Below are 72,089 nucleotides of genomic sequence, written 5' to 3' on the forward strand. Positions count from 1 at the left end.
AGGGGTGATGGCCATGCCACAATCCCTTCTTCTCCACTCTCTTCTGGAGAGTTTGGGCACACATGCACATGTGCCTGGCGTCAGTGTCAAGCTGCCAGGTCTGTGACATGAACTGTGGTCAAGTACATAGAAGTCTAGTGCCTTAACCACTATGCCACCTACTGGCCCCAAAAGTAAAATCTTAACTGAGCCCCAGAGGTGTTGGGGACTTTGAAAGAGCAGGGCTTGATGTTTGGAGAAGCTTCAGGAGGATGGGAGCAGGGATGCCTTGATCTCAAGATTTATCTTTAGCATTGAAATTTCTTAGACCCAAAATCCCTTATATTTTGTCAATAATTCTGTGACAGCACCAACTGGTTTTATTAACAAAATCATTAGAATTTGATGAACGCATTGCATAATAAAATTAAATCTTCCAAGATTTCTGTTTGTCTTCTAATGTTATTATGTTGGGCCCTTATTTAGAATAGATCTACAGCTTTTTTTTTTTTTTTTTCAGATATGGCTCCAGTATTTTTTTTTTTTTTTTTTTGGAGAGGTTTTTGTTATAGGGTGTGTGCGCTTGCCAGAAAGACAGAGAGAGACAGAGAGACAGAAAGTGAGAAATCACCCCCCGGGGGGGATGGCCATGCCTAAATCCCTTCTCCTCCATTCTCCTCTCGGGATCTCGGGCATGCACGCACATGTGCCCGGCGTGAGTTTTAAGCCACCATGTCTGGGATTTGAACCATGGTCGACTACATGGGAGTCCGGCGACATAGCCATTGTACTAACTGCTAGTCCCAGATATGGCTCAAATCTTGATTTGCAGTTTAGAGGGAAGCCCACGTTCACTTTTGGAACTGAATACATTTTTTTGTGTGATGAGGCTGAATTTGCCCCATGTCTGCAAACAATAACTTAATTAAGTCACCAAAGTCCCTTAGGGTGAAAGAGGACAAGACTTAATGCATTTTGAGGCACTGCAGAATAACAAAAGAATTTCAGGGCATTGTTTCCCAGCTATGAGGAGGGCCTTTTAGTACATTCTGCTTTGAGGGGCTCTAATTGTACCCATGCTAGTCCCTATTCCGGTCCTGGGTTTCTTTAGCAGGGATCTGGAAGCCAAAAGGCATTAACAACCTATGCTATCTGACTTGTCAGCAGCCAGTTTCAGTGAAATCATCAAGAAATGTAGTCCTTACTTATGCTTTTGACTCTCTTCTTCATTCTGCTATATTTTCCCAGTGTTTCCATCAACTAGTCAAGATCAAGATCCTGCCTGTCTTGAGTGTGATTTTTGGGAAAGATTTTAACTAAGATAATTTTGTAGTGAATTTGAGTAGAAAATTGTTTCTTAAGAAACAAATGGATGTGTTTCCTACATATTGGTGAGCTGTTTAAATATGTACTTCTTGGGGGCCAGCAGGTGATGTGGTATGTAGGGCACTGGGTTCCCACATGGTTGAGCATGGTTCAAGTCCCAGACAGGGCAGCTTGAAGATCATTCTGAGAGCATGTACGTACATGCCTAGAATCTCTAGAGGAGAACAGAGAAGGGATTGTGGGGTGGTCATCTCTGTTGGGGGTGATTTATTACTCTCCTTCTCTCTGTCTTTCTCTGTCTCTCTCTGGTGAGCCACATACACGATGGCCAAAAAACAAAAACAAAAACAAAAAAGAAAAAAAAAGCACGTCTCAAGACATTTGATAAAGTCCCACTATTGTAAGATATATATTTGAATTTAAAATGGGAACTATTGGGAGGACATACAGTGTTTAATGATAGAGTGACTTATTTATTATTTTTTTCTTTATAAATTATGCTTAAATTTTAGTGTGATCTGAATGAATGGTAACTTTCTTCTAATACCTAAGAGCTGGAAGTACATAGTTGTTTGGAAATGACTCTCATTCTTACCAGGTTTGGAACTTGAATACATCTAACCAGGAGGTCATTAATAGGGAAGTCAGGTATTTCTTCTCAAACTCGCCCAGTTCTTTAGAAATAGACTGATCCCAAGGCTGTCTTGGGTTCCTCTTCAATTTCCTTTGCAGAGTCCTTCTTTACTCATATGTCTTTAAATTTTGGGCTCTTGGGAGATGGAGCAGATTGCATAATGGTTACATTGCTAGACTCCCACGTAGTAGACTGTGGTTTGAGACCCGGATCTGGTGACTTAAAATTTGCATTGGGCACGTGTGCGTGTGTGCCCCAGATCCCAAGAGAAGAATGGAAGAGAAAGGATTGCAGTGTAGCCATCCCCCCAGGGGGTGATTTCTTGCTTTCTCTCTCTCTCTCTCTCTCTCTCTCTCTCTCCCTGGTGAGCACACACACACCCTGTAGCAAAAATCTCTCTCAAAAAAAAAAAAAAAAAATTGGGCTCCTTAAGAGGCAGAATCTTCATTTTACATACAAAGAACTAGCAGTACAGAGAGGTAAGCTACTTGCCTATGGTCACACAGCTAGTAAGTGGTAGAGTAGGAATTGAACTGAGACTAGGTGAGGCTCCAGAGGTTCTGCTGACATAATTTCCTATGCACGGGCCTTGGTCTTGAAAGATTCTGATTCGGCAAGACTGAGTGAAGACAGGGAATCCATCTTTTAAACAGTCAAGATGAGGTAATTTTCCACATCAGCAAAGTTTGGGAAACTGGTTCCAGAGAATAAATGTACAACATCCATCCTTCAAATAGCGAAATTAAATGCCACATATAGTATTGCTTAAAAATGAGAGTACACCTATGCAATCTTGAAACCATATAGCATCTTTTCTGGATTCCATTCAAGATCCTTACATAGCTTTCTTACAGATGAGTAAATTGGGAAAAGTTCTGTGTGACTATCAGGAAAATAACCTGAGACTAATAAAAATTGCCTAATAGAAATTAGGCAGGAGGTCTGAAAATGTTGGCTATAGGTTACTTTTAAGGAATAGCTGAGAAAGGGGCCCAGCCAAGCCATGAAGGTAGACGTTTTCTCTTTTGTCTAGAAGCTTTGTGACCTGCTGAGCTGAGCCAAGAACTGGAAATACGAAAGTCTGTTTTCTTCCAGGATCTCTTTGGCCCTCTGGATATACAGGAAGTGATAAAAAACAGTACGGTGGCTCCTGAGAAATGGAAAGGCCTTGGGCGAGTCCATCGGAGCCTGATTTCCACCTCAGCAAGGCAGGAGAAGAATATTGGCTAAACTTATTTGAATACATCTGGATTTACTTACTGGCAAGTGAGAAGTGTTTTCAAAATACCAAATACTATATATGTTGTCCAAGCAGCTTAAATTTCAGGGCCCCCCCCTTTCCCTTCCTGCACGTCGGTGTGGGGCTCAGTGAGGTGGAGTATGGTCAAGTTCCACACCACCAAGGTCCCGGCTCCTAGTGTGATGCTGTTATATTGCACTGCATATACTGGTTGCTACAAACTCAGTATTGTCTTCTCTCCAAAGTGGTTAAATCCCAACTCCTCCTGATGCCATGGCTGGAGGAGGTTGGGGGTCTTTGCGAGGTGATTTGGTTATGAGGAGAGTCCTTATGAATGAGATTAGAGGTGGGGGTCTTTGCGAGGTAATTGGGTTATGAGAAGAATCCTTATGAATGAGATTAGTGCCCCTATATAAAGTTAATGTCCTGGAAAGTTCCCTTACCCTCTCTACCAGGTGAGCACAAGGCAAAAAGATAACCATCTTTTCATGAACCAGAAAGTGGACCCTCACCAAACACCACATTTTGTTATAGCAGCCCGAATGGCCTAAGACATTGACCAAGACCAGCCTAGAGTTGGGCAGCACAGATATATATTCTCTGTTAGCCTGCAGCCACAATTTTGGCATGGCTGAAGGCATTTTTGTTTTCATCCTAATTGGCATTAGGAGAATCAAAACACATGAAGACTCAGAAAATATAAAAACATACCATTGTTACTGAAAATTTTTAATGTATGTTCTTAATACTTAATTTGAGGAAAATTTTCCTCCCAAGATCAGGTCTGTGAGACTAAGCTCATTTTTTATACCTACCTGACGAATACAGGTGCTGCTCCTGTCTTAAATTGTGGGCATTACAAATCACAAAGCTAGCTTTTGCTCCTTCTTTGCATTAGCTGCTAGAAAACTCAAGGTTACCCAGTTGGCTTAGTTCTAGTAAATGCATAGGAACTTGGCACACGTGTGTATATGTACCTCAGTCTTAGCATCATCTTATATTTCCCACTTTACTTTTCCTTTTGTACTGGTTTTGTCATCCAAATAATATTAACATTGTGTATTTTTAAACTTTTAAAAATTGTTTGTAACTTGCTGTAGGGTATATGCCCTCACAGGAGAGTGACAGAGAGGTAAATTGAGAGAGTACTCCGCAAGGGGGACAGCCATGCTGCAATATCTTCAATCTCCTCCTAGGATCCTGGACACTCATGCACACACACCCAATGTGTTTCCCGAGCTACTGGGTCAGGGACTTACCCACACAATCAGCTATGTGGGGTCCAGCCACCCCACTCACCAGCCACTAGCTGGTCCAGCATTATCTTTTAATGTGTCAGGTTGCCTTAAATTGTTGTGGAATAAAAGGCATCACTGAGGGACCAGCAGATGGCATAATGGTTATGTCGCTGGACTCCCACATACTTGACTGCGGTTCGAGTCCCAGACCAGGCAGTTTAACTCACACTGGGTGCGTGTGCATGAGTTCTGAAGATCCTGAGAGGAGAATGGAGGAGAAGGGATTGCAGCATGGCCATCCCCCATGGGGGTTGACTTCTCTCTTTCTGTCTCTCTGTCTCTCTCTGTCTTTCAGCAAGCATATGCTCCCTATAGCAAAAACCTCTCTCTAAGAAAAAAAAAAAAAGGGCATCACTGAGGAAGCATTCATTTTTGAAATAGCTTGGCATATCTTCTTTATACTGATCCTCTGGGTCACCAGATACATAAGAATATTTAAGGACAACCTGTCTGTTGTAGTCTTGCTGTGTATATTCTTTCACTTAATTGCCACAGAAACCCTTATTTCTTCTCTTTCTGACTACCCACGCTATCTGGTGAAAGCAACTCTGTGCTTCAGTTCTAAATTTCTTCAGATTTTGTCTTCTTGGGACAGCTAAAACCTTTTCTATCAACTTTCTCATGTTGATAGACTCAAAATCCCACTTGATTTTTATTCCCTGGGAGTACTTCTTCAAAGCAGAAGAACAAAGGCAAAGAAATACAGGATTAAAAAACAGAAAAAAAAAAAAAGCAAGTGCATACAGGTTGAGGAAAATTGTACTTTACGCATTCCCTCCACCGTATTGCCTCATTCTTAGAATCTATTCAGTACTTGGAAAAATTCATAACCTGGCAAAATAAAAGCATTCATTCTTCTCCAGGCCATAAGCCAAATCAAACCATTCTTTTTAATTACAGGTGAATAATAACACCCTTAAATTTCTCACAAATAACGTCAGCCTCCCTTGGCTTTTTGACTGATGGAAGGTGATGAATGAAGGCCTTTTAATTCAGCACAGCTGGACGTCTTTTGTTGCACTTCCTCTCAAAGGTTGCTGTGCAGATCTGGCCTATTTTGTCAGATGTGCTGAAAACAACCTGCCTGACTGGAGGTGGAAACAGCCTTCAAACAGAAGACATGTGTGTGATTGAATACCCTGCCGGGTTGGCAGCTGTGGCAATCAGTGGAGGAGGTGGAAGATATGCCATTTGTCTGAGTGTGTGTGTGTGTGTGTGTGTGTGTGTATGCGTGCATGTGTGCATGTGCATGCAGGTATGTTTTGATTTGATTGTTCTTCCAGGACTAGAGAAGACCTCTGTCATCAACCTTTGAGACTGGAATGAAAGTGACTTTACTATTGCTGCTGATTTCAAGGCTGTCCTATAAAATAAAGAGTCTATTGTCTGGGCCCATGTCTTTGTTCCAGTTTGGGTTTTAGAATGCCCAGTGTAGGGACCAGCAGTTGGCATAAGGGCTATGTCGCTGTACTCCCATGTAGTCAACTGCGGTTCGAGTCCCAGACCCGGTGACTTAAAGTCATGCCTGGCACGTGTGCGTGTGTGCCCAATATCCCGAAAGGAGAATGGAGGAGAAGGGATTGTGGTGTGGCCATCCCCACTGGGAGGTGTGATTTCTCACTTTCTGTCTCTCTGTCTCTCTCTGTCTTCCTGGTGAGCACATCTCCAAAAAAAAAAAAAAGAATGATCAGTGTGCTCTTTCCTTGAGCAAATCAGGTCTATGTGATGCAGGTCTTAGAGCTATCTGGATAAGAAATTGACTTGTAGAAGATTAGCGTTAACTCAGCCTCTTCCAAGAAAGAATGCATTGTATTTCCTGGGAAGATGGTGGCGGAGTGTTGCAGCAGCCCTGCACCTTTCCCTCGCTCACTATGGGCGTCCCTGAAATGAGTGACCTGTGGCAGAGTGCATTGGGACCTCACTGCAGTGCTGGCCTGTCTGCCGGGGCATGAACACAGTAGCTGTAGTGGATAGCTCAACCCAGACTCATTTACTGGCTATATGTTCTTCATCCACAGGAGCCAAATTCCAGAGACAGTTTCCCAAGAGAGAATAAAGCATAGGACTTGCTAAACTCATTATTTCTGCAAGAGTAGGTGTGAGATGTTTATCAACCAGTTTATGAGCTAGATATTATGTACATTTTGCAGATAAAAACATTCTAATGATAAAATGGGACTTGGAATGATGTGGAGCAACCCAAGCCTGACAAGTATCTGAACTTTCTGTTCTGATATAGAGAAACTCGTGCATAACCTTGAAGCAGACCAGGGCCAGCTGGTAACTACCTGGGCTTTCTGTTCGCCAGCATGCTGAAACTGCCACTCCCCTGAACTGTTGAGCTGAGCGTCCAGAGGCGCTAAGCGCCCTGCTTCTCTGCTAGCTCTGTATTAGGGCACACACAGAGCCCTTCCCTTGATAAGACACTCCAAGCGTGCTGAAATCGCCGCTGCCTGATTCATCCATAAAAGACTGTGTCCAACTCTCAGCCGGGGATGAAAACTCAGGGTGTTAACTCCTCCATTCCCGCTAGCATAATAAAGAGTCTTCCTTTTTCCTCTCCGTAGTTCTGTGTTTTCTTTCCTTGGCATCTGTTTTTCCACAACAGGAAGAGGTTTGGGAGGACAGTATCACAAATTTAGAAAGTGATGGAGGCAAAGCTTCACATCCAAATCCAGCTTGTTTGAAATCCTGTGTTCTTTACCAAATTGACTTATTATCACTTCAGTAGATTTTTATTTTTTATTTATTATTTTTAATTTTGCATGTGCTCACTGGAGAGACACAGAGAGAGACAGAGGGAAAGTAAGAAATCACCCCCTGGGGAGGGGGACATGCCACAATCCCTTCTTCTCTATTCTCTTCTCGGGATTTTGGGCATGCACACATGCACCCTGAGTGACTTCAAACTTCCAGGTCTGGGACTTGAACTGTGGTGTCAGCCCTGTGAAATCCAGCATTTCAACCACCACTCTATCTATCTGTTAGTCTATTTAGCAGATTATTTAATGGAGCTTGAAGTGATCCTAAGGAAAAGGAAAGCATGCATTGAACTCTTAAAAATGTGTGATTTTTTTTTTTTTTTTTGGAGAGGTTTTTGCTATAGGGCGTGTGCGCTCGCCAGACAGACAGAGAAAGACAGAAAGCGAGAAATCACCCACTGGCAGGATGGCTGCTCAGCACTCCCTTCTCCTCCATTCTCCTCTCGGGATCTTGGGCACGCACGCACACGCGCTCGTTCGGAGTTTAAGCCACCAGTTCGGGACTCGAACCGTGGTCGACTACATGGGAATCCAGCGACATAGCCATTACGCTAACTGCTGGTCCCAAAAATGTGTAATAATTTTGTTTGAACATTTTTAATTATGAGGATTTATTTAGTATGCAAGCCAAATTGTGCTAAAATTGTTAGTTTTTAGATTTTTTAAAATTATTTTTTAGAGGTTTTTTCCTTAGGACACTTGTGCTTGTTGGAGAGAGAGACAGACAGAGGCAGTGAGGAAGAAAGGAAGAAATCAACCCTGTGGTGTAGTCATGCCACAATCCCTTCTCCTCCATTCTCCTTGTGGATCTTGGGCCTGCGCACACATGCATCCAGTGTAATTTTTGAGTCATTGAGTCCAGGATTTGAACCATGGTCAAACGTGTTGGGAGTCCAGTGATACAACCACTGTCCATCTGCTGACACCAAGAAGTGTTATTTTTTTAATGTCTTCCTTTTTTTACTCCTAAACATAGGTAACCCCTTAACAATTACTTGGATGATATTTGCATGCCAGGAGAAAAGAAAATAAATGATAGAAGAAAATTTATGTTTGCAACTCTGAATTCTTTCCAACTGCCTTTAAATTCCTCATGTGGAATTTACAACATGATTAATTCACTTAATAAACTCAGTGACTTATTAGCTAATAAGTATCTCATAAGAGCTTAGAGAGTTTGGCTTTCTAGGTCTAAATAGAAATGTGTTGGGCAGAATTTTAAATATGGTAAACAAATGTCCTTAATTAGCCAAAAAATGTTAACTACCTAGAGTAAGTAAGACCTGTATGTTAAAACTTCACTGCCTTGGCACTATAGATATTTTATGTGGATAAATTCTTTGGAGGACCTGTCCTAAATATAAGGTTTTTAAAGGTTTATTTATTTTGAGAGAGAGAAATAGGCACCCACACAAGGTTTTCGTCATGCTGTATTTCCATCTACCCAGCCCTCCAGCCAGCCAGAATCATGTGGTTGTGTGTATGCTTGTGCTTATCATGTTTCAGGATGACATGAGATCTGAAGTGTGGTCTTCCACATGGCTCTAGCACTGCAGAGTGACCTGTGTCACCATGACTGGGCTCACTGCAAGATTTTTAACAACATTCTTGACCTCTATTAATTGATTGTCGACTATACACTTCTCTCTAGTTGTTATAATCAAAAATGTCTCTAGATTTTGTCAAATGTCTATGGTTGAGAACAAACATATAAAAATATGTATGACTTGGCCAGCCAGTGGCATAGTGGTTAATTGGCTAGATCCTACATAGCTGGCTTCATGGTTTGAGTCTTGGTAGCTTGAAAAACACTCCAGACATATGTGGGTGCATCCTCAAAATCTTAAAAGAAGAAATAGAGGAAGCATTGTGGTATGACCATAACCTTTAAAGAGCCTTTCTCTCTCTCCCTCTCTTTCTCTCTCTCTGTCTCTCTCCAGTGAGCATATGCAACCTCTGACAAATTTAAAAAGAAAAACCTGTATGAACATATGAAAGAAATTTTTAAATCTGGCCTGGTAGAGTTTATTGAGTTTATTATAAATATACATATTTTTGTGTGTGTGAGAGAGTGTGTGTATATATATATGAAGGTCTTCAAAAAGTTTATGAAAAAAGAGTATATTGAAAAAACTATGCGTGGATTTCAAACTTCTTTTTTACAAAATAAACTCATACTTTGATTCTGTTTCTCTACAAATTTGTTGAGATCCTCTGTATGAAGCAATAGAGAATATGGGATAATAAATGGAACTATACTGTTGTAACTTTCTCATATATTTTATATGAAGTAGTATTCTATTTTATGAGATCTTTAGAGAAATCAAAATAGATTACTAAAAAAAATTGACGCCCAATAGAAGGCAGAAAAGCACAAATAATTAACAACAATAAGATTAACAAAAAAAAATAAAGCAAAATGGCAGAAATATATTCAACCATTTTGATAGTTATATTAAATATAAGTGGATCAAGTTTTTCAATTCAAAAGAAGCCAGTATTACTCTGTATAAAACAGTAAGAGTTAAGTATCAATGCTATCTCCAAAAGATATATTTTAACTAAAAAGGAACAAATAGTTTGAAAGACTAAAAATTCTATACTATGCAAATACTACTTACAATAAAATTGAATGACTATATGAGTCATACGGTTGACTACATTGAAGACTTTATTTAAATGGATATGTACCTAAAACAGTTTTGGAATACACGAAGCAACAACTGATAAAAAGAAGATATAGGAAAACCTAATCATATTTAGAGGCATTAACATACCTTTCCTTGTAATTGATGGTATAATTAAAATAATTAAGAAAAAAGAGAAATAATTAACATAAGGAAAGAGAAAATATGAGTAATACTAGCAACTATTTTTTTTCCTTATAGAAACTTGGAGAGCACTTAACATAGGGAAGAGAACATTTTTCTAAAGTGCACATGAACTATGAATCAGGCTAGGTCATACTGGGCCATAAAACTAGCATTAGTGAATTGAAAAGGACTATATATAATAATATTAGTGATTGCATTCTGTGACCATATGAAAGTAGGTTGTAAATCAATAGGCCATAGAGAGAAAGCTCAAATATTTAAAATTAACCAAGCAGCTTCTAAATAACTTATGGTTAATGAAGATGTTACTAGAAATTAGAAAAAATTTTGAACTGAATGCTGATAAAAATGCAACATAATCACAATTTGTGGCATGAAGCTCATATAAAACTTAGAAATTTCTACCTTTAAATGCTTACATCACAATCAAAAGACTTAAGACTAGTGATCAGAGTTTCTACCTTGATAAGTTATTGTGATTACCTTAGGAGTATCTAAAATTAAGAAATTAGAAAAAAGATAAGACATTAGACTCATTTATGGAAATAATAATGATGAAAGCAGAAATCAAAGAAATAGAAACTACAAGACTGAAATATTTTACAAAATCAGGAGTGGCCTTTGAAAAGGTTAATAAAATTTATAAAGCTTAGTAAAACTAATGAAGGTAAAAAGAGATAAATTGGGCCAGACTGTAAGTGGAGGTTAAGATGGCTGGATCCTACATAGCTGATTGTGTAGTTCAAGTCCTGGGCCTGGTGACTTGCAAAATATGTTGGGCAGGGGACCAGCAGTTAGTGTAATGGCTATGTTGCTGGACTCCCATGTAGTTGACGGCAGTTCGAGTCCTGAACCCTGTGGTTTAAATTCATGCCAGGTGTATGTGCGTGCGTGCCCAAGATCCTGAGAGGAGAATGGAGGAGAAGGGATTGCGGAGTGGCCATCCCCCCGGGGAGTGATTTCTCGCTTTCTGTATCTCTGTCTCTCGCTGTCTTTCTAGCGAGCGCACGCACCCTATAGCAAAAATCTCTCCAAAGTAAATAAATAAATAAATATATGTTGGGCAAATGTGCATGCATGTCCAAAATCCTGAAAGGAGGAGAAATTGATGGAAATGGAATGAAGCATGACCATTCCCCATGGGTGGTGGCTTTCTAACTTTCCCTCTGTCTCTGTCTATCTGTCTCTCTCTGATGAGCACATACACCCTCTGACAAAATTAAAAAAAAAAAAAAACAACGATGTCTAATATCAGAGTTGAAAATGGGATATTACTTCATAACCTACAATTATTAAAAGGATTGTAAAGAGAAAAATTATGAACAACTTTATGTGTATCAAGTTAACATCATGAATGAAATGAACAAATTCTTTGAAACGCACAATTTACTGAATCCGATACCAGGTGAAAGAGGAAATCGAAATGCCTTACATTAGTCAGAAAGCTTGAATATCCATTATTATCCAAAGGTTAAATATCTTTACATCAAGAAAATTAGAGACCAAGATGTCTTTTCATGGTGAATTCTCTCAAATCTAAGAAAAACCTAGTATCAATTTTATGCAAATTTTTTTTTCAAAAAATAGGAGTACTCTTCCCAACTCACTTTATGAAGGCAGCATTAACTGTGGCACCTAACAAAGGCATTAGAAGAAAAGAAAATTTTAGATTAATTTCTTTCATAAAAGTCCTTAACAAAATATTAATTCAAATCTCATGATAAAAGCATAATATAAAATGATCAGTATTAATGATCTAGGCTTATGTTACTTTCTTCATAGAATCAGCTCCAATTAATGCTTAGTCTTTCACTGTCTCAAATTCTCTGTCAGGTGGCTGTTATAGACTTATCTTGTCATTTCCAGTAACATGGATTTCTATTTTTCTCGTTTAATCCCTTTTTGATCCAGGGTAGACCATTTGCTTTTTGTATGAGATCAAACTCAGAGAAAATAAAATGTTTAAAAGTTTCTTTTTTTTTTTTTTTTTTTCTGTTTGTACTTTTTGATTCACTCCAGGAAAATGCCTAATATTCCACTATGTAGACTATGCACTTTATTCAAAAGAAAAATTCCAGTGAGAAAACTGGCAAGGCTTTCTGATACTGTAATGTATTTACGCATATTTGAGAGTAAAAATACGAACACTTTTTTTTTTTTTTTTTTCTTTTTGTACTTTTTGATTCACTCCAGGAAAATGCCTAATATTCCACTATGTAGACTATGCACTTTATTCAAAAGAAAAATTCCAGTGAGAAAACTGGCAAGGCTTTCTGATACTGTAATGTATTTACGCATATTTGAGAGTAAAAATACGAACACAGCTTCCTCCTATTCATCTCTTGCATTCCTAAAATGCTGTTAAGATGATAAAATGAATTCTCCCATTTTGTCTTTGAAGCTTCCTCTAGAGACAGGCATTATTTTTATCTACGCTATACGGCCACAGAAAGTGAAGCTAAGAACAGGAGGAGGATCATAGAGGTTTTATGTGAGGGGAATTTCCAGGACCTGTGTGTATTCACGACTTCACTAATCCCTGTGAACACAAATACCACCAAGATACCATGAAATTATGCTGAATTTCCTCTAAATTTTCAAAATCTGTCTCCTAAAACCTACTGCCTGATTGAACCAAAAAGGAACGCATTTTCCTCCTTATTGATTCCCAGATCACATAGTGAACTTCCCCCCACAGGACCACTATTTTATTTTATCGTTATTATTTTTTTAGTTTGCTATAGGGTGTGAGCATTTGCTGAAGAAAGACAGAGAGTAAGAAAACACCTTCCAGGGCAGATGGCCGTAACACAACCCTTTCTCCTCCATTCTCCTCTTGGGATTTTGGGCACACACATACATATGCCTGGCATGTTTTACAGGTCACTGGGTCCCACCCTTGAACTAGTCAGCCCTATAGGATCCAGCTGCCTTAACCTCTGGACCACTGGCTGGCCTGACCATTGCTTTTATTGTTTAATCAATTGGAATAAATCTAGATTCAAAGTAATAAGAAAAATTAAAATGATGTTAGCAAGAAAAATTAGAATATTGTCAGATTTGAAGGAGGAAATAATGCTAGTAGAAAACAGTTGTGGACCATGGATATCTTATAACTCAAGTAAGTGTGGCTTAAATAATACCAAGAATAATTTTGGAAGCATTGTAGATGATCAATGAACACTGGATAGATAAATAAATAAATAAATAAATGAATAGGACTTCAGTGAGACATTTTTACCTATCACATGGGCAGAAATAGAGGTAGATAATACAAAGATGGATAAGCAAACAGATAAAAGCAATATGACCTCAGGGTTCTCAGGGTGTGTAGAAACTGGGGGTCTTTAGCCAATCACAATCTTTTTTTTTTTTGAGAGTTTTTTTTTTTTTAATTACCCCCTGGGGGGGATGGCTACACCGCAGTCCCTTCTCCTCCATTCTCCTCTCGGGATCTTGGGCATGCACGCACACACACCCAGTGAGAGTTTAAGCCACTGGGTTCAGGACTTGAACCATGGTCGACTATATGGGAGTTCAGTGACATAGCCGTTACACTAACTGCTGGTCCCAGCCAATAATGATCTTCATAGGTCTTATGAGGCGGTCATTCTTCCTCACTAGGAACTCATTGCCCTGGTTTTTGGGTTTTTTTTTTTTTTTTTTTTTTTTGAGAGATTTTCACTATAGGGCACGTGCACTCGCCAGACAGAGAGAGACAGAGAGACAGAAAGTGAAAAATCACCCCCCGGGGTGGGGGAGGGATGGCCATGCTGCAATCCCTTCTCCTCCATTCTCCTCTCGGGATCTTGGGCATGCATGCACACATGCCCAGCATGAGTTTTAAGCCACCGGGTCCGGGACACGAACCGCAGTCGACTACGTGGGAGTCCAGTGACATAGCCATTACGCTAACTGCTGGTTCCCCATTGCCCTGGTTTCTAAAGAGCTGTCTGCAAATCGGATGTTTATCAGAATCAGTTACAGACTTTCTATATCTTTACTTTCTTTCTGAAGACACTAGTTTGAAGTAGAGAAGAGGGAAAGAACATCCCATCTCTTCCCTAACTCTTCCATATTCATACCCAGGTTTTTAAAACCACTAGAGATAAATTTCTAATTTCTTTTTTGATGCAGAAGTCGTGTTGCTTGTAATATTATGATGATGTATATAAACAGTATAGTCAGGACAAGAAGGTAATCTAAATCAATAAAATCTAAAAACCAATTTGCTTTCCTAAAGGAACTATGGAAGTCTTGTCTTTTCTCCTCTCCTCCCTTGCCTAGGCTCAGGTAAATATATCAAATTCTGCCCACCACTCTGAGTTACTTGTCCCTGAGCATTCCCTCAGCTCTGCACATTGCACACATAGACTTCTCTCCTGCTCTTTCATCATGCCTACAGCCCACACAGAAATAAACACAAAGGGTGAAGGCCAAGGATATATACCAACAATACATTCAACAAACTAATGACCAGTGAGTCTATTTATTCCATAAGAGACAGAGACATACAGAGAGTCACAGAGAGAGGGAGATAGACACCTCAAGAATCCCCATGCCACGATCCACTCCCAGTCTGAGCCAGCCCAGATCATGCACACACGTATGCTTATGCCCAGTATGCTTAGGAAGTCCCCAGAACATGCATCGTTTTAGACCAAGAAAACCATAGCTTTCCTGAAACCTTTCTCTTGTAGTTGCCTTCCATCTCATTGGCCTGAATTTGGCCACATGGCCTTCTCCAAGTGCTCAAGTGAATAGGGAGGTGACTAGTTTAACTAAGCACATGGCCATGCTGAAAACAAAACAAAACAAAACAAAACAAAACCAGTTTTGGTAGAAAGGATGAAGGAGAAAAAGATGTGGGTTCATACCAGGGAGTGTGTTACCACAACCACCTCCTTGAATGGATATAAGAAAAATGCTTGTAATGCCGAGAAAATAAAAACCCTCCAGTTCTATTTTGTGAGAAGATAATTTGGAAAAATGGCAATGAAATATTTTCTTCCATTGTTGTAAACAATTGTAAAGAGTGAACTTAGGAAAGCATTTTAAACTTGGGGATTGGCACTAACTAGTTAGATTTTTTTTTCTTTTCCTTTTGCCCTCCCTCCCTTTCTTCTTTTCTTTCTTCAAAAACTATAAATGCATCCATCCTGTGTCTTTCCATCTCCTGGTACATTGTTTGTCGAACTGTTCTGAACCTCCTCAGCAGCTGCCCCAGGAAGCCAGACCCACAGCTGGGGCTCTGATGGCAACTTCCTGCTTCAGCCACAGGAGTTCCACTGTTGGCGTGTTTCTGCTGGGGCACATCATCACTTTTAAAGGTTTTTTTGTTTGTTTGTTTGTTTTTGGTGCATTTATTTACTTCTTTAGAAAGAGAAAGAGAGAGGCATCCTCAACAGTGTCCCCATGCCAAAATCCATCTCCATTGATCCCAGATCAGATCGTAGCCACACACATGTGTACCTGGTATGCATAGGGAGATACTGGGGCATGGACCCATGACCATCCCATGTAGATCCAGTCAAGACCATTGTATCACTGCCTGGCCCCTGTTAAACAATGCCTGTCCCATAGAATTGGAAAACCATTAAATCAAGTAGAACTCTAATTTTACAGAAAAATAAATCAAGTAAAAGTTAAGAAAATTAAGACCGGCAGATGGTATGCTGCTTAAGCTTCTGGATTCCCATGGCAGACTATGGTTCAAGTCCTGGACCTGGTGATTTGAAAATCATGCTGGGTGTGTATGTGCATGCATGTGTGTGTGTGTGTGTCCAGAATCTCAAGAAGAGAATGGAGATTGTGTGTGATGTGGCCATTCCTCTGGAGGGCGATTTCTCACTCCCTCTCTGTCTCTTTGACTCTCTCTCTCTTTGGCAAGCACATGTACCCTATAGCAAAAACTAAAAAAAAATGAAAAAATAAGAAAATTGGCCAAAAGCCCAAAGGAACATTAAAGGCTAAGCCTTGTTTTAATTCATTTTTCTTAGTATTTTCCCTTAGTCATCTTCTAACTCATCTTAAACAGGTTGTTAGTAAGTTTAGTCATGATTGCTATTTAAAGAAATGGGTCAATAAAGGGGCTTGCAATAGAAAATCACCTTTTGAATTTTAGTTCAAGTAATTGTTCTGAAATATATACCTAGCAAAAAATATCTTTTAACAATACATTCTGTTCCACATTGAGGTTTTATTTATGTAAAAGGATGACTTTGAAATGAAATGTATGTGCATTTACCTATTTCTCTAAGAGTCTATTTCTCTAAGATTAGAATTAGGGTGAATGCTTGATCCATGTGACATTGTGTCTTGTGAAACTGTGTTAGGCGCTTGTGACCCTTGCTTTAGGGAGACTTAGAAATGTCTTTTGTGCCTAGGAGGCTACAAACTAAATATCTGGTCATATAATCAAGATTCCCTGCACTTCTATGAACTTCCTTTAGGATTTTGGGCAGAAGTGCTGAAGAGTTCATTACTACATGCTAGAATACTAACGAGGTTGGTAGGGCTATTTCCTCTAAGAAGAAAATAATAGCATTCATTATTTTTAACCTGCATTGATCAAAATAATGTCTTTTGAAAACCACAATGATGAAGCTAAGAATTATGACATTTTAAATTTCCCCACCAAATGAGTGTAAAATCTTGTTTTGAATTTGATACAGGTTATTATGATGAAATTCTATTTTTTTTTTAAGAGAGAGATTTTTTGCTATAGGGTATGTGTACTCACCAGAGAGACAGAGAGAGACAGAGAGACAAAAGGGAGAAATAGTCCCCTAGGGGCGGATGGCCAGGTCTCAATCTTTTCTCCTCGATTCTCCTCTTGGGATTTTGGACACCACATATACGTGCCTGCTGTGAGTTTAAGCCACCAGGTCCAGGACTCAAACTGTGGTTGACTACATGGGAGTTCAGCAACGTAACCATTATGCCATCTGCTGGTCCCTGATGAAATTCTTATTGGTCTTAATTTGTTCAGTTTAGGATTTTAATTATATGTTCCTTTTTATAACAACTTACAACTGCTTAGTATTTTGTCAGGATGGCAAGCAAGGTTACCATTGCTTCTTTAATAACATTTGCTCTGAAGTCTTTGTTTATTATGCTTGAGAACTTCTTGAAAAATCTTAATCAGAAAGAAGTTTTAGAACAAAGAACTTCAGACTTGATCATAACACAAGGAACTGATTTTAGCACTCCGAAAATATGCCAAAGGATCAAACCAGCAGACACAGGGCGGGGCTTTGACAGCCTCCTTTCTGTACAAACAACAGCTGGCCGTGCCTGTTGCCCTGGTGGGGGACAGAAAGAATGGAAAAAAAACATTTTTTTTTGTAATGTGTTGGAAAGTTTTCAGTGAAATCATGATGTCACCAGGATATGTTTTGTCTGTGACTTTAATTTGCATAAGTTCTTTCCCATGAAACTATGTAAAATACAAAGGAATGTGTTATGGTAATTTTGCCTCTATGATGCCAATACCCTTATTTAAGAGTCCATGAAGGAGACATCACCTTTTAAGAATTTCTTCTGTAAATTATCTCAAAGTAAGAACTCATGCAAAAGGAAAGGAAGGGGGTATGCAAATACTATGACTTTCGCATTCACAGAAAAAAATGGGATTGTTTTGCATTCCTGACCATTGGCTAATATTTTAACTTTGCGCTATGTGTTTTCCAGAAGAGCCACGTTTTCTTTTTACTTACAGTTTGAGAGGTGTACTCACTTGATTATTTTTCCTCTTTAATTACCTCATAATGTTTTGTTGGAGTCTTTTCTTCAAAAAGTTTTCATCATCAAGCAAAAATATATGGGAAACAAAGTTTTAGAGATTGGTTTGGATATCAAATTAAGGAATGTTTTACTGTAGAGCAGAGATATTCAAAACTCCAGTAAAGTTGAGTGTTCAGCATTCCACCCAGCAATTGTAATTTCTCGAATCTATCCATTGGAGCCTTGGGAACTTGGTTTGAGTTGGTTCCTCAGCCTCCGTCTATCTCAGAGGATGTAAATAAAATAATAGGGAGAGGCAAAGTGAGGTGAAGCAGGGTGGGTCCAGATGCCAGGGACATGGTTTCTAACTTTCTCAGTATTTTTCAAACTTAAAAAGTTGGACTTTTTTTTTTTTTTTTTTTTTTAAACTTTTACTGGTGATTTTTATTTCCAATAATACGGCTATTTGTACCAGGACTCTCACTGAAAACAAGTAACACAGGTTAGGTAAAATACTTCTTTAAGAAGTTCTTAAAAGCATCAATTAACTGGTAAAATAAGAAGCTTTCTCAGGACACTTTCTAACCCAAAGCAGGAACCTGGAGGAGTCAGACAATAAATGAAGCCACTTTCATCCTCAAGGCCTTCCTTGAACTAGGCGAACTTGACCTTCAGTTTTGAGGTCTGTGCTGGGACATGAAAGGATGAAATCAAGGCTCAGGGTCTGGCCAGGGTGTGGAGTCAAGTACCAGCCCTTCCCTGCAAGCTGAGGCAGCAAAACAACATCCTCAGGATAAAGATAAACAGGAATTACATTAGCCCCATGCTGCTCTCCTGAAGAGGGCAAAGAAATTGGCCTCAACCCTGAGCCACGCCAGAGGGAAAACAGCTTACTGAGAAGCCCTAACCGCATGCCAGGCTTCTCATGGATGCGTAGCAACAGTCAATTCTATCCGTATTATTTGTACAGGATAAACTATGCATTTAATTTTAAATGATTTTTTAAACAAATGATTTGTCATATGAATAGTGCAAGAAAAATGCATATTATAAAAAAAAATCTATGCCTGGATGTCACTTTTTTTTTGTACAAACATAAACTCATACTTTTTTTTTTTTTTTTTGCTATAGGGCTTGTGCACTAGCCAGACAGACAGAGAGACAGAGAGACAGAAAGCGAGAAATCACCCCCCAGGGGGGATGACCACACCGCAATCCCTTCTCCTCCATTCTCCTCTCTGGATCTTGGGCACGCACACACATACGCCTGGCATGAGTTTAAACCACCGGGTCCAGGACTTGAACCATTGTCAACTATGTGGGAATCCAGTGACATAGCCATTATGATAACTGCTGGTCCCACAAACATAAACTCATACTTTCAATCCATGTGTCCATGAACTTTCTGAAGTCCACTTACAGTAGCTGAGCTAAACTGTTTAGAAGTCATCTTAAACATAAAGAATTGAACAAGATATTGTAGATTAATTCTCTCTCAAGTGACAGTCCACATGTGATGTACTCATGGCCAATGAAGTAACTGTCATACTCAACATACGTCTCTTTCAAGTTTCCTTAAAATTTTTCCATTGAGTAACCATTAAACAGAATGAAAAATGAGGCCTTGGACAAGTACCTTCCTTCCAAAAAGAGTTTACACAGAAGCTGGGTACATGAAATATGTTTGTATTCCAGTGGCCCCAGATTATAAACAAAATCATCCCTAATCTAAAAGTTTGTGCTCACACTGATTTCTCATCTTGTTTTCTTTTTCTTTCTTTTTTTTTTTTAAATTGAGGTTTCTGTTCTTATGATTGCTTTTTCTTATTGGTTAGATTGTTTTGCCAGCATGCCAAAGGAGTACACTTTATTATTATTATATTTTTTGACTCCTTGCATATCTTTTTTTTTTTCCACTCTGGCAAATGAACAAGTCTCTTCTCACTTCCTGTGTTGCAGATAAGAAGTTCAATGCTATGAGTTATTGTTTTCCCTTCGCAAATAACCACTTCTGTATGTTTGGAAGCTTATTAAGATGTCTCCTTGGAGTTGAGGAATTTTATCAGGACACATGTGATAGGAGCGTGTGTCTTTTCTGAGAACCTTTCCTGGAACTCAGGGAGCCCTTCTAATCTAAAAATTCTGGTCTCTGTTCCATGAAATTTTACAATGTTATCTCTATAGTGATATTTCTCTACAGCATCTGTTGCTTTTCCTTCTTCTGGAACTCCTTGTTTCCCAGTTTAAGTCTTCTTTCAGGATGGGCCCTCTAGCTGGGGTCTGCTGGAACTTTCTGGGTAACTGCACGGCATTTAAGTAAGTAATTGGATCAAGCTGTGTTAGGCTGTGGAGGCTGAGAAAGATGCCTTACAGCCGGTTTCAGGACGGAGCACTGTGGGGTAACCGAGCAATCCCTGAGCACCGTGTGCTGCAAGATGGATGAGGTGCATTTGGCCCAGGTGAGGTGGTCTCTAGTGCGTTTCCAGACAAGCCGCCATCATGAAATGTTCTAACAGCTTATGTGTGTCAGGCCAGGCTTAGTAGGAGATAGGTACACACTCGGTCTGATGTGAACTTGAATCACCTCCAGGGTGATTCACTGTTACTAGGTGGGCTTGAGCAAAACCTATGGAGGCCAGGAGATTTGCACCTTCCTTGGAGATCTTATTGCTGGGTTGTTTGAAACTTCTGATGTTTTTCTGAATGTTTGAGATCTAGGAAATAGCTATTTTAATTTACCCAGTCTTTGTGCATAACCTTCCTGTCAGTTATACTAGTTGTGGATATTTACTAATTCAGGACTCCCACCCTTACTGGATCTGTCCTATAACTGGTATATTCTCCTGTACATTTGCCATGTATTTATATTCCTTGCTCTATATTATTAGACCTTCCTTCTACTTGATCATCCAGTTTCACTGTAATTGTTTATTCTTCAATTTGCCAATGGAAAAATATTTAGAAATTATATTTTGCAAGTTCAAAAAGGTTGTTGTTTCTAATGTGTGTGTCTGTGCATGTGATACCATTAACTTCTCTTCTGTGTTTTTGTTATTCATTTATGGATCACTTGTCTTCTCTTTCCTCCTCCAGTTCTGTGAGCACCTATTCTAGGTCTTGCGCTAGTTCTTCCTCTCTCTGAGCACTTTGTCCTCTTAGCTTCATGGTAATTATTCTTTGCCGGTTCACTGGGCTTGGGGTTGGAACTAAAGCAGTGGCCATCTTGTAGATGCAGAGCAGTCTCATCTATTAGAGCAATTGGTCAGGAAATGCTCCTTGACCTTTTGAGGTTTCTCAAGGACATCACTATTGTCTTCAGGCTTCACAGCTCTAAGTACTATCATTCTCCTTGACTCAATTAGCCTGCCCGGATGCCTCAAATGTTATTTTTTGATGGAACCTCTATCCTACCTCCTAAACCATATCAGCTTCTGACTTTATATATTTCATACTATTCTTGGTAATATTTCTAAATTTTAATTACTGATTCAAAAAGTCAAAGTTGGTACCAGCAGTTGGCGTAATGCCTTATGTTGCTGGACTCCCATGTAGTCAACCACGGTTCGAGTCCTGGACCCGTGGCTTAAACACACGCTGGGCATGTTTGTGTGCGTGCCCAAAATCCTGAGAGGAGAATGGAGGAGAAGGGATTGTGGCATGGCCAATTCCCCTGGGGGGTGACTTCTCACTTTCTCTCTGTCTCTGTCTGTCTTTCTGGTGAGTGCACACACCCTATAGCAAAAACCTCTCAAAAAAATAAAAAAATAAAAAATAAAAAGCCAAAGTAAATTGCTATATAACAAGGAAAGGAGCAGGAGAAAAGGAATGGATGGAAATTAAAATTACAAATGCCAAAACAAAAAAATAAATATAAGACCTAGAAGATAAAATTTAAAGCTCTCTCTTATAACAAAGACCAAAAAAAGACAAAGCAAAGAAGTAAGCATTCCACTAATGAGTTCTGGAACCCAATAATCAAGAATTCCTGAATGATCAAAATCAATTTCTTTTCATTAAAAAGGAGGGCTTTAATTAAAAAGCAGTAAAATGAAATTTTCCAAAATGCAATAGTTTAACCAGTCTTACACTAAAACTGTTAAATGTTCAGTTCTCAAGAGGGAACCTTGAGTGAAATAAGAGAATTGTATTGGAGGTTTCCTTTTTATCTCTCTGTATGGGTCATTTTCCCATTTATAGGATCCGTGCTTAAGTTAGGTTTTACATAAATTTGAAACCATCAGGAATGAGAATGCTATAGAAATGAGAAATTAGGCACTTTTTTTTCCTTTTTTTTTTTTAAATTTGATACTATCCAAATGGTATTTAGAAACTCCTACTCCCCTCAGGCCAAACACCACATACTCCCCTGAGCATAGAGAGTCTCCCTTGCTGCTAAAGCAGTAGGACCCAAAGAGCAGGCTAAATAGAATGGCAAATGAAGCCTTTCCTTTGAATAAAGTTGTGTGGTATCCCCCCAAAAACTCAGTAACTAAGCCAAATAATATTTCAATGTAATCTTTTTAAAAATCAAAATTTATTTTAAAAATTAGTGAAAAACAAAGATGAACAAAATATCAAAATTTTAAATTATAGCATGACCTGTATTATTGGATTTCCTTTTTGTTCCAAGTTCCAATGTGGTTCAACACAGCACTGTCAGTAGACATGAATAAAAATCTGTAGTATTTGAACAAGGGGAGTAAGTCCGCTCCTTTTCCCCACTCAGTATCAGCCAAAGGCAGCTTGAGGTAAGGAGAAGAGCAGAGAGTGTCTTGAAAGAGATGCTTTGAGAAGAACTATGGTCCCAGTAGAGGAAGAGACAGATGGTCCCTCATGAGAATTTCTTTCTTACTTTCTTTTTCAAACATCTATTTATTTATTTCTCTGTTTATTTGTTGTGATTTTCAAGCTTCAGGGTCTCGAACTTGAACTGCTGTCAGCCATGTGAGAGTCCAGTGCCCTAACCATTATGCCACCTTCTGGGCCTCATGAGAATGTCTAGGTTGTATTTTAAACTATTCTGTGCAACTTAAGAAATCTGTGTTGTAAAAAATTTAGGTTAGACTTTTTTCTCATGTAACAAGGGAAATATTATTATTTTAAATCCAGATTAATACACTAAATTACTACATTTTAATTTATGCATTTTCTCATCTAAGAACACTTTTTAAAACTGTGTCTTTAGTTTCATAGTTAGATTTACCATTGTTTTAGATTTACCTATATGGCTGTTTTCAATTATACTGTCCTCCGTATCTTTCAGCTCTTAATTTTTATTCATCTCTAGGTCCTCATATTTTCAAAGACCCCCTGTGTCATATCTTTCACGACTAGGTAGTCATAGTTCCACCCATTTGTTTTCCAACATTTTGTGTTTCATGAAGGATGTTTTAGACAGTCTTATTTTTTCTTCATCATCGATCCACTACTTCTGCCTGCATATTTTCTTCACATTTATGGATAGTCATATAAAAACTGTCTCTACTTTTAAATATTTTTCCTGGAGGTCATGGCAGGTTCTTTTAACATATATTCCTAAAGAGATACACACACACACACACACACACACAAACACACACACACGTTAGGTTATCAGGAAAGTCATGACGTATATTTTCCCAGCAACCCAATATATGTACGCACACGGCCAACCTCCTAGCACAGCAGTGAAATGCCATGTAGAGGAAGCCGACTTCCAAACGGTCTACCTTGGTTTGAATCCCAACCCCACTGGCAACGTGCCGGGCATGCAGGCATGCAGGCTTAGGATTCTGACAGGATGAAGAAATAGAGGGAAAAAGGATCGTGGCATGACCGGGCCCCATTGGCGGGTGCTTGCTCCCTCTCTTTCTTTTTCTGGCATGCATGCACTCTTTGGCATTTTTAATTTATTTATTTTTATTTATTTATTTATTTTTGGAGAGGTTTTCACTATAGGGTGCGTGCGCTTGCCAGACAGACAGAGAGAGACATAGAGACAGAAAGTGAGAAATCACCCCCCGGGGGGATGGTCACGCCGCAATCCCTTCTCCTGCATTCTCCTCTCGGGATCTTGGACATGCACACACACGCGCCCGGCATTGAATTCTAAGCCACTGGGTCTGGGAAGCGAACCGTGGTCGACTACATGGGAGTCCAGCGACATAGCCATTATGCTAACTGCTGGTTCCCCTCTCTGGCATTTTTAAAACAGGAATACACACACACACACACACACACACACACACATTAAGAATATTCTTTCTGCCATACCATCCTAAAAGCAGTTCAGCAAGTACATACTTAAAACCACTCTTTCTCTCATGCATGCACACCTGCTCTTGATCTTGAATAACATTTGAAAAATAAGTAATTCAGGGTAAGTTAAAATGCTTAGGAATACTACAACACCCCGTATTAGCAGATTGCTCACAGCGGTGTGTCTGTGAAGAATGAAGGGCAGATGTAGCTTCATTCAATGAAGAACGGCTTCTTTGGCTCACTGCTACTCTTAGGATAAATGCCTTGTGTGATTCAAGTATTGAATATTTTCAACAGTATTTTACTACCCGAGTACTCTTGTCCGATTCAGCCTTGTTTTTAAGATACTTAAAATGAAATGACAATACAAATCTCACTCCGGTCTCATAACCGAATATCCTTTTCATTCTTTCCCTTCTGTGTGTAAACTTTCATAGCTAAATACAACCCAGAGGAAGGAGATACATGAAAGGAATGTCCTTCTGCTGGTTAGGGGCCTTTTGCAAAGTAAGTGGCTTTCTTGGAAAATAGGACATCTGGAAGACAAGCAGCACCATAACACCTGATGTGGTCCCCTTGTGAGCCTCTATGCAGTAAGGTTATGTAAGGGAGTACTTTAAAAAGTTCATAGGGGAATACAAAACAAAACTGGAATTGGAGTATATAATTTCATTTGGGGAAAAAAAATTGAAATCCTTAGTTTTTTCATAATAAACATTTTCCAAGAACTTTTTGAAGCTTCCCTCACGTCCTGCCCTCCATATACTAATGAACTTTAAAATTAAAACTCAGTGTGAACTATAATAAATCCCTGGGGACCAGTAGTTAGTATAATGTTGCTGGACTCCCATGTAGTCTACCACGGTTCAAGTCCCAGACCCGGTGGCTTAAACTCATGCCGGGCACGTGTGCATGCGTACCCAAGATCCCAAGAGGAGAATGGAAGCAAAGGGATTGTGGTGTGACCATCCCCCCTGGGGGGTGATTTCTCGCTTTCTGTCTCTATGTCTCTGTCTGTCTGGTGAGTGCACGCGCCCTATAGCGAAAAAACCTCTCCAAAAAAAAAAAAATCTCTGTAGCCTACAAAGTAAGTTCACAGGCACAGGTAAGTCTATTGTGTATTTCTTTGCATTTCATCAAGTTGTATAATAAAGTATACTTGTTTAGAAACTTTAAAAAATAAAATCTTGGGGCCAGTAGATGGTGTAGAGGTTACATCACTGGACTCCCGCCTGGCCAACTGTGGTTTGAGTCCCAGACCTGGTGGCTTGAAAACCATACCAGGTGCATGTGCATGCATGCCCAGGATCTCAGGAGGGGAATGAAAGAAAAGACATTGTGGTGTGGCCATCTCTATTGCAAGGCTGGGGGTGATTTCCTATTTTCCCTCTCATTGTCTCTGTCTCTCTCTCTCTCTCCCAGGTGAGCACACACATCACAAGGCAAAAACTTATTAAAAATAAATAAATAAATAAAAATAAAATAAAACCTTTAGGCCAGACCAACTACTGGGCAGGACACCACAGATTGACGGTTTCCCATTGTCACTGGAGGTAAGAGAAAGTATTTTCTGCACAACTACTCTCCTTTTCTTAGAGCTGTTTAAGTGGTAACATAGCCGTGCTTTCAATAATGGTCAAGACTTTGAGAATTATGAGGAACTGGGATAAAACACTAGTTCATCAACATTAAATCTGAGTTCCTGGAAACTACATTTTTATGCCATGGGCCATCTGTATATTAGTGTCAAAACATTTCAGCAAAACAGTAATTACAAGACAGGGAATCTAAATCCCAAAACAGCTCATTTTTAAAGACATTTACCCTATCATTCATTTTTCTCTTATTCATTCTAAATGTTTTTATGTTTTTGGTGGATATTTTAGTTTTCTTGGGCTGCCATGACAAAAATACCACAAACTAGGTGACTTAAGCAACAAAAATTTCTTTTCTCATGGTTCTGGAGGCTGGAAGTTCAAGATCAAAGTGTCTGCAGGTTTGACTTCTATTGAAACCTCTCTCTTTGGCTTACAGCTGACTGTCTTCTAAGAACACCAGTTATAGTGGATTGGGAGAACCCTACCTTTAGTATCTCAACCTTCAGTTGAAATGGAAATTTGCTGGAGTGCTAATTGACTCTAGCCTGATGTCTAAATTACCCAGGTATCCTGGAATTTGGAATTTTTCAGATAAAAAAATTCAACTGTTTTTTTTACTCCAATCTAAAGCAATTATAAGCAATGGCTATAAAGGTGATGAAATAAAAATAGGCAATCAGCAGTGTACTGGAAGAGATTAAATCAACTGTGTTGCCATCCTACTCAAATCCTTTATTTCAGAAAGCTTCAAGTAAGCAGACAGTCTACTGAGCAGCTGGAAGAACAAGAGGACAGAATCCATTCATTAAAAGTAAAAGCATTATATCTAATTCTAGAAAGATTCTTGGCTATGAGTAATCGATCTTGGAATTGACTTGAAACAAATTAAAAAAAAAGATACTGTAGTTTGGAGCAAATTTCAGTGCCAAAATACAAAGCAAAACAAACAAAAAACCCCTTCATAAAAAAAAAAATTAAACCTGGAGGCTGATGGAGGAGAGTAGTTGGATTCTCAATTTACAGTTGTAGGAGGCATCAAGCAGGGAGCAGAACCAGATCCCCAGTTCACCCAGGGAGTCCTTCAGATGTGGACAAGCAAGAATATTCCTTAGGGTAGAGCCAAGGCTCTCAGGGACAACTCATATTCGGTTATGAGTGCATATTGGTTTTTAATGTTGCATAACAAAGTGCTACAAATTTAGTGACTTAAAGAGATACATATTTACTAGTACACAGTTTCTGTGGATCAGAAGACTAGGTATGGTTTAGCTGGGTCCACTTAGCCTCACATAGAGTGAGTCGCCTGCTTTGTCTCAGACAGTCATAGTCAAGGTGTTATCTGGGCTTCATTCTCATCTGAAGACTTGATTAGGGGAGAATCTGCTTATGATTTCCCTCAGATTGTTGAGAGATTTCATTTCTTTGTTGCTTTCCATTTATTGCTGGTGTCTGCTCATAGGAGCTGCTTACAACTCTTTGACATGTAGATTTCTCCAATCTGCCACTTTCTTCATGATAGCTTGCAATGGAGAGAGAAGTCATGTGTCCTAGAAAGATGGGGTGTTAGATAATGTAATGTAATGTAATCACATCTTTTGGTCAGAAACGAGTTGCATGTCCTGCCCACACTCAAGGGGAGAATATTATAGAAGGGTTTGACCATCAGCAGGCAAGGCTGATGAAGGCCACTTTAGAGCCCATTTGCTACAGAGAGCTTTTCCAGAGTAAGTAACCACAGCTTCCAGGTAGGCCAACTAAGGAGTTTCCTCCACCATCAGAAGAGGAATCTTTCTTTTCCTGGCTTGCAAAATTTCCTAATTGTTATGGGTTAGACATTGTGTATTTTCCATTTACTATTTTCTTGAACTTAGGGAATGTCTTTATTGAGATTATTTTGTTCTTCCTCTACTATTTTGTATCAGGTATTTTGAAGATAAATACCTTGCTTTTAGTTTATAGATCATTGAAACACAAGAAGCACATTAAGATCAGAGACACCAGAAGTAAAGTTGGACATAGTCATTGGATAGACTTCAGAGTTGCTTCTTGGGCATAAAATAAGTATGTTACATGAATGGGCAGAATATTAATACCTGTTTGGGAAGTCATAGATACAGTTTGACATATTAGGTTTCTGTTAACAGAGCCAGTCTCATCACCCTCTCTTCTTGATTTTTAGGTATTCCCATAGACTTTTTACCATGAGGACAATGAGTAGCCGATACAACTTGCTAGAAGTCCTGTAATACATGGGGTTGTCTTGCTCAACAAAAAATTGTCCTACATCTCTCATGCCTTTTCACTGTCTCCTCTATATTCATGTATATGAAAAGTCTGTTTATGATTATCTGAGCTTAATATCTAACCCTGGGTTAAAGTACTCTCAGACATTTTTGAATGGTTTTAATATTCTTTGTGTTATGCAGAAATGCAGCTACCATGTAAATTGAGAGACGATTGTATTTTGCTTGGAATTTCACCAAGGGTGGGTCATGATTTCAGAAAAGTCTATCACTGATGTTAGTGCCCTCTGTGTGTTTACTTCCCAGTACTGCTTCAGTCTGTACTTGGGTCACTTTCATGGTATTCTAAGCATAGAAACAAACATTTGACTATTGCATTATGTGTTCTAGCATAGTCAGTGATTATATTGCAATCCACAATACTGACCATCTTTCTTCACATTAAAGATGATGTTGAAATTGTAAGGATAGTTCATTTCAGAACATAAAAGTAGAATAAAGTATTTTTTATATAAAAAGAGAACATTAGGCATGCTAGGGTTAACATGTATGGATTTAAGTGAAAGGTTAAACTGAACGCTTGTGGCAAGTTGAGGTTAGGGAAGCTTTCTTAAAATGAACAAGTGACTAACACGACTCGAAGAGTGATCCCGTGTTCTTCACAATTTTAAATGTTTCCTCTTAGGTTCTAGGTGAAAACCCTGTTTATAAATATGTGATAAAATGAACCAGCTGCCTTTATTTTCATGACCATCTGAGAAAAGATGATCTTTTGTACAAACAAAGGCAGAGTTCCTGTCAAAACAACAACAAAAGTAGCCATGTATTTTTAGTGCATGTTTTGTATCAAACACTCTGCTTCATACACATCATCAGAAGTCTATTTATTATAGAAATTAAATTAAAAACCTTCCCCCAAAGGAAACTCCAGATGCAAATAACTTGACAGGGTAATTCTAGTGCACATTTTAAAAAGAAATAGCAATCATCTCTACTAACTGACTCCACAACATTGGTTTTAAGAAGGGAAGATTCATATAACAAAAAAAGAACAGTGCAGGGGCCATCAGGTGTCATGGTGGTTAAGATGGGTGGACTCCCACATGGCTGACTGTGGTTCAAGTCTTGGACCTGGCAGTTCACTTTCTCACTTTCCTTCCCTCTCTCTGGTCAACTTCAATGAAATGAAATGATGACAATAAGTAAAATTAAATAGAATATTTTAAAAAATGAACACTGTAATGCACTGTATTAACAGAATAAAAAGAAAAGTCACATAGTATCCTATAAATGACTAACATTTTTGATATAATTCATAATAAAAACTCCTTTCAGTCCAACACTGAAAAGCATTCTCATCAATTTGATAAATGATATCTATAAAAACCCTACAGTAACTTCCATAGCTAATGGTGAAAAATGGTGAGGAGTTAGCAGTAAGACATGGATAAGTCTGTAATCATGCTAACAGACCAGACCCATATGGCTTAAGGATAGAACAATGAGTTAGTTGATGCTAGCCATACAAAAATTAAAACGTATAGCAACATCATAGAAGCCTTGAGCGTAAAACTGAAGTTGATGTGGAAGGCACACATTTAGAAGTCCAATGAAGTAGCATTGGAAACTTAATTATGGGCTGGCTCTGTGGCATCATGGTTGAGGCAGCTGGATCCCACATGGCCTGCCAAGGTTTGAGTCCCAAACCTAGTGGCTTACGAAACATACCAGATGTCAGTCTGTGCCCAAGTTCCCAAAAGGAGGAATATATGAGACGTAGAAGGGTGTGACCATGCCCTTTCCCCTCTCTGTTGTACCCTCCACCACCAGCCCACCCTCTCCCCCCATTAAAAAAAAAAAAGGAAAAGAAAAGAAAATTGAAGAACAAGATTCTGCTTAAGAACTAGAGGCTCAGATGTGAATTGCCTGTGCAGTCAGGTCCCTGCCTCAATCAAGACTTAACAAGTTGGCATCTGATGGGAACCAGCAGTTAGCGTAATGGCTATGTCGCTGGACTCCCATGTAGTCGACTGCGGTTCGCGTCCCGGACCCAATGGCTTAAAACTCATGCCGGGCGCGTGTGCGTGTGTACCCAAGATCCGGAGAGGAGAATGGAAGAGAAGGGATTGCGGCATGACCATCCCCCCTGGGGGGTGATTTCTCGCTCTCTATCTCTATGTCTCTCTCTGTCTGTCTGGCGAGCGCACATGCCCTATAGCGAAAACCTCTCCAAAAAAAGAAAAAAAAAAGTTGGCATCTGAGATTCTGCAACCTCAGTTAGTCTCACTATAGTGCTCTTCTCCTGAGGTAGGATTGATAGGATTACCACCTTCTTAAGAAGCAAATTCCAAACAAAAAATTACAAAAAGCAAAAGTAATAAGAATTAAATCAAGCAAATTTATGTTTAAAAAAACACCTGTAACAGTAAGTTTATGACTTCTATGTAATACTTTTTCATGTGTTTTTCTTCTATTTGTGATGTTTAAAACAGCACTTAAGATAAATAGATATGTTAGATTTAAAGATTTAATTAGATACTTTAGAGAATTTGAGTTTTACAAAATATGGGGAAATTTAATTTGTAGATTTGTATTTGTTTATGGTATAAGTATTATAGCTACTTAGAAGAATGCTACCTATCTAATGTTAAATAAGTGTTGTTTCCTTAAAAAGATAAATGTATACAGGTGCCAGCAAATAGTTCAGGTTCTGAACTCTAACATAGCCAACGGCAGTTCAAGTCCTAGACATGGCTACTTGCTTTCTTGCTTTCCCTTTCTCTCTGTCTCTCTCTAGTCAAACTAAAAATTAATAATAATAACAAATGAAATTAAGTAAATAATTATTTTAAAGAGATAGATGTAGTATGTGTTAAATGTAGAAAGTGTGGCCAACATCCCTGTCCAGAAAGAGAATCCTACTCAGACATTGGACTCTATTTAAATTTAAGGATACTCATCCAGAATTATTTATAATAGAAAATAATGTTTACAGACCTAATTCAGGATTCTGGTTGAGCAGATTAGCAAATAGCCACTGACTATCCATAAAATAGTTTCTAGAAATTATATGCAAAATATTCAGCATAAAGAACTAATAGCAAAAACTGAGACAAAATAATGTATGTAATACTTAACATTTTAAATATAAAGATGGCCAAGCACATTTTGTTCTTCAGTTTAAGTTAAAGACTACTAAGAAAATACACATTTTTGAGGGATCAGCAGGTGGTCTGGTGGTTAAGGCACTGAACTCCCATGGGTCCTGCTGGCTTGCTTTCTCACCTTCCTGCTCTTTTTCTCTGTTTCTTTATGGTCAGTGCATGTTCCCTATAGCAACTTTTAAAAATAGATAAATAAATAAAATTAAATGAATTATAAGAAAGAAAATATGCATTTTTTGTGAGAACCTTGTCTAATCAGAGAAGAGACTATTGAGATCTAGTAATACAAACTTTCTCTATTTGTAATTTCTTTATTAAGATTTTGTTTTCTCATAGAGCACATGTGCTCACTGGAGAGAGAGAGAGAGATAGTGAGAAGGAAAGTGAGAAATCAGCCCCCCTGCCCCCGGGGAGGATAGCCATGCCTTAATCCCTTCTCTTCCATTCTCCTCTCATGAGTTTGTACATACACATACAAACACACACACACACACACACACACACACACACACACGCCCAGCATGAATTGCAGGTTGCCAGGTCCAGGACTTTAAATATGATCGGTCATGTGGGAGTCCAGCACCTTAACCACTATGCCACCTGCTGCTGTCACCTATCTATAATTTTGTAAATGCATTTTTTTTGATGGACATGTTGGTCTGGAAGTAATTGAAATGTGCAAAACTCACTTATACTTTTTTTTTAACCTTAGGAATATCATTTTATAGTGGCCAGCAGGTGGAGTGGTGGTTCAGGTGCTGGATTCAACATGGCTGACCCTGTGATTTGAGTCTTGGACACCCAGCAGCTTGAGAGACTCCTAGACACATGTATATATGATTTAAATATTTGTATTCCTGGTCATTTTACTATTTGTTCTATTAGATTATCATAGCCTTTTCTCAGTCATGACAAGATTGTTCCTATAAGTACCTGTTTTCTGCTTAATGCTTTGATTTATACCAATTACCCATTAGCCAACATAAGTTCTATTATTTAGTTCAGTTTTATGTATTTTAAAGATCCTGGGATTTATACATTTCTCCTTTTATTTACTTTAGCTTACACCTGAAGTATTTCAAGCTTAAGTACTAGTTTTATTTCCTAAAAATGGGTTGAATTTTTAAGAATTTACCACAATCTAGGGAACCAGCAGTTAGCATAATGGCTATGTCGCTGGACTCCCACGTAGTCGACCGCGGTTCGGGTCCCGGACCCGGTGGCTTAAAACTCACGCCAGGCACGTGTGCGTGCGTGCCCAAGATCCCGAGAGGAGAATGGAGGAGAAGGGATTGCGGCGTGACCATCCCCCCTGGGGGGGTGATTTCTCGCTTTCTGTCTCTATGTCTCTCTCTATCTGTCTGGCGAGCGCACGCGCCCTACAGTGAAAATCTCTCAAAAAAAAAAAAAAAAAAAAAAGAATTTAGCACATTCTAGAAAGGAGAAACTAAGATCATTACAAGTGAGGCTCTCCTTACCCCTCACCCAACCACTCAACTATATCCTTCCAGCCACAACAAACTGACTTTTTAAAAAAATCGCTCATGTTCTTTAACTTGTAATTATGAGCGTTCACTAGTCAAATGTCAGTTCTCCTGTTTAGACTGTAAGCTGTACAACTCCAGACACTATTTCTGTGGTCCTGTGGAGCCTGCATTGAGCACAGTAACTGGAACAAAATAAAAAAACAATTAACAGGGCCAGCAGGTGGCTTAGTGATTAAGGTTCTGGACTCCCACGTGACCAACTGTGGTTTGAGTTTCAGACCTGGTGGCTTGAAAATCACACCAGGGGTGTGTGTGTGTGTGTGTGTGTGTGTGTGCTCAAAATCCCAGGAAAATGGAGAAGTGATTGTGGCATGGCCATCAGATTTTTCACTTTCTCTCTCATTGTCAAAAAAAAAAAGAGGAATGAACAAATGTTGAATCAAGGAAAGAAAATGTAAAAGTCTTTTCTGAAGATGTAGGAAAAGCATTGCACTTACAATGAAAAGAAAAGCCTGAGGGATGTCATTGTAATTTCAATGCAAATAAGTGGCAAAAAGTTATCAGATATTCAATACATCCTGGACTAAATTTTGAGTCATACAGTTTGTTTTATGTACTTCTCACAAGGGACCCTGAAAGTTAAGTTTTATTGTTCTTACTTTACAGAATATAGAACTAAAGCTAAGGGCATTAAATGAGGTGCCTAGAGTCACTTGTTAGGAATTTGAATCTAGGTGTCTGTAGAGTCATAGTCAGCTGTCTCTGTCTATGACTATGTCCAGAACTGAATTTTGTGTCCCTCCCACCCACATTTACATGTTGTAACCCTGCACCCCAATGTAACTATATTTGGAGATAAAGACCTAAGAGGTAATTAAAGTTAAATGAGAAATTAAGGGTGAGACCCTAAAGTGAAGGGACTTGTACCTTATAGTAAAAGGAAGAGACACCAGAGAGCTCTCTCTCACACACAAAGAACAGGTCATGTGAGGACACAAGAGGAAGGCAGCTGGGCCCCTGCAAGCCAGGAGGAGAGGCCTCACCAGTGTTGAACCCTAATGGTATCCGGACCTTGGACTTCCAGCCTCCAGAACTGTGAGGAAATACATTTCTGTTGTTGGAGCCTCCCAGTCTGTGATGTTTTGTTATGACAAGCCTAGTAGACTAGAAAAATTGGAGAAATAGACAGTGAAGTAGAGAGAGAGAGAGAGAGAGAAGAAGAGACAGAGGGACAGAGGAAAGAGAGAGAAAAAGAGAAGGGGGAGGGAAGGAGGGAAAAGAGAAAGAAAAAGAAAGAAGAACAAAGAGAGAAAAAATAACACTCAAACTAATAGCAAGAAAAATTTTAACATGAATTTAGCCTTAAAATTGCAGATTCTGTTCTTTTGAGAAATTTTATGAATAAGCTGAGCTCTTATTTATCTTGTATGGTTTAGATTTTACTCTCTTTGAAGGTCATGGCATGAATTACAACAGATCATACATTAAAATAACTGCTGATCCACATTTGCAGGGACCAAATATATTAAATAAATAAATAAAAGATGACTCTTTGAAGAGTCAGACCTTAATCTTAAAGAGAAGACAATGTATTTTCTGTTCTTTTTTCTCTTTCACTCTTAGTCTTCTGTCCTCCTTTTTCTCACTTTTTCAAAACACTGTCTTTGTGATGAACCTCTGCCACAGAAAAACCAGCGAGAGGAAATTTTGCTGAGTGAAAAATATTTTATGAGAATAAAAATAGTTTGCAATGAGGGCAACAAGAACTAGTTATTTCAAATATAAGCATTGTGAGAGGAAAATAATAACCCATTAAATCCTGAAGCCCATCTTGGACCTTGGAAAAGTGTCTCAAGTTCTCAGATTGGCCCTGGAAAGCACTGCCTTACAGAGATTCTATTATCTTTATAGCCCCAACTCTTTTCTAAACTCATTTTTTTCCCTTGTAATACCTTGTTAAACAGAGCCAATAATAGCATAAATACATTTTATTCTCCACTCTTTTACCCTAGAGCTATTCACTCAGCAGGCACATAGCCTGCCTCAAGTTATTGTAGCAGATAGCTTATCCTGATATTTTGCCACTGTTTAACATATATCATCAAATTTAAATCACCCATATTGGTTTATTTGCTTTATTTTACCTGATGGTTGGGTCAATGCCCTCTATTTTATGTTTGTTACATTAGCACTCCACTTTATGATATCCATTTTTGGAATAGATGTGATAGAATAGGCTATGCTGCAGTAACAAACGACTCCCCAAATTCATATCTTAACACCATAAGGTTCATTGCTTGAGCAATTTACAGTCTGAAGTGTGTTGGGGGGCTCTTTCTGGCAGCTCTCTTCTAAGCAGTGAATCTGGGCTATTTCTCTCTTGAGTGCTGTCATTTTAAACATACATACAGCTTCCCCAGGTTGCCACAGAATGGGGAGTGAGATAATGTAACTTTTAGTAATGCTCAGGCCTGGCAGTGGCATGCATCACTTCTGTCCACATTCTCTTTGCTAGAACTTAGCATATGGCTTCAACCTGCTTTCCAGGAGAGCTGGGTAGTTTAGATGTCTTGTATGTCCTGAAAGAGAAATGCGGTTCTTTAATGTGCTGCGTCACCTGGAAGCCACATTTATTGATTTAACTCTATCAGTATTATACTAATAGATTAATCTTAGCAGAAATGATACCTTTATGATAGAGATTTTCAATTCAGGAACTTATGTTATTATGTTATATATTATGTTATTTGTTGGTAATCATGTTGCTAAACAAAGATACCTGAGACTGGGTGAATTCTTTATAGAGTATTCTTTATGGAAAAAAGTTTTACTGGGCTCATGATTCTGATGCCTGGTAAGCCCATGAGCATGGGTCTAGCATGTTCTTGGACTTTAAGAGATCGCAACACTCGCCCAGTGCCATTCTATTAGGGACCAAATTAAAACATCTAAACCCTTGGAGGGCAAGCCAATATCTATACCATCGTAATATGTGCTTCTATTTAATAAGCAAAGCCGGACTGACACAGTAAAATAGATGTCTCTACTTAAGTATAATATTTTTCATCCTTGAAATATAATATTGTCCTGTTTTTTTTATCAATACTTAATGAAAGTTATGAAAATTGACTTGCTAAGAGGGTTTTTTTTTTCCCCCCCTCATCCTACTTTTTAAGAGTCTGGTATGAGAAACACTGCATCTTATGGTTATTTCAACATCCACTGATAAGGTTTTCTCCACTAATCTAGCCATCCTATATTTTACTATCAGCCATTGTTTCATGCAGAAAGACTTGTGAATGTCTTCATCCCAGATGGTTTATGTCTTTTAACACTATAAAGACCTGGATAGACTGATTTATACCTTGACGTTGACCATGGCAAGCTATAGTGGTAGGTTACCCATTCTGGATACTTGAGTCATCACATGGATTTCTCTCAGCTATACAGTAGAGTTAGGAATGTATGAAAAGAAGTCCTAGTTTTGTATTGCACAAGCAGGATACAGGATGATAATACAATGATTACTTCAATTGAGTAGACAAGGGCTTATCCTGAGATTAGAAGATTTAGAAAACCTTAGTTTTCTATTGAACCTTTTTCATTTTTTATTTTCTTTTTTTTTTTTTTTAACCACTGGATCCATTTAAAGTAGCTTGGAGAATATTACTGCTTTTCTTTCTGGCCTCATGGTAAGAATCTTCATGGCAGCTCTCCCACTCCAGTTTGAAATAAACACTCTGGCAGATGAGTCTCATATGTTGATGTTGTTTGAGGAATCATTGCACTATGGAGCCTCATGGTCTGCACCCTTTTCCAGCCTCTGCTTGTTTGCACTTGGATTTACTGTGAGCTTCAATAGAAAAAAATTTATAATGGTCTCTTTTTTGAAGCGTCTGTTGATCATAAGACCTTTATTCTTGTTTTTGTTTATGTCTTTGATAATTTGATCCCATCTGCTTTATATCGTCCATAAATTTAACTAATGGCTTTCTTCCTGTTTTCTAGCACTGATATTATTTTACTCATATTTTCCTATTCTATTTGATATTAAGAGTGATGTCAAGTAATCATATGGGCTCAGTATCTCATCTTGGAATCTTTATTTAATTTTGACCTTTTTGGGTCCTCAAGTGTAGAGAGACAAGTTAATCACACACCTATTTCAAAGTTAGCTACCTCATTCTCTTTGCAAGACTCCTTTTATTTTTATTTTTTGGTATTATTTATATGTGTGTGTAGTTTCCCCTTCATTCAAATACCTACTCCCATTTCTTGTCTACCTCACTCTGGCAGCCACCAGAGTTTTCTTCTTTTTGTTTATTTTCATGATCCATTAACCTCTCTCTTGCATTTTTGACTTTCTTAAGGTTGTATCTTAGGGAGAGAGGTCATGCTCTTTTGTCAGGAACAAAAGGCAATAAAAACATTTACTTCAATATAAATAGCCATGTAGCTTAAGTATATTGATTTCAAGGCGCCGATAGTGTTGCTTCCTCAAAGATGTAGTTTATTCAAAACTGAGTTTCAGATATGTGTAAGAAAATGTTATTCTTTATTGATGATAATCATTTATTTGACATTTTCTTTCTTTTTGAGAGATTTTTGCTATAGGGCATATGTACTTGCTATAAAGACAGAGAGATACAGAGGGATAGAAAATGAGAAATCACCTCCCTGGGGGGAATGACCACACCACAATCCCTTCTCCTCTGTTCTCCTGGGATCTTGGGCAGGCATGCACATGCACCCGAAGAGAGTTTTAAGCCACTGGGTCTGGTACTCAAACCACCGTTGACCATGTGGGAGTTTGGTGACATAACCATCTGCTGGCCCCAATAATTAATTTTATCTATTATTATTACTTTCTTTTTTTTTTTTTCTTAATTTGCTATAGGTCACATACACCCACCAGATGGAGAAAGAGAGAGAGGAGAAGTGAGAAAACAAGCCACCAGGTCCAGGATTCCAACCGTGGTCAGCCCTGTGGGAGTCCAGCACCATAACCACTACACCACTTGCTGCCCCTCAGTATTCTCTGATGAAGGATCTAGAAAAGAAATTTTAATAACTTCCATTTAGCTTATAAAAAAATCCACAGAAATTATGATTTGGTGATTCTTAGGGAAAAACATCAAGCCCCTCACCATTCTGGATTCCTTGTAGGACAGAAACTATTTGGAAGCCTCATTGAAATTAGTGATTTTCAAGACTATGTGCTTTCCAAAAAATGTAGAGATGCTGTTTGACACAACTTAAACCTCACACATATGGTGCTGGCACTTTGTGCTTTGTGAGCTCAGAAACATCCAGAGACAGTTACATAAAGGATGTTTACTATAACTATTCTTAAGGAGCAAACAGGCTAAGTACAGAGTACTTCACATGAGGTATTCCATTTTGAAAGGCTAAGGCAGCAATTTACCAAACAGTACTTTAGGGACCAAAGTTCATGACTCTTTCAAGTGACTAATTTGTTGCCCCAAAATAAACCAAATCTCATCTACAGCAGGCAAAAACACTGTGGTCCTGAAATGACTCGTTTAATTCTGCTATCTATAGAGAATTATTCATTAGTATATATTCATTAGCTTTGGTTAGAAACATGCAAATGAAACAGAAAACCTATGAACAAATCTGGTTATATTAAAATCTAGGTATTTAAACATTTCTTTTGAAATAATGCCTATTTCCCTAGCTATACTTGATCTTTAATGGAATTTCTAGAAACGTTGCTGTTTTCTGAATTGGGTTACTAAATACAGACATTTGAATTTTGCATTATGAATTCAAAACTTTCGTAATACATAATACCTAATGGCTTTGGATATCATACAGAAAAAGAAATGTATCCCAGCACTGTAAGGTGATCTTTTCTTAAGCAATGGGATAATTTCTTGTAGCTTTGTGGCACTATGATAAAAACAACAAAAACAGCACAGCCCTTGAGTACAATAATTAGCCAAAACATTGGCACGAATCATTGCGGGAGGTTACCTTTGCCATTTCTGAAGCAGTCTGTGGAATGGGAAACTTGCTCTGTATGTATACTTTCTGTTTTTCCCATTTGCTCTCCCCCTTCTTTTAAGATAAACACTACAATAAAGACAGGTAGAATTTGTGGTTGACAGATGTTTTTATACTGTCAGAGATAGTAATGAGCCAAAATTAAAGAATGCAGCTTCCCTTCTTTTCCCTTCTTTTCCCTTCCCTTCCCTTCCCTTCCCTTCCCTTCCCTTCCCTTCCCTTCCCTTCTCCCTATTTCATCTTTTCCTTTTCCCCTTTCTTTTTCTCTTACATGGCCAACCACAGTTCGATTCCCAGACCTGGTAGCTTGCTTTCTCATTTTCTCTGTTTCTCTGGTGCGTGCATGTGCCCTATAGCAAACTTAAAGGAAAAATAATGATAATGATAGGTAACATAAATACAAAATTTTATAAAGAAGAAAAGAGCCCCAAACAAAGCAGGGTCTGTGCGATGGTGGTCTTGGTACATGCATGCCCAATGCCCTGGCCACTTTGCTGGGGAGGAGCTAACGTTCTCCCCACTCCAAATCTATTGCAGGGTCCTGTTTCTGAAGGCTGCAGGGCACAGAGCTCTCAGTGCTGGTAGGGGGAGTTCACTGAATGGTCTGAGACTGGTGGTGACCTCATGATTTCAGAGAGAAGCTGGGAGGAACTGTGCTGTCAACAACAGGAAGTTGGTGAAAAATGAAAGATGCCCTTGGGGAGTGAAATGAAGAGCAGATGGCTTTAATTGTTAGCCTGGCTGTGACAACTGACAAGAGAAATTCTGCTCTCTTGACATTTAAAAGATACCAGAAATACCAATGACCACATTCCATAGCTTCTTGAAGGTTTCCATGTCAGGGAGTTCAAACTCCTCTCTATTTTCATTACAGAGCAGTCCATAAAACCCGCAGGTGATAAGATTCCTGATGGCCCTGCTCTCTAATGGTCTGATAAGTCACTGAAGCGCTGATAGTGGAAGGGAGTAGGAAGGCATGGGTTAAGGGAGGCGCCCATGCAAGGATGTTCTGAGTTATTTAAATGCTGCTTCCAGGGGCCAGAAAGTGACATGGTGGTTGAGACACTGAACTCCCACATAGCCGACCATGGTTTGAGTCCTGGACCTGGTGGCTTGCTTTCTCATTTTTTCTCTGTCTCTCTCTTGTGAGTGCACGTGCCCTATAGCTAATTAAATAATAATAAAAAATTAATAAACAGATCATTCTTTAAATGCTGCTTCCAGGAAAACAAGTCACAGCCCAGGTGGAAAACGAGATCCCTCTCTGTAGCTCAATGGATTTTTCTACTCCTATGATTGCCTGCAGAAATCCAGTGTACATTTTTATTTGGCACATTGTGGAAATAGCCTTTCATCCAAAAAGGAAGTAAAACAACTTCCGTGGAACCTCTGAAAAAATGAAGTAAGAGAGAAATGCACGTTAACTCAGAGATATGCTGTGTCATTTGCATGGTCAGTTAACCTGTAAGAATTAGAATAACAAACTATAGACAATGGGTGAGGATCCCAGGTAGAAAGTATTTTAGGAACAGGATAAAAAAAAATGCAAGGAGACTTCAAGAAGTTTGTAGATAAAAAGAATTAAAGTACACTTTTTTTGGTACAAAAAAATTTGAAATCTACACATTTTTCCATGAACTGTTTGAAGACCCCCTTGTATCCAAAGGCTGAGAGGTAGAGACTCTGTATTCCATCAATGATTATGGGATTGAATTACCAATTGAATACATTCTCTTTTTTTGTATTTTTTTTTTCTGGAAGGCGTATGTATTCACCAGAGAGAGAGAGACAGAGAGAGAGGAAAAAGCACCCCTCATGGGGAGTAGTTTTACTAAAGGAAGATGTAAATGTGAAAGGTAAATATACATATATATAAATATAGATATAGATATAGATATCTTTTTTTTTTTTTTTTTTTAGCCAAGTGCTATGGCACCTCTGTGACAATAACTCGGTTTTCTAGTTTTTCATTGGGATTTTGTGTAGAAAGCTCCCAGTTCCTTCAACCCTGAGGATGAGGGGGATAACTCTAAGATATATATTCTACCTTTGTTCCCAAAGTTCCCCAGCAGGACGGACCCCAGTTAGCTAACTTACTTGAAAAATGAATGCTTTATTGGCTTTCCTCTCTTCCCTAACTCAATTCTCCATTCTCTTGTGTTTCTTCACTTCACTTCATACTTGCACTAGAATTTTTGTCATTGGGTTTGCTGCTGGAGACATAAAACCCAACATCAAACAGCTTGCCTGACACACACACCCATTCTCAAGTGCGTTCGTCCTGTGTTCCACATGCCCTATGAAATACTTTCCATCACACTGTATTTTAAACATTTCTTTCTTCTCAGCTTTTATTACACTATGTACTTTTTAAATTTAAGAATTATAATTTAACACTCCATATTTTTTTCCAAACAACTAACAAATGGATAGTGCTTCTAATGTTGTTGAGTGTCCTGACTTTGGACTTCCAGCCTTCAGAACTGTGAAAGGGAAATTTATATTGTTTAAGCCACCCAGTTTGTGGTATTTTGTTGTGGCAGCCCTAGCTGTGTGTGTGTGTATGTATGTGTGTGTATATATATATATATATATATATATATACACACACACACTGTAATATAGGCCATTACAAGTATCCTTATAATAGAGATACAGGAGGAGATAAGACACACATAGACGAGACAGTGAGATGAAGAGGGTGCAGTGACAGATTTGGAGGTGCTGGCTTTAAAGACCAGAGTGATGTCACCAGAGCCAAGAAATGTTAGTAAATATGAAACCCTGCAATTGTTAAGGAACAGGTTTTTCCCTTGAACATCTGAAGATAGCAAGGTCCTTCCAAATCCTTGTTTTTAGTCCAGTGGTTCTGTTTTCAGACTTTGGGCCTCCAATAATGCAAGTTAATCAATTTCTGCTGTTATAAACCACAAGTTTGTAGTAATTTGTTATAGCAGCCATAGGAAATGAATATATACCCCTTACGAGATGTAATCTGGAATAACCTTTTATTAACTTCTCCATGGCTCAGTTTTCTCATCTGCAAATGTTTCCTTTAGCACACAGGATTATCTGAAGACTAGATGACTTAATATTTGCAAAGTCCTTAGCAGTATTTCTGGCACATTCTGAGAATAATAAATATTACTTACACTTTTAGCTTATTCTCCATTTTGAAGATGATCAGAATAGCTACATATGTATACTTTAACACTGTATAGTATTTCTTGGCGTTATCTACATAACTATTTATTGCACAAGCACCTCTATTGGTAAAACTAGTGTTGTGGTCTGAATATGTCCCCTAACATTCATATGTTGAAACATAGTAGCTAATGTGATAGTATTAAGACATCAAGCCTTTAGGAAGTGATTAAGTGACAAAGGCAGAGGCCTCAAAGATGGGATTAGGGCCATTCTAAAAAGGTTTGAGGTGGGACCAGCAGATGGCATAATGGTTATGTCACTGAACTTGCACATAGTTGACCGTGGTTCGAGTCCTAGGCCTGGTGTCTTAACTCATGCCAGGAGCATGTACATGTGTGCCCAAGATCCCAAGAGGAGAAAGGATTGGGGTGTGGCCATCCCCCCTGGGAGGGGGGTGATTTCTTGCTTTCTGTCTGTCTTTCTTCAGTGAGTGCATACACCCTATACCAAAAATCTCTCTAAATAAATAAAAAGCCTTGAGGAAGTGGGCTGTTCTATCTGCTCTTCCACCAGGTGAGAACACTGCCCGTGTCCTTTGCCCTCACGCTTTCTACTATATGAGAACAAGGCAACAGAGCACCACATCCAAGCATATCAAGTACCCTTACAAGTCACTAAACCTGCCAACACCTTGGTCTGGGACTTCTCAGACCTTCAGAACTGTAAGAACTACATTTCTAATGTTTTTAAATTATCCGGCCTATAGTATTTTGTTAAAGCAGCAGAAATAGACTAAGATAACTAGGTTCCAAAGACACAATATGGAATAAAACATGTTGATTGACATAGATGGCTACATAACAATACAACAGCCCTTTTTAACTTAGAGTGAAAGAAAAAATCATCAACTGTTTGAGTTTTAGAATTCAAACATTTAATATATATGATGCATAAATAGATTACTTCTTTGCTAGTATCAATGAACTAAGCAAATTTGTATCTTTGAAACATTAAATATTTTGTATTATTCCCAAAGGTAAAAAGTATATTTAGTCTTTCTTTACATGTATAAAACCTGCAGAATAAATGGCTAAGTAATATCAAGTGCAGGGTCAGCAGGTGGCATGGTGGTTAAGGTGCTAGACTCCCACATAGTTTATTGCAGCTTAAGTCTTGGACCCAGAGGCTTGAAAATCATGCTGGGTGCAAGTGAGTGCATGCCCAAAAATCCCAAGAGGGGAATGGAGGAAAAGGGATTGCAGCATGGCCATCCCCTCTTGGAGGGAGGTGGGATTGATTTTTCATTTTCCCTTTCTCTCTCTCTCTGGCAAGCACACATGCCCGATGGGGGAGAAAAAACATATCAAGTGCTTCTATCAATTATTCTGTAAGTTCCTGGTTACTTATCTGTTTTTACCACAGAAAGTCAGTTTCAGGGATTTACACTGACCTGACCTGAGTCCAATGCATGGTTTACTCTAACATTCAATGTTTGTCAACTCTATGAACAATGCTCTAACAATATCTCAGGATGAGTGTGTATGCTCTAGCTTCTCAGACTCCCAAAGAAAACCTATGGCAGAGACAGTTATCTTAGTGGATTTTAATAAAATTTATGTTTTCCTATTTATTGTTTGGTGGGACTTTAATACTATATGTAAACTTCAATGACAATACTTTTGAGGAAAGAGAAGTGGAAGATCTCGGCTGTGACATGGAAGCACTGTGCCTGAGCATTTCTAATCTTAATGGTGACAATTGGGAAAGCAAGTATTTTGTGCAAGGGAAAGCCTCTCTAATTGCATTTCTGTTGAATGCTTGCCAGATCCCCGCATAGAGGGTTCTAGAGGCATTCTGATCTCACCCTCCTATGTGAGGCCATTTCAAAAGTGCCTGTGGGTGGAAGGAAAGAGGAGAGTCAAAAGCACAAGAGGAAAGAAAGGCAAGAGGCACAGAGAATGGAGGCAAGAAAAAGAACAAGCGAAACCCTCTTGGGAAGGGAAGTTGTGCTTCATTTCAGTTGCTTGGTTTGGATAGAAGCCTGTAGGAGATTGAATAACAACAACAACAAAACACTACTATCTTCTCCTCATTTTCTCTGAATGTATGTAGAATTACATTAGTGAAACCCAAAGTGAAAACTCTTGGGAAGCTGCATTGTTTAATACTATATTTATTTATAATTTGTGCATGAAAATTAATTTAAAAAACATACAATTTCACCTCCGGAAAATGTTATGCTAAATTGCATTTAATCTGTTAGCAAACAGTCATTTAAGCTAGTTGTTTGTTGGTCAGTTTTTCCCCTTACTTTTTGCCAGTACATTAAGCAAGGATTTATAAAAGTAAATTTTCATAAAAAGAAAAGAAGATATTAATCATGTGTCTTTTCAGCTTCCAATATTATAAATAATACCATAAAATACACACTGAGAAATTGCCTTAATGCATGGACAGTTTTAAATGAGGTTTTAAGACTTGCTTGTGAATTTGGATATGATTAGCTTCATTTTTAAGCTGGCCAACCTGGGCTACATATTGTACCTATTTTATAAGACTTTTGTGATTTTAAGTGTATATGACCTAAAGAGTGGACACATAGTAAGTATACAGTAAACAAAGTCATGCATGGCCTGAGAATGGGGATATGTTCTGAGAAATGTGTCATCAGGAAGTTTTTTTTTGAGAGGGGCTTTGCCATAGGGCACGTGTGTTTGCTGGAGAGAAAGAGAGACAGGGAGGGTGAAATTGAGAAATCATCATCCAGGAGCAATGGTCATGCCACAGTCCCTTCTCCTCTATTCTCTTCTTGGGATTTTGGGCACACATGCACACATGCCTAGCATGATTTTCAAGGCTCCAGGTCTGAGACTTGAACTGCAGTCAGCCATGTGGGAATCCAAACCCTTAACTACTACTGGTCCCATCACTAGGCACTTTTGGTGTTGAGTGAACATCATAGACTACTTACACAAAACTAGGTGGTACAACCTACCATAAACCCAGGCTGTATGGCATAGCCTATAGGCTTCTTATGGAATCGGCATCATACATGTGGTCTGTTGCAGAGTAAATGTCATCTTTGAAAGATTTCAACCTGATTAGGAAAAAAAAAAGCTGAAAATAAAGACAAACAACAAATATTATAGATTTGGTTATCCATGTGAATTTTCTTTGTGCAGATTTGATGGACAAATAACATGTTTTTGAGATAGAGTCAATAAGTTCATTCATTCATTCAATATTTGTTGAGCAACTACTATATGCTGATCATTATTCTTGTACTCTTGTTCCAGTGAAAGGCAAGATGAAAATATCTCTGCTTCCATAAAACGAATGTTTCAGTGCCAGAACACTGATACTAACCCGGCAAAAAATGAGTGAGCAATCAATGAAATACCACATGGTATGATAAATTCCAGGAAGACCAGGTAGGATAAAGAAATCATTGAGAATAGTAAAAGGTATTCTAAGATAGCTGGTTGTAGCCAAAATTAAAACAAAACAAAATAAAACAAAAAAACAAGATGCCAAGTTCAATTTGATTTTCAAATAAATAACATTGTTTCCTTCTTTTTAATTTTTTTACTCTAAGCATGGTACCAGTATTGCACAAGACAGACTGTATCAGAAATTCTTTATTGTTCACCTGAAATTCAAATTTCCTTGGACATTCTATAATTTTCTGGCAGCCCCTAGATAGTGAGGAAGACTCGGATATGAGGTATTTGAGCACAGAGCTGACTATCTTCCTGTGTCTATCAGTAAGGGGCTGGGGGCACATCAGCTCTCAACATTTACCTTCACTTAAATCTAAGAACATTCATGCTATGCCAGAGTCACACAAATCCAGTCCTATGCATCACTGTGCCATTGATCCTATTCCAGGTGTCTTAGGAGGCCTGTTGGTGGTATCTTGGGCATTTAGTGCTGTGAAGTCAGGGGGTACAGCAGTCACTGGAGTAATAGTCTACATTGATGGTAGAGACAGGACCAGAGTCCAGGACTCAATCCCAGCCTGATGTTTCACTGCAAGGCAGTTTAATTCTTGAGCCAGAGAAACATTCGACATAAATATGCCAAATATTAGACCTTTTTAAAAAATTATTTCAAGGCTCCAGGTCTGAGACTTGAACTGCAGTCAGCCATGTGGGAATCCAAACCCTTAACTACTACTGGTCCCATCACTAGGCACTTTTGGTGTTGAGTGAACATCATAGACTACTTACACAAAACTAGGTGGTACAACCTACCATAAACCCAGGCTGTATGGCATAGCCTATAGGCTTCTTATGGAATCGGCATCATACATGTGGTCTGTTGCAGAGTAAATGTCATCTTTGAAAGATTTCAACCTGATTAGGAAAAAAAAAAGCTGAAAATAAAGACAAACAACAAATATTATAGATTTGGTTATCCATGTGAATTTTCTTTGTGCAGATTTGATGGACAAATAACATGTTTTTGAGATAGAGTCAATAAGTTCATTCATTCATTCAATATTTGTTGAGCAACTACTATATGCTGATCATTATTCTTGTACTCTTGTTCCAGTGAAAGGCAAGATGAAAATATCTCTGCTTCCATAAAACGAATGTTTCAGTGCCAGAACACTGATACTAACCCGGCAAAAAATGAGTGAGCAATCAATGAAATACCACATGGTATGATAAATTCCAGGAAGACCAGGTAGGATAAAGAAATCATTGAGAATAGTAAAAGGTATTCTAAGATAGCTGGTTGTAGCCAAAATTAAAACAAAACAAAATAAAACAAAAAAACAAGATGCCAAGTTCAATTTGATTTTCAAATAAATAACATTGTTTCCTTCTTTTTAATTTTTTTACTCTAAGCATGGTACCAGTATTGCACAAGACAGACTGTATCAGAAATTCTTTATTGTTCACCTGAAATTCAAATTTCCTTGGACATTCTATAATTTTCTGGCAGCCCCTAGATAGTGAGGAAGACTCGGATATGAGGTATTTGAGCACAGAGCTGACTATCTTCCTGTGTCTATCAGTAAGGGGCTGGGGGCACATCAGCTCTCAACATTTACCTTCACTTAAATCTAAGAACATTCATGCTATGCCAGAGTCACACAAATCCAGTCCTATGCATCACTGTGCCATTGATCCTATTCCAGGTGTCTTAGGAGGCCTGTTGGTGGTATCTTGGGCATTTAGTGCTGTGAAGTCAGGGGGTACAGCAGTCACTGGAGTAATAGTCTACATTGATGGTAGAGACAGGACCAGAGTCCAGGACTCAATCCCAGCCTGATGTTTCACTGCAAGGCAGTTTAATTCTTGAGCCAGAGAAACATTCGACATAAATATGCCAAATATTAGACCTTTTTAAAAAATTATTTTATTTAATTTTATTCATCATCATTATTTTCTTAATTTGACCAGAATGAAACAGAGGCAGAATGAGAGAGAAAGGTGAGAAAGCAAGCTGCCAGGTCCAGGACTTGAATGTGGTCGCCCATGTGGGTTTCCAGCACCTTAACCACCGCACCACCTGCTGGTCCAACCTTTCACAGTCTATGTGACCAGCAATGACTTCAATATAAGCCTTCTCCACAAAAATATTACCCAAACAGGGAACCAGCAGTTAGCGTAATGGCTATGTCGCTGGACTCCCACGTAGTCGACCGCGATTCGTGTCCTGGACCCGGTGGCTTAAAACTCACGCCGGGTGCGTGTGCGTGCGTGCCCAAGATCCCGAGAGGAGAATGGAGGAGAAGGGATTGCGGTGTGACCATCCCCCCTGGGGGGCGATTTCTCGCTTTCTGTCTCTATGTCTCTCTATGTCTCTCTCTGTCTGTCTGGCGAGCACACGCGCCCTACAGTGAAAATCTCTCTCAAAAAAAAAATATTACCCAAACAATAAAAAGAAAATCTTCATAGAAATCTTTACATTAAATATTTAAAAAGCATTTACTAGGTTTTCCCTTCAACAGAATTTTGTAGGTTTTAGTTGAGGCAGACTTGGCTCCATTTATTGCTTGACAAGTAAAATCTTCTTTATTCCTCAGCCATGATTGTGAGAAAAATAGTTCACAATCAAGAAATCTGAACTCTATGCTTCTGAGTGTGATGAAAAGCAAATTGAAGAAGTTGGTAGTCAAGAGAGCTGGGATCAAATTGGCAACTCTGTAGTGTGGAAGTTGGAGTTTTGGATATTTTTTTCTTTTCCTTTCCATTTCTAACAGAATTAGAGTAGGACAAAAGAAATGCCATTGACTTAACGCTGACACTTGACCTGCCTGACCTCTCCTAAGGTCAAGGAGATGGGGAGAGGGTTAGAGAAGATGAAGCGGGAAAGAGAAAGAGGAAGAGAAAAAAGAAGAAAGGCAGAAAGAAGAAAGAAAGAGAAAGAAAGAAAGAAAGAAAGAAAGAAGAAAGAAAGAAAGAAGAAAGAAAGAAAGAAAGAAAGAAAGAAAGAAAGAAAGAAAGAAGAAAGAAAGAAGAAAGAAAGAAAGAAAGAAAGAAAGAAAGAAAGAAAGAAAGAAGAAAGAAAGAAAGAAAGAAAGAAAGAAAGAAAGAAAGAAAGAAAGAAAGAGAAAGAAAGAGAACTAAAAATAGTGGGGAGAAAGAAGGAGGAAATAAAGGAGAACGATAATATGTCGCATATCTCCTCTATACTGAAATATTGAAAATCAGACCATTTCAAACCATTTCACCATCATTGTAGTCATTCACTCAGGGTTATCCACATCATTCCTCAGTCTACTGTCAGGACTCCTCTGTTGGATATAGGACGTCATGAGAGGCCCTGTGCCCCGCAGCTCTGCAGCAAGAAATCAGTGATGACCCACCATCCCTTAACTATGGTCTCTTTCCTCTCCAAGCTGCAGCTTTGTATTACGTTTCTCGGGATTAACTATCAGGAGACAGAACTGGTCAGCTGTTTTTGCTCTTAACATGTAAAAATTGTCTTTCTCCGCCCTAATTTGCCTTCAGCACGCTTTACGACATCTCAGCTAGTGACAAGAAAGTCTGCTTTTCAGCAGCCCCTGGCCTTTACTGATTTCTTTCACTCCCACCAATTTATCTTTGCACTTCCAGGGAAGACAGCCAAGTCTCCTCTAGAAGGGGGTGAGCACTGTAAATCCCTAATTCCCAAACTAATCTTATAGCAGGGGACATGTTCTGGGCAGACTTCCCATTCAGCTAACACCGCACGTACTTTTTTTCCTTCGATATCCTGCATGCTTCCTTATCCAAAAGTTAATTATCAAACTGACTGCATATTTTTAAAAACCCAGAACACCTGAAGCTGGGACAGCACACATTATTTTTGTTATAGGAAGTGAGAAATCAGCTTGTATTTTAACGTAACAAGTACAGTCTCTATTTCCCTAAACCTGGAGAGCATTTGAAATAGTTGGACAGTCAGAAACGGACACTCCAGGGTGTTTCTTTTCTCAAGTTTTCTTCTTTGTCTGCATGTTTTACTTTTGCCACTTTCTTGCTTGTTAGAGTCGTTGTCAAAAGAATGGATGAAAATAAGGGAATGTTCAAATCTCATCATATCACTATAGGATTCAACAGACTGTAGACATAAGAAACACATTTGTATATCATTTAAAACCAAGAAGTGTATGAAAAAAAAGAAAGAAACATAAATTTTAGAAGGCTTTGAACTTCTTTTTACACTTTATTTATTTATTTATGACAGAAGCGAATTTGTATGCATGTAAGACAGAGACTGGGGGTTGGGGGGATGGAGAAAAAGCATCCTCAATAGAGTCGTGTCACTCTGCAATTCCCTTTCCCCAGCACCCCAACTCCTCAAGATACTGGTTGCCCTCCACACGCCCCCAGCCCCAGGACACACACCCAGCATGTTTTTCAGGCCAATTTGGGATCTGAACCATGGTTGCCATATGATTTCCAACACTGAAGGATTCTAGCATTACTGCTGTGCTGAGTCAGTTCAGGACTTTTGAGAAGCTTCCAAAATTGCAGTCTTAGAATCATTGTGTATACATATATTTCAGTATTTTAATTAAACTGTTCTTTTTGCTCTTTGACTATTTCTCACTTAAAATAGTTTGTAATATATTTTTTTTTGAGAGGTTTTAGCTATAGGGTGTGTATGCTCGCCAGACAGACAGAGAGAAACAGAGAGACAGAAAGCCAGAAATTGCCCCCTAGGGAAGATGGCCACACTGCAACCCCTTGTCCTCCATTCTCCTCTCAGGATCTTGGGCATGCATGCACAAGCGCCCGGTGTGAGTTTAAGCCACCTGGTCCAGGACTTGAACCGTGGTCGACTGCATGAGAGTCCAGTGATGTAGCCATTACACCATCTGCTGGTACAAAAATAGTTAATACTATTTTTAAAATATTGATCAAATCTAGATAATTATGTTAGCAAATATTGAAAATCACGTCATAATAAATATTTTCTGACATCCTACAACAGGAATTTTAAAATTTCCCTATTACTATTAATAAAGGAGACTAAGTTTATATTTTAGGAAGTTTATTTTAAGTGAGATGTGGGGGGGAGAATATGAGGCATAGCTTGAGAATTTGGAAATGACATGGTACTCTGATCGTTAAACTTTAAATGATGGATTAGCACAGAATGATGTAAAATCACTATGAGGAAAAGAAGAGGAATAGATTGCTTCTAGGATGAAAGGGTTAGACAATAATCTGTTGTCTCTAAAAAGAGGGTATGCCAACCAGAATGCATTTTGGTCAGCTATGAAAGACTTAACTACAAAACCACAGAGATGGAGATAAAGACTTACGGGCCAGTTTGGACCTCTTGGCCACGCTGTCCTTAGAGAGCCAGCTACTCATTCATTCATTCTACAGTGACAACGTGCCTTACATGACGGGCTCACTCCCCACCTCATTCTGATACTTCTCACCACAATATGACCAAACAAATGACTAGTGAGCCTGCTTGCTGGCTCCTGTTTCTTAACCACCATGATTTAGGAGAGCATCTTGTCTGTATTTCTCATCATCCACAAATGACTCAGTCTCTGGATTAATAGCTCATTCTCATTTTGAGACTTTCCATCCAAGACTAAATATTGTGCAGTGATCATTCTTTCAGTGGCGGCTCAGCCTGGGGCTGGTGAGATGCACATAATGACCCGGAGCAACAAACTGGGACTGGGAATTTGCGCACTGTGGGAAGACAGTAGGGCCAGAAACGAAGAAGAAAATGTGCTAATTCTAAGCACAGGCCTTTTGCTTGACTCATAGTAACAATTAAGGATGAAGCCAATTGGCAAAAATCCCTGGAGGTAGTGCTGTTCCATCTTATGCTTCTTTCTCTCTCTCTCTCCCACCTTCCATTTTCTCTATATTCCTAGCCCTCCTCTCCCTGTATCCGCACAATATTTCTTGTTCACTAAAGTTTAGAAGAATACATTGTCTATAAGCAATACGAAAATATCAGGCAGGCTTCCATAAAGAGACTTGTGATTAAAAGTGGGCTTCCCTTTCATGAAAATAACAAATACAAAGGCCAGCAGGTGGCATGGTGGTTGGGACCCTGAACTCCCACATGGCTGATGGTGGTTTGAGTCCCAGAACTAGAAGCTTGAAAATCACGCCAGGTGCATGTGCATACATGCCCAAAATCTTGAGAGAATGGAGGAGAAGGGAATGTAGCACGCCCACCCCCCTGGAGTGGTAGTGATTTCTCACTTTCTGTTCCTCTGTCTCTCTGGTGAGTGCACATGCCTATAACAACAATCTCTTTAAAACCTTTTTTTTAAAAAAATAGCAAATACAGGGGGCTGGCAGGTGGCATAGTGGTTAAGGGTACTGAACTCTCACATGGTTTACCATGGTTCGAGCCTCAGACTTGGTGGCTTGCTTTTTCACTTTCCCTCTCCATCTCTCTCTCAGTCTCACTCTGTCCCTCTCTGGTCAAATTAAAATAAATAAACTAAGTTAAATAAAATAATTATTTAAAAAACAGCCAATACATAACTACTATTCATATTTACATCCATACATAAAATTATTTCTGCAAAAATAAAAATCTGTGAATATTACAGGACATAAAGAAGTTAATATGAACATATACAAGAAGTCATAGGAAATCATTAAGAACAAAAATAAACAATTAAATAAAATAAAAGTCAGAGAGCTTGAACAGGCACTTTCCCAAACAACTATAAATACAAAGTCATTGTCATTTGAAAATGTGCAAATTTGGCTAAAAAAAAATTAAAGAAATGTAATTAAAAATCAAATAGTACAGTTCACTGAACTGGTAAAAGTTAATGCCCAGAGATGGCAAAAGGGCAGTGAATTTTGGCATGTTCACAGTGGAAACGTCAGAATTAACAATGTGTTTCTATATTTAGAGATATGAATAATTCTGAATGAAACAGAAATGGCTGTAGGTCAGTCTACACAATGGTGGCTTCATCATAGGGTTTCCGGCAGGCATCTGTCTATCCTTGTGCTTTAACTCAAGTACATATAGGTAAGTGTGAGTAGCTACATAACATTGAGGAAAACCTTGAGAGATGTTTTCTCAAGTATATCTCTGCTTACTTTTTGGTGACAGAGTTTTTAAGTATACTTATATTTTTAACTATTTATATTGTGTGTTTACACAGAGCACTGAGTTTTTTAAATGATGGTTTTAAAATAAAATAAAAGTATACATACACAAGTACTGAAAGCTGCACTTAAAAATAATACATAAGTAGAAAGTGCAGAGCATGTGCTTATTTCAAGAAGAAACTTGAGGGACCAGCAGTTAGTATAATGGCTATGTTGCTGGACTCCCATGTAGTCGACCGTGGTTCGAGTCCCAGACCCGGTGGGTTAAACTCACATCGAGTGTGTGTGCGTGTGTGCCCAAGATCCCGAGAGGAGAAGGGACTGCAATGTGGCCATCCCCCCCAAGGGAGTAATTTCTCACTTTCTGTCTCTCTCTCTCTGTGTCTTTCTAGCAAGTGCATGCACACTACAGCAAACACCTCTCCAAAAAAAAAAAAAAAAAAAGAAAGAAAGAAACTTGATTTTGTGTTCTTTCATAAAAGACTGAAGCAGGTTGAGCTCTAAATGACATTAATAGGAGATGATTTCAAAAAGTTCATGGAAAATGAAATTAAAGTTAAAGTACAAGTTTATTTTGGTACAAAAAAAAATGAAATCCACGCATAGTTTTCTCATAATATACATTTTCCATGAACTTGTCAAGGACTTCTACCATGAAAAATAATATGTCCCTTTTCCCTTAAGTATGGTGTTATATTTCCTATTTTTTATGACATATGAATATTTTCTTTTTTGATGCCCTGTCTTTAGGAGGAATTTTCAAATCACCATTTCCTTAGAGATGGAAACTTGGTAAGTTTGAGGCAGTAGAAATTCCCTCAAAATGTTTATAAAAGTTTAACTTATATTTTAAGTAAAATGTTACTCAATATAGATTGAGACTAGATGCAGTTTTACCAGAGGGAAAAAAAATCCTAAAAATATGAAATTTTTCTGGATAATTTGTTGAAAATAAAGATAAATATAATGTCTAACCAACATATTATAAGTTCAATTTAATTTTGGTAGAGACACTTGTCTACTTATAATTTCTCCAAGAGAGTTAAAGATCAGCAGATGGCATGGGGGATAATGTGGCTGGGTCACACATGGCTGACTTTGCAGTTCGAATCCTGGACTCAGTGGTTTGAAAATCATGCTAGGTGTGTGTGCGTGCATGTCCAAAATCCCTAGAGGAGAATGGATTGTGGCATGGCCACACCCCTTCGGGGGGGGTGATTTCTCATTTCTCTCCACTCCCATCTCTCTCTGGTGGGCACATACACCCTACAGCAAAAAAAAAAAAAAAAAAAAAAAAAAAAGAAAAGAGAGAGAGAGAGAGAATTTAATGTACCCAAACTAGCCTAATAGAATTACTTTTGCACTGTCCTCAATACAAGTCAGTTTCTAGTGTGTCATGTCGACCCTGCCAAGAGACTTACACACACCTTTTTGCCAACCCTTTCTCAGTATATTTTATCTGTCCAAACACTTAAGCCGCTGGATGCTTTTCCTATTGGCAGACTCTCTGCTGAGCTTCCTAGCTGCCTTACTTCATTTCCACATGCCCTGAGAACTCTCTCAGTGCCTAGGTTTTCTTCAGTCTTAGCATATGAAGCATGCAGGTGCTAGCCTTTTGCATCTTGTTTGTTTGTTTGTTTCATCCTCTGTGGGGAATGGACTGGAAAGAGCCAGCTAATTAACGAATTCTACTGGGGAATTCACAGGGCCAGCAGCTGTGGACCTGCCTGTCCCCATAACATACCTTGTCTTCCTGCCAGGGAGGAATGGTGAGAGGCCATCCTCCCAGCTGGGCTGCGTTCTGCGATGAGACCCAAACTGCACGATGCCTCTGCTCTGAAGAAGGGACATTTGGCCTTTGGAAAAACAGTGTTCCCAGAACGTAGAGCAGACTAAACTATTTTTATGGTATGGAATGTTTTTCTTAACTGTAGTTGGGATAAGAAAGTTGGGCAAAAACAAGAGGCTTGATCATCCTTTTGTAAGTGTGTTCACTCACTGCAACACAACCATCTGAAGACATCATTTTCAAATTGAACAAGAGGACCACGAAAGGCTCATGGAAAAAATGAGATTACAGTACATGTTTATTTTGGTGAATCTACACATTTTTTTTCATAGTGAATATTTTCCATGAACCTTTGAAGAGCCTTCGCATACTTTCAAATATTGCTTTTATTTGTGAAAATGAGATGAGGGAGGTGGTGAGAAAGAAAAAGCAGAATAGGAAACAGAGCTAGAAAAATAATACACTAAAAAAGAAAAAAGTTAAGAATTATGCATTGTTGTAATGTCCTAGAACTTTTCATACTGAACATGAGACCTGTTACTGGTTTTCCGATTCCTAGTCTTTCTTTGCCATCGTTAAGATTCTTTAAAGGTTCCAAGGAAGGTCATTGATAACTGAACAATTCAGAGCTTTCATAATCCCTTGCTTATGCTCTTTGATTTTTCTCAGATCACTGTCCAGGATGTCCCCATCAACAATGGCTTAAAGATGTCACTGATAGTGGTCTGACTTTCATTGTTTCCAGCAGAACTAGGCCATTTTCCAAATCTTCATGAATTTCATACAGGTTTTATACTTAGGTTGTGATTTAAATGATGTATTATACAAATTGGATAACTCTCTGGTCAGCTCTTTGTTGCTGCATAACCTGAAACTGGATAATTTTTAAGAATAGTTTGGTTCATGGTCTTGGAGGTCCAGGGTCAAGGGGCTCCATCGGGGAGGGTTTTCTTGTTGGTGGATAACGTGGTGAGGGCATTACATGGTAATGTGGAGCAAGCACATGCGTGTCTGTGTCTCTGCCAGTATCCAATCATGGAGGCCCTTCCCTGATGCCTAATTACTTTCAATTACTTCTCCAAAGCCCGCCTTTCAACATCATAATTGGATTTTTTATTCTCTTAATTCTGTTACAATAGGAAGCAAATCTCAACACATGAATTTGTTGGGGACATGTTTAAAGCAACTACTCCATCAACTCCTTTATTATTCAATAATACTTTCCAAATGCTTACTAAGTGTCAGGTGCTATGTGGGATGTAATGATAATCCTTAGTATAGTTATTCCTTGAAGTGTTCTCCATTGGTGCATAGCAGAAATGCACTGCTTTAAGAGGAGCCAGATCCCACATGGTGACATGGTTGGAATCTCTCTCCCTCACTGCTTGAAAGGCACACCTGCAAGTGCCCAAGGTCTAACTACCTGGAAGACTGAAGAGAGAGGATCAATTATGATCAGACCCTGCAGAGGGTGCTCAACTCTCTCTCACACATACTGTCACATACATGCACACACTCTATCAAAAATAAAGCAGGACAAATATTCTCCTTGCTTTTATTTATTTATTTAATTTCACCACAGAGCATATGCACTCAGAGAGAGAGAGAGAGAGAGAGAGAGAGCGAGCGAGAGAGAGAGAGAAATCACCTCCATGGGGCATGGTCATGTCACAATCCCTTTTCTTCCATGTCTCCTTTGAAGACTTTGGACATGCACAGACCATTGTATTTGTCAGCCCACTGAGTCCAGGACTCGAACCATGCCACCTTAACCACCTTACCACCAGCTGGCTCAACTGTTTTCTTTTAACTCCTGACAAGAGTTTTCTCTCTTCAATTCCTGTACACGCTTAATAGATTATTTTATATTATTTTCCAGTGACTTCTAGATGGTATGTAATTTATTTGTCCCACACCTAGTTTTCAATATGTGTTTTACATCTAATTAGGCACATAAGATATAGTTAATAAAAACATAATAGGTTGAAAAATTATTAAATAACACCATCGTTAAAAATACATTTGTAGGGAACCAGCAGTTAGCGTAATGGCTATGTCACTGGACTCCCACATAGTTGACCGTGGTTCATGTCCCGGACCCAGTGGCTTAAAACTCACGCCGGGCACATGTGCATGCATGCCCAAGATCCCGAGAGGAGAATGGAGGAGAAGGGATTGCGGCGTGACCATCCCCCCTGGGGGGTGATTTCTCGCTTTCTGTCTCTATGTCTCTCTCTGTCTGTCTGGCGAGCGCACATGCCCTATAGCGAAAACCTCTCCAAAAAAAAAAAAAAAAAAAGAAAAAGAAAAAAAATACATTTGTATAAGAAGTTTAGACAAAAAAGAAAATAATTGCCATATTATATACATATAATGTCCAGTACTGAGACAAAGTCTAAATAAGCAATATTATACTCCCCTGTCTTAAAACTGAGCACATCATAAAATATTTATTTCGGTGAAAGTCAGACACAGAAAACCAGTAAAAATTTCCCAAGAATCTCTTTCTGTTTGCTCCTCATTAACAGAGACTGGGCAAGACCTTTATTTGGAGTTATGTGACCTAGTCTAAGATTACATCTGTGTTTTCATGTGAAATAGTTGTATTAGAAAGTGGGAAACTGCAGGGGTTTTTTTATGAAATATTTGGGTACAGCATCACAGACTAGACTTACTTTTTATTTCTCTATATGATAGACTGCAGATTGGAACAACCTGAAAATACCTTAGGATTGGTAGGAATTAGAAGGGCTTTGTAAAATTGCAGCATGGTGGTTGAAGCATTGGACTCCCACGTGGCCAACCACAGTTCAAGTCCTGAACCTGGTGGCTTGCTTTCTCACTTTCTCCTGCCCCTCCTCTCTGTCTCTTGCTGGTGAGTGCATGTGCCCTATGGCAAATTAATAATAATAAATAAATTAAAGAACTAATTTCTTCAAAGCACAGACTGTTAGAGTGGTTCTCGAGCCCTTGTTAGAAGAGGAAAGAAAATATTATTTGAGTTAGAAAATGCATGAATATGCATGAATGGATAAGTTTCTCCATATATAGCCCTTTAGGCAGTAGTAGGAAATTACCTTCCCTTCACGTCACTTTAATAAGACTTTTTAGATATATGTTTTGTTTCTAAACATTCTGTTCTTTTGGAAAACATGCCTTAACATTTCTGTGTGATGGAAATTTCATTGTGATAATGTTCTTGCCAGATTTCTGGAAAGTATCATATACATAAAACCCTTCACTGCTGCCAAACCCTTCTGTTAAGCCAGAAAAAAAATACAGTATTGGAGTAAAACGACCGCTAGATTATAACAAAAATAATCTCCACTTGCAAAACAAAACTCATTTCCACCAGGCAGTAACTATAATACACTGTTGCCTATGTAATATTGGGTAGCACTTGTTTTTTTAGATATTTTCAAAGCCTTAAAAGGAGAATTTTTTTTTTTCTGAACTATACACTCTCTAAGATATGATGAGATTCACCTTGGAAATCTGTCGGTGTTACGAGAACTAATTTTTTCTCTAACCAAATCTTTTTTACGTGGTCCACTAAGAGTATTTAAAGTCATTGATTTGTCTTTGTTCACACCCACCCCCCAAAAAAAGATCTTTTGGTGAAAAGCAGTTTGGCAGTAAAATTGCCAAAAAGCGTAAGAGAAAAGGGAAAAGGAATTAAAAAGAAAGAGAAGATAGGGGCCTGTTTAATTTTCAGATTTAGTAATAGTTCATGGATAATTGAGAGCTGGCAGATACCATGGGTCTGGCCAAGCTCTGCCCTCTGAAGAGAAGTATTTCGTACCTGTACCATGTCTAAATCGCAGGCCAGCACTAACACTATCCAGGGTTGCTGCATGGGATTCATCTCCGTCCAGGATATAAAAAGTCCGTAAATCCATCGAGCTCTGAATGACTATGTTTATAATGAATTTTCTTTTCCGTTTTCATTCTGGAGGAAAGTCAGTCAACCCTATCTTCACCATTTCCTTCCACTTTTGGATAGAGTATAAGCCAAAATACAAATACTCATTAAGTAAGTATCTGTTATCTCTGAATATATTTATTATAAGGTCCAAACTAGAAAGCACGAAGCCTCAGAAGAAAAGAAAGTGTTAAAATTAGAATATGGGAACATAAAATGGAGAACAATAAATCCTTTTCACTCCATGGAAATGCTTAAATGATAACACTTCTAGCTAGTAATTGCTAATCATCATATTTAAACAGGTAAAGTATACCTCTTGTTACATTTATTTAAAAATAACACATATCCAGCTCCATGCAAAGTGGGGTGTTGTCCTCACACTGAGTTGAAACAAAACAGGCACGGAATTGTATTGAACTTTGAGATGCTTAAAGGAAAAAAAAAAAAATCAATTTTGTAAATTGCTTTGTACCATTACAGCCTGAAATAAAATACTCACGGGGACAGTGGGTGGCGTGATAGTCAAGGTGCTGGACTCTCACATGGCCAACCATAGTTCGAGACCCAGACCGAGCAGCTGGAAAATCACACAGGGTATGTGTGTGTGCATGCTCCAAATCCCCAGAGGACAATGGAGGAGAAGGGATACAGTGTGGCCATCCTTCCCGAAGGGTGATTTCTCATTTTCCCTCTGTCTGTATTTCTCCAGTGAGTGCACGTGCTCTGTGGCAAAAACCTAAAAATAAATAAATTTAAATAAAAGTTCAATATATTAGTTTATAATATTTTTAAAAATCAACCATCTTGATTGCTTTGTTTGTCCAACAAAATTAATTTCAAATAGGTCAAAAATTGTCTACGAGGCCAGCAGGCGGCATGGCGGTTAAGGCACTGAACTCTGGCGTGACTGACCATGATTTCATTCTGGAACCTGAAGGCTTTCTCTCTCTCTCTCATCTGTCACTGGTGAGTGTGTGCGTTCTGTAACAAAATTAAAAAATAATAATGATAAATAAAATGAAATAATTCTTTAAAACACTTGTCCACTATCTTCAGATTGTGTGTACTGTGTATGTTGTTCTTCTTTTGGTGGTGTGACATGTTGCTGCTCAGTATCAATGTATTTAAAATTGTTTTTAATAAAAGTTATATACCTAAAGTCACACAAGAAGTTAATTAAAATATTGTATGATGATCATATTATAGGAATAATAAGAGATACAACCAGACACAATAGTTTCTTCATTTTTTCTTTATTCATGAGAGAGCACATGTGTGTACACAAGAGAAAGACTCAGAGAGTGAGAAAGAAAAAGGGTGAAGAGAACCCTCCACAGGGTCTCGTCACCTTCCTCTCGTCTTCTGGCCCATCTGACCCTGGGCACTTACCTGTGTACCCAGCGTGTTCCAGGCTGCCCATGCTGGGAGTTGACCCACAGTTACCATGTGAGATCCAGGTCTCTTCAACGTATACCTATTACCACTGTGCCATGGAGCTAGTCCCTAAAATACATTCTTCTTCTGGGATCTTGGACATGTACACACATGCACATGGTGTGATTTTTCAAACCACTGGGTCTAGGATTCTATTGTCAGCCATATGGGAATCCAGTGACATAACTGCTATGCCATCTGCTAGTTCTTCTACAACATTTTAATACAAATACTATACAATGTGTATTTAATTAGATTTTCAACATACACACTTTTTAAAAAGTAATTATTTTATTAAGCTTTATTTACTTATTTTAATTTGACCAGAGAGGGACAGAGCAAGAGTGATGAGAGATGTAGCAAATTTAAAAGAGAGAGAGAGAGAGAGAGAGAGAGAGAGAGAAAGCAAGCTGCCAGATCTGGGACCTGAACTATGGTCAGCCATGTGGGAGTCCAGCACCCTTAACCACCATGCCACCTGCCAGCTCCCCAACTTTTTAATGTTGACAATAGTGGTTTTTGTTTGCTTCAATACAACAAAAACCTGATGATAGTTCTTAAAACAAATGGAAAATATATATTTAAAATATTTCATGATGAAGTTTTTTAGTCTTGAGTTTTAAGTCACCACGTCTGGGACTCAAACCATGGTAAGCCATGTGAGAGTCCAGCAATGTAACCATTACACCATGTACTGGTCCCTGTATTAGGCTGTTTTTTAAAGTGAAAGGATACAATTTCTTTTCTGAAGAAGAATATAGTTGTATCTCTTATTAGAGAGACACAGAGATACAGCATCATCAACAGGACCTCAATATCACAATTCGCACCCAGCCTCAGTCAGCCAACTGTGGGCATGCACATGCCCAGCACACTCAGGGAGGTCTCTGGACCCAAACCAGCAACCTTCCCACATAGGTCTGCCTCACACAGCATTATGTTTTAACACTGTGCTAACATCTGGCCCCTCTTGTAACTGATTATGATGCTTAGAAATTAGCGTCCTCACATTTGGTACACAATTTATTCAAAATATATTAGATTAATTGTATATCCACTGGCACCTAGAAAGGCCATGCATTGAAATGTGGTGGGAGTAGCAGCAGGCATAAAGCTACAGTGGTCCCAGTTTTAATGAGTTGGTAAGTGCAGCTTTAGACATTATTTAGCATCTTATAATTTTGAAGGGAAATGGAATTATGTTATATTAAAATCTGTAGTGCCAGGGCAAGCAGGTGGTGTGGTGGTTAAGGCACTGGACTCCCACATGGCCAAGTGTGGTTCAAGCCCCAAACCTGTTGGCTTGAAATCACACCAGGCACATGAGCGTATATGTCCAAAATCCTGAATGAAGAAGGGATTGTGGTGTGGCCATCCCATCTTGGGGGTGATTTTTCGCTTTCCCTCTCTTTATCTCTCTGTGTCTCTCACCAGTACGCACATACACCCTATGGTAAAAACCTAAAAAAAAAAAGAAAAACAAACAAAAAAAAGTGAAAAATAATGAATGGGGGCCAGCAGGTGGGGTGGTGGTTACTAGACTCCCACATGGGTGAATGCAGTTCAAGTTCCAAACCTGGTGGTTTGCTTTCTTTCTCTATCTCACTCTGGTCTTCTCTGTTCAAATTAAAATAAAATAAAGATAAAATAATTATTTAAAAAAATGCATAGTGCTAAGATTGAAAGAGTGATTATATATGAATGTCTGTAAGCTATAGAATTGTTAAGACATAGAATTTATGTGGAGTACCCCCGCAAAATAAAAATAAAATACAGAGCCTGAAGGTGGTATAGTGGTTAAGGCACTAGACTCCCATGTGGCCTGCTATGGTTCAAGTCCCAGAACCGGTGGCTTGAAACTCATGCTGGACATGTGTGGGTGCATACCTAAAATCCCAAGAGAAGAATGGAGAGGAGATTGGGGCATAGCCATCCCCTCTGATAATTTCTTGCTTTCTTTCTCCCTGCCTCTCTGGTGAGTGCACATGCCCTATAGCAAAAATCTCTCAGAAAAATAGAAACAAACAAACAAACAAAAATACACTGAACCTTCAGAAAAAAGAATACACAACCATTGTGAAATCTTACACTAAAGGTTAAAATAAAAATCCCGGAACTTATTTTACTTTGTATGCTATGAAAAAAAGAAATGATGTGAATACGTATTGGTTTGTAGATCATCTTGATTCTATAAGAGGTGGTCAAAGGTTATCTAAGGTATTGTGATATCATCTTCTAAGATGACCAACCAGTTGGTGGGACAGTTGAGAAAAACTATTAACAATCAAGGCAATGATTGGTGGGACAGTTGAGAAAAACTATTAACATTCAAAGAATGCACTGCAATATTAGGCAAAATTCAAGCACACACGTTTCTTTAGGCAATCAATTTGAATGGTCAGGTCCCACAAAGAACAGGTCCCATTTTCCAGCAGAGAAGTCATGACAGAAATAGTCGCGTTGTTTAGTACATTCTGTTCAACGAAGCACATGTGCAAAACGAACAGGAAAGTCACGAGGGAAAACATGCCTTGTTTTGTCTGTGCCTCGATCCAGCTTATTTCTGGAAAAATGACTAAGGGGAGAAATAATTGATAAACTAAATAGCGAATATATAAACATATCATTTAAAAGGTTTCTGTGTCTTGATTTATCAGAAAGGTTACCGACTAGGAGGGAAGGCTAAGCTTCCATTGTTTACAGAGGATTTAAAATTACACAGTAAGAGGAAGCAAACGATGTTCTTGGAATACTCTGTTCAAAAAGTCTTCAATGAGAATTCCAGAGCTGCCCCGATGTTAAACAGATGTATTAGTTTCTCAACTCAAAGAAGGAATAACAGTAATTTTACCTATGTACTGAGTACTTTGTCTTTGTATTTATTATTTTTTTCAATAAGAATATAGAAATAGACTTGACTAATATGTACTGTATTCATGCTGGGAAAAATCATGTTATACAATGTAAGGATGTACAGTGATTAAATATAAATTTATCATAATAACATAAAAATGTTTAAAAAGAGTATATCACTGTATCTGTTTGTTGAATGTGAACAATACAAAGCTAACCAAAATATCAGTGTGTACATAAGGGTCTTCAAAAACTTCATGGAAAATGTGTATTATGAAAAAACTATGGTGAACCAGTAGTTAGCGTAATGACTATGTCGCTGGACTCCCACGTAGTCGACCACGGTTCGTGTCCCGGACCCGGTGGCTTAAAACTCACGCCGGGCACGTGTGCATGCGTGCCCAAGATCCCGAGAGGAGAATGGAGGAGAAGGGATTGCGGCACGACCATCCCCCCGGGGGTGTGTGTGTGTGACTTCTTGCCTTCTGTCTCTATGTTTCTCTCTGTCTGTCTGGCGAGCGCTCGTGCCCTATAGCGAAACCTCTCAAAAAAACAAAACAAAACAAAACCCAAAAAACTATGTGTGAATATCATTTTTTTACACCCAAATAAACTGATACTTTTAATTAAAAAAATAAGAGTATAGAGATAAGAGAATGTCTGCAATCCTGTTTGAGAAGAACTGGTCAGCAGTTTGTTAAGCTTTAACTCTTGAGTTCAGATGAAATTGTTGAAGCTAATAATTTTTGAAAACGTAATTTTCAGTGTAACTTGGGAAATGACTATTTGTAATAACTGATTGTGAGTCAGACAAAAGTCAGTCCTCATTGTCTCTCTCTGCTCTCCCTTTGAAATCTGCATACTTCTCAGGACTCTGTGTTTTGACCTTATCTCTGAAATAATAAAATAATAATAAAAAATTTTAAAAAAATTATTTTTCTAATTAAACTTGCTACTAGTTAAATATAAAAATAACTGCATAGCGATTTTTTTTTTTGAGAGATTTTCACTGTAGGGCGCGTGCACTCGCCAGACAGACAGAGAGAGACATAGAGACAGAAAGCGAGAAATCACCCCCCAGGGGGGAATGGTCACACCGCAATCCCTTCTCCTCCATTCTCCTCTCGGGATCTTGGGCACGCACACGCGCCCGGCGTGAGTTTTAAGCCACCGGGTCCGGGACACGAACCGCGGTAGACTACGTGGGAGTCCAGCGACATAGCCATTACGCTAACTGCTGGTTCCCCATAGTGATTTTCAATATCGCAACTTCAGTGTAAAATGAATATGGGAATGTAGACATCTCTTACAGATCCTGATTTCAATTCTTTTGAATTTATACCCAGAAGCAAGATGGCTGAAAGGATCATATGGTAGTCTATCTTCAAGTTTTTGAGAAACTTCCATACTGTTTTCTATACTGGCTACCCTATGTTACAACCATAGACATATTTACTGGCCTGATTTTCACCAAACTATTGGTTTTGAGGAACTTTACTCATCCTTTGCTCAGAGATATGTTTAGACAGAAAATTTACCTTTCCACTGCCTTTTTGTTTTATCTGAGTCTTCAATGGATTGTATTATCCCCACCCACATTGGTGAGGGTGGGTCTTCTTTACTCAGATTACTGATTGTAATGCTATTTTTTCCCTAAATGCCCTCATGTACACAGCCAGCGAATTTTTACTAGCTATCTGGACAGTCCTTAGCCCAGCTAATTGACACAGGAAGATAACCATCAAAGCCCTTGATGGTTTTGATGGCTGGATGGAGTAGTGATGCAGCCTAGAGAAGGAGTCTTTCCTTTAAGCTTTTGCAATGTCTTTCTCACTAAATGTCTTATTGTCCCATGAAGTTAATCCCTTCCACTTTAGGCTTACCATCTATGGTGCATGCTTATTGATTGTAGGTTTGATTGTAGGTTTACTTTTTAGCGATAGAAAAATCTTCTAGTAGAGGTTTTATATTGGGGTGTGTGTGTGTGTGTGTGTGTTTATCTGCTTTAAAAACTTTGGACAAATAAGAGATTTCTATTGTTAGCAACTAGAGTTTAGTTGTCAAATAAAATAAGAAAATTAAAATAAAGACAATTACTTTGGACTGGTAAGCAAAACCTTAGATTCAGAGTAAAAATGCAGTTTGGCAAGTGAGGTGACCTGAGTCCAACCCTTGCATGTCTAAGCTCAGTTATGTCCCATGACGTGAGCTTTCTCTGTACACAGCAATATCCCTGAAACACGTGGTTTAGGAGAACAAATTATTCTAAACACTTTTAATGTTTCCAAACACGTTTATGACTTTAGGAAGGGCAGAAAGTTTTTTTTTTTTTTAATACATATATTTTAAGAGATTCAGTTCACAGAGCAATCTGTTTCATTCCAGCCCAAACAGAAAGTGGACTTCTTGATTTATTTTTTTCTCTTTTTGTTGATTTCGTCACTTATGATCTCTATGCTTCTTAACATTACTGATTACTGCCAAGTGACTAAGCTATGATCCCACACTCAAGATCAGAATTTCACAATGGAAAACCCCTGGCAGCCCACTGTAGACTAGAGATAAGTTGACACATGGGGATGGTGCTGATGAGATGCATAAAATTTAAAAGACACAACTCCTGACTGTGAAGAACACAGAATTTGTTACTCTGACAAAACTAGCAACAGAGGAAGAACTGGTTACAAGTCTCTGCAGCCAAAGATGAAGAAAACAAAGCAAACAAAATTTCTATTCTTATTGGGTAAGAAGAGTTTACTCAAAATTGGGGTTTTATTGTTTGGTTGTTCAACTCTTCCTTTTGCTTCTATAATGTTTCTGAGGACACACCCAAATATGATCTGAAGTGGCTGGAGTATGCCATCATTGGTGTCTTATGATTGGTTTACAAATGACCTCTAGTTTTTCTATCTTTTGAGGTTCTTCATATTAGCTCAGAATAATAACTTGTTGTGTGGTGCACCCCTGTTATAACAGGCTTTGATTAGGTTCTATTTTTTTTCTAGAATTATTGATTTAACTTTATTTATCATTATTTAATTTGACCAGAGAGAGAGAAAAGGAAGTGAGAAAGCAGGCCACCAAGCCTGGGACTCAAACTCTGGTCCGCCACGTGGGTTAGCCAGCACCCTAACCACCATGTCACCTGCCAGCCCCTTAGACTCTATTTGTTTAAGTGTGTCTGCCTAACTGGGTTACCTACCCTTTCACTAGAAAAACGATAGCGCTATCAGTTGAATTCACTTATTTAAGGTACCTCTCTTCAACCTCATCAAAGAGAAACTATTAAATTGGGACTTGCTAAAACAACAAAAGACTTAGTAGACAACGCATGTACCCATTTCATGGAATAAAACGTTTATGATTTTGCACATAGCTAATAAGTATAAACAAGTTACCCAGAGTTCTCTAGCTTGTATAGGTCATCCCTTTATATTCTTCAAATTATGATTTCAGTTAGCCCCCATGCTACAGGCATTGGGAAATCGTTTTGTTTTGTCTTTTTTTGATAGATTTTTTTGCTATAGGGCACATGTGCTTGCCGAGAGACAGAGAGACAGACAGACAGAGAAACAGAAATAAGAAATCACTCCCCCACATTTTCTATGAACTTTTTGAAGATACTCTACACAGTAATGTTATTTATTTATATATTTATTTATTTAAATCAATTAATTCTACCACAAGAATATTGAAGAATTCTTTTGACAGATCTGTTTAGCAGAACCATCTTTATGTTATTTCAGCCTAAATATTTTGATTTTTTTTTCAGTTTTGCTATAGGGCACATGTGCTCACTGCAGAGGTGGGGAGAGAGAGAGAAAGTGAGAAATCACCCTCCAAGAGGGATGGTCATGCTGTTATCTCCTCTACTCCATTCTCCTCTTAGAATGTTGGGTAAGCATGCACATGAGTCCTCTGTGTGTTTTAAGCCACAAAATCTACACCCCAAACTGTGAAGTCAGGCATGTAGAATCCAGCTTCCTTAACTACCTCACTACCTGCTGGTTCAATATTTTGATTCTTTTACTGTGAAATTCATGCTAATTCATGCAGAGCTGGTCACTTTCTTATATGAATATTTACCAATTTTGTACATCCTTTAGCTCTAAGAAATTCCCAGCCACTTCAGCAGTAGTTACTCAAATTTTAGTCTTTAAAATACAGAGATAACACCAACTACACTTAACTTCATATTGCTGTTTCTCTTTTTTTAAAGAGGTTTTTGCCTTCAGGCACACACACTCACCGGAGAGGGAGAGAGAGACAGAGATAGTCAGAGAGAAAGTGAGAAATCACCCCCAATGGGGATGGCCATGCCACAATTCCTTCTCTTCCCAGGATCTTGCACACTCATGTACACACACCCTGCATGAGTGAGTTTCAAGCCACCGGGCCTGGGACTCAAAGCACAGTCGTCCATGCGGGAGACAAGTGACGTCACCACTTTGCCATCTGCTGGCCCCCATGTTGTTTCTTCTTTCCCCATTGAATGCAGCCTGCAGGGTGAGCCCACACAGCTGCCCCCGGCATGTGCAGTCTTTCAGTGCCACCCACCTCAGCTATTCAGGGATGGGCCCTTCTCTATGATCGCAGTCAAGCAGATAAGGAGAACCAAAGAAAGTCATCACATTTCTTAGCTTGGGATGAACAAAGCTTTCACAAAGTAAAAAAAAAAAAAAAATCTATTCAGAGAACCTCATTCTGTGATGATGTGGGCCATAACACCCACTTCCCCCTCAACCTGTGTGGCCCGAGGTCTTGCTGTCTGCCGGGTGGTAGCCTTTACACAGGGTCTTCAATAATATCCGTCAGCAGCAGCCTCGAATACAGGGCTGTGCTGCTAATGGCCTTTTATATTAGTTATTGCCAAAGGAATTTTTGCAAAATAACTGGTGATTTGCAGATTTGAGTTGTCAGACTGGAACAACACCACCCAAATCTCCATTTATACAATAGATTTTGAACTGAATACATATTAGAAAAAGTACAGTTTTTCTTTGTAATTTTGCAACTGCATACCCAAGCAATTTGCTCTATTATGAATTGAAATTAGCTTCTATTTATTCATTCATTAACTAAACATTTATTGAGTGTTTTTTATACAATCATTATGCTGGGTCTGATGAATACCAAAAGGCAGAACTAGATCCTTCCCTTCAGAAACTTAACAGTCTAGAGGGGAAAGAAGGACTTAAAAAAAATAGCTAATATTATATTGTATACAAGGGCATGTTTCTTATCCAAGGATGCACAAGCAGAAACATATGTGAGGTTTTTAAAATCATTTTCTTTTTTCTAAACATACATGATTGTGCTCCTTGGGTATGTGAGTTTGAAAAGACTTTACTTAGATTGTGATATTCCCATTAGTCATCTAAAAATGAGACTGACATCCAGAGGATGGGATTATTAACTCAGTGGGAAGTAACGTTTGCTCTGGGACAATTTTTAATGTGGGTCTTGAGGATTATGTAGGAGTTCCCTAGAGAAATCTGAAATTTCATTAGAGTCAGAGAAACAGTAGACGAAAAAGCCAACATGCACGAATAAAAGAAAGACAAGAAAACATGACATTTAAGGACAGCATGGCATGACAATGACTTCTAGAAACTTATTGGGAAAAAAACGAGACCCATGTTGACCAGTCACAGAATAGTGACCTTAGGAATAAACACGTCAACAGAAATTGGAACCAAGGTCAATGACTGCATCTGTGTAAGAGCAAACTTTATTTCTGGCAAGGAAGGAACCAGAGTGCGTGTTTGTGGGCCAGAGGGATAGCACAAGAACGGGTTCTACCCACTGAAAAATATTTATTTTAAAACATTTATTTTCTAGGCAGTATCCCTGTGAATGCACGTCATCGCAAAAACTCTGGCCTTTTCTGGAATAGTATTCGTTCTAGTTTTGAATAAATTAGAAGTGAGATAAACATAGGCCTGTGACATCAACAAGTTTATAAGATAAGAGCCATATTTGTGTGGCGCACGTTGTGCTGAGCATTTTAACATCATCGCTTTAGGGGTCAGAGAGTGGCGTGGTGGTTAAGGCATGGACTCCCCCATGTCTGACCATGGTAAGAGTCCCAGAACTGGGGGCTTGCTTTCTTACTTTCTCTCTCTTCTGTCTCTCTCTGGTAAGTGCATGTGCCCTATGGCAAATTAATTAATCATCATAATACATTTTTTAAAAAAAAACATTGCTTGGGAACCAGCAGTTAGCGTAATGGCTATGTCGCTGGACTCCCACGTAGTCGACCGTGGTTCGTGTCCCGGACCCGGTGGCTTAAAACTCACGCCGGGCGCATGTGCGTGCGTGCCCAAGATCCCGAGAGGAGAATGGAGGAGAAGGGATTGTGGTGTGACCATCCCCCCTGGGGGGTGATTTCTCGCTTTCTGTCTCTATGTCTCTCTCTGTCTGTCTGGTGAGTGCACGTGCCCTACAGTGAAAATCTCTCAAAAAAAAAAAAAACATTGCTTTATTTAATCTTCAAACTATAGGATTTATTAATCCCATTTTACTTATGAGAAGCTTTATGGACAAGTTGAGTAGCTTGTCTAAGATAACTTGGTGTCTAGTCCCAGACCAACTCCAAAGTCTATCTTCCAGTGACCCTGCGATATAGTCTTGTCTAAATAGAAACATTTGTTTCTCATAAATACTCAGCTTAAAAGGAGGAATGTGGTAGAAAAAAACGTGTCAGTGCCATGGACTAAAGTACAGTGTACTGAGTAGTTGAGATGTAACTGCCATAGTTTATTATACAAAATTGAATATGTTTCCTTCAAATGGAAATTTAAGATGAAATACACTTTATTTAAGAAGTTATAGTTGGGACCAGCAGTTGGCATAATGACTATGTCGCTGGACTCCCATGTAGTTGACCATGGTTCGAGTCCCAGACCCAGTGGCTTAAACTCATGCCAGGCACATGTGTGTGTGCGTATGCCCAAGATCCTGAGAGGAGAATGGAGGAGAAAGGATTGTGGCATGGCCATACTCCCTGGGAGGTGATTTCTCGTTTTCTGTCTCTCTGCTTTAAATTAAAAAAAAAAAAAAAAAAGAAAAAGGTATTCTTTTTTCTTTTTTCCATTTGTTTGTTTGTTTGTTTGTTTGTTTTAGACATTTTTCCTATAGAATATATGTGCTTGCTGGAGAGACAGAAACAAAAAGCGAGAAAAGCGAGAAATCATCCCCCCCCACACACACACCTAGGGGGATAGCCATGCCACAATCCATTCTCCTCCATTCACCTCTCAAGATTTTGGACATGCACATGCATGTATGCAGTGTGCTTCAAGCCACCAGGTCTGGGACTCGAACCACAGTTGACCATGTGAGAGTCCAGTGCCTTGACCACTATGTCACCTGCTGGCCCCCAGAAGTTACTCTTTTTAAAGATGTTTTTACTATATATGTTTAAGATGAATAGCATGTTTTGCTATACATAGTAGGAATGATTACTATAGTCAAACAAATTAACCTATCCATCATCGTCCATAATTACCTTTTCGTTTTCATTGTAAAGCACCTAAATTTGGCAATTTTTAAAAAAATATAATACACTATGTTAACTATGATCTTCATGCTAGATCTTAGATCTCTAGACTTATTCTTCCCAAGTAGCTGCAGGTCATATACTCTGAACCCCTTCTCTCATTTCCTCTCCCTCTCAGCCCCTAGTAACCTCCATTCTCCTCTCTGTCTCTAGGTAATCACCTCCTTTTTAGAGCCTATATATAAAATGAGATCATGCAATTGTTTTCCTTCTGTGTCTGGCTAATTTCCCTTTTTATAATGTCTTCCAGGTTCATGATAATTCTAGAAGGAAATTTCTGGACAGAATTTAATAATATAGATCAACATAGTTTATAGTGTTTACTGCTCCTTCCCTCCCAGGTAAAGAAACAATATCGATTTCCTTCTTTCTCAAAATTAACAAGGTCAGATAATCATTTTTCATGGATATATAAACCCTCCTGTTCTTCGAAGCTCAAACATCAGTGATATTTATTCATCATTCTGGGGTCTATGATTTATTGACTCCTTTGGAAATCTTTCTCATTAAGTGAATGATTAGTGTAGCTCTCTTCTTCACCTGAAATTTCTCACATTACCAAGGACCTCTTACTATTTGTTCAATCAACCAATATTCTAGCTTTTCACTTTTTTAAAATCTACTCTACTTTACACTTGAAATTTGGACTCACAACTCTAAATTCCCAGCTTCACTACCTCAGTTTTCCAGTTTCATGGAAAATATAGCTATCTTCTTGTCACGTAACCAAATGGCATTTTTCTGTTCTTCCTATTTGCTTTGTTTGGCAACTTCCTTATATTAGAAATACTCTTTTCTGTCAAGTTTCTATGACAGTACACAATTCTTGATTTTTCTTTTCTTTCACCTTTCTGGCCACTCCTTTTCTAATCATGAGGTTATTTTCTCAACATACTGTTTTGAAGATTTACTGAGGTATAATTGATATACAAAAAAATAATAAGCTTGATAAACTTGGAAATACATACATATCTGTGATACCATCACTACTAAGGTAATAAAACAGTCATTGCCTCCAAAAATTTCCTTGTATTCTCTTTGGTTGTTCATGTTTGTTTGTTTTTTTTCTGTAATTTTCTTTCTTTCTTTCTTTCTTTCTTTCTTTCTTTCTTTCTTTCTTTCTTTCTTTCTTTCTTTCTTTTGGTAGGAACATAACATATTTTTTTCTAGATATATACCATATGGTTGTATATTAAATATAGGTACTAAATTGTATAGAATATCTCCAGAACCTATTCATCTGTGTAAAAGAAACTTCATATCCATTGACGAATTCACCATTTTCCTAAAGCCACTGACAACAGTGTTTCTTAGCTTTTCATCCTCAACCTCTTCTTACTTTAAATGCATCCTATGTGTAACCTCATCTGTATCCATGGTTTTAAGTTCACTCTCTACCCATTTGACTCCAGTTAAGACCTCGGGATGGCCACGCTGGAACGACTTCTCCCTTCTGTTTTTGGTACTTTGGACGCATGCGTGCACTCTTTTTCTGTAATTTTCTTTCTTTCTTTCTTTCTTTCTTTCTTTCTTTCTTTCTTTCTTTCTTTTGGTAGGAACATAACATATTTTTTTCTAGATATATACCATATGGTTGTATATTAAATATAGGTACTAAATTGTATAGAATATCTCCAGAACCTATTCATCTGTGTAAAAGAAACTTCATATCCATTGACGAATTCACCATTTTCCTAAAGCCACTGACAACAGTGTTTCTTAGCTTTTCATCCTCAACCTCTTCTTACTTTAAATGCATCCTATGTGTAACCTCATCTGTATCCATGGTTTTAAGTTCACTCTCTACCCATTTGACTCCAGTTAAGACCTCCTGGAGACTTTGGAGATGTATTTTTCCAACCACTCACTAGATATTTTATTTTAAAGAAGTATTTTCAGGCAGAGAGAATCTGTGTAGAGGCCAGAGACTACAATGAATTTGGAGACTCTTAGTGCTCTATTTTGAATTAAACTAGAGAAAGGCAAAAAGACGAGGTTGGAGAAATTTCCAGTATTTTTCATGGAGGTCCTTATAAAACACATTAAAAAGTGTGGGTTTTTATTTTAAGGGCAATATAAAGTGATTGCATGTTTCTAATCATGGGAATGCCATAGTGATTAGGTAGGTTACTCTGAAAGTAGGATAGAAAATTGAAGACTGAAGAAAAGGCAGTTGAGAATAACCAGTTGGGAGATATTTTATTAACCTAGGTGGGACTGTGTAAGAATCTAAACTAAGTAATGGGAATGGAGAGAAATGTAAAATAAAT

The 72,089-nt window shown here is 38.6% G+C and overlaps 2 long non-coding RNA genes across 6 annotated transcripts in view; both read left to right on the plus strand.

Annotated features, from left to right (window-relative positions):
- The first annotated feature begins 19,913 nt into the window (after positions 1–19,913).
- Positions 19,914–58,554, plus strand: LOC114008643 (uncharacterized). Of its 3 annotated transcripts, XR_003550156.1 has the most exons (5): positions 19,914–20,257; positions 25,461–25,591; positions 53,008–53,049; positions 53,964–54,165; positions 58,452–58,554. It is a non-coding gene; the product is annotated as an uncharacterized LOC114008643 (long non-coding RNA). The 3 variants fall into 3 exon arrangements; XR_003550154.1 differs by lacking the exon at positions 58,452–58,554 and having other exon boundaries at positions 53,964–55,638; XR_003550155.1 differs by lacking the exons at positions 53,008–53,049; positions 53,964–54,165; positions 58,452–58,554 and adding an exon at positions 45,001–45,233.
- Positions 58,555–67,646: 9,092 nt separating this feature from the next.
- The window catches only part of LOC114008644 (uncharacterized), a 14,893-nt gene continuing 10,450 nt past the window's right edge, over positions 67,647–72,089 (plus strand). The window contains exons 1-2 of one of the 3 annotated variants that reach the window (XR_003550158.1): positions 67,647–68,337; positions 70,070–70,160. This is a non-coding gene — a long non-coding RNA (uncharacterized LOC114008644). The remainder of the gene's footprint in view (positions 68,338–70,069; positions 70,161–72,089) is intronic. The other 2 variants (XR_003550159.1, XR_003550157.1) reach the window with 2 other exon arrangements.

This window comes from Tupaia chinensis, unplaced genomic scaffold (assembly GCF_000334495.1).
Source record: "Tupaia chinensis unplaced genomic scaffold, TupChi_1.0 Scaffold000362_1, whole genome shotgun sequence".
NCBI classification, from domain to species: domain Eukaryota; kingdom Metazoa; phylum Chordata; class Mammalia; order Scandentia; family Tupaiidae; genus Tupaia; species Tupaia belangeri.